General features: G+C 41.0%; 1 protein-coding gene and 1 pseudogene across 5 annotated transcripts; both read right to left on the bottom strand.

Moving 5' to 3' along the window:
• Positions 1-14615: 14615 nt before the first annotated feature.
• LOC116892899 (zinc finger protein 58-like) lies at positions 14616-66707 on the bottom strand. Of its 5 annotated transcripts, XM_032894813.1 has the most exons (6): positions 66610-66707; positions 64531-64657; positions 24199-24325; positions 23868-23930; positions 23648-23743; positions 14616-15870 (listed from the first exon to the last, which is right to left on the bottom strand). In XM_032894813.1, exons 3-6 carry the CDS (start codon positions 24320-24322, stop codon positions 14678-14680), a joined length of 1476 nt encoding a protein of 491 aa, XP_032750704.1. In that variant the 5' UTR covers positions 24323-24325; positions 64531-64657; positions 66610-66707; the 3' UTR covers positions 14616-14677. The 5 variants fall into 5 exon arrangements, with proteins under 5 accessions (XP_032750704.1, XP_032750703.1, XP_032750706.1 ...); XM_032894812.1 differs by lacking the exons at positions 64531-64657; positions 66610-66707 and adding an exon at positions 31326-31465; XM_032894815.1 differs by lacking the exons at positions 64531-64657; positions 66610-66707 and adding an exon at positions 31404-31465.
• LOC116893531 lies at positions 40907-66481 on the bottom strand (annotated as a pseudogene).
• Positions 66708-72089: the final 5382 nt, after the last annotated feature.

Raw genomic sequence — 72089 nt, 5'->3', positions numbered from 1 at the left:
TGAGACATACGTGGATCAGTTTCCACCTCTCAAAAACCAGTTTTTGTGTGAATATTGAGATCCATATACTGTGGTTAACTTGGTCAGGGACAGAGTGTATAGATCATTTAACAAAATTAAATCTTTCAATAGTTAGTATATTAAGAAATTCAGTTTTAGTGGGAGCTCTACTACAATTTTAACAGTCTCCAACTGGTTGCTTGCAAACACAGGTAGAGTATACCACTAGGAATGTTTTGTTGTTGTTGTTGTTGTTGTTGTTGTTGTTGTTGTTGTTACTTCCCTTGCTCTCATTACACATGGAGGGACACAGCTCCTGAGATCACACTGATATGTGTACTGGCCACTGGCCCCTTATCCATTGTTAGAATTCTCTCTGCAGAGGTCTGATCTGTCTTACTCAATTTCCTTTCCCGTCTCTGATCTGCAAGTGTTCCTATGTGACAGTATTTTGAAAGTCAAACCATCTATCTGCCTAGAACTTACCCCAGTTCTTCAAAATCAGGACAGAGAGATGACAATTTCTTTAAAAAAAAGTATCAAATAAGTATCCTGGAATTTTACAATCAAATGCCTTAAAATACACATCATAGTCTCTGAATCATCATGGAAGCTTCTGAGAGTTTCACTTTCATCTGTTTCTAAACAAGACAATTCATTTCTCAACATGCCCATAGGCTTTAATAGTCCCAAGACAGTCAAAGCAAAAAGTCTCTTGATGTTGTTTGTAACTCATCAATTGCTTATCTTAAGGTGTTCACATGTTCACTACCTCAACATGTCATGGACCAGTGGAAACCAACCTATTCCAAAAGAGAGGAATAGTAACCTGACAAGGAAGAATAAGAACAAGTTAGGTAGAAATTTGCTGTGAAAACCCAACTCCTAAAACATCACTTGTATTGTGTCTGTGGTTACTAAAAGCATCATTTGGATGGCAAAGAACAGTGTTCTAAACTTGATCTATGTGGTCTGAAGAACAAATAGCCCAAGTCTAGATTTTCCTATGGTTCTAATATGAGCTTATGGTAGAATTACAAGTCCACTTAGCTGTCACTTGTGTGTTTCATGAAGTGTGATCCCACAAGATTTTAGAAGGGACAATATGCACCCTGCCAATCGCATGGTGAAGCATTTCTCTTAACACTGCTGCAAAGCTCCATGTTGACCTACATGTTGCACCTCAGAGCCTCCACAACTAGTACAATGTGAACAGTGCTGTTTAGTTCTGCTTCTATCTTGAGAAAGTGTCAGGACCCAAAACAGTTTTCTTTGTCTCTGTGTGCTGATACTGGAGAACTTTTCTAGAAGTGGGATTCAGACCATGAAGCCCCCACAATGGGCTTCCAAATGAAATCAAAATTTCAAATGAAACTGCACTTCCACAAGAGAGGGAATTCCATGGATGTGCTCTTGGCCCAGAACACATTTAATGTTGGCTCAGGACAAAGTACCAGGATTGCCTATAGTGGAGTTAATCTCTATAACATGTATAGCAGATTTCACAATGTCTATAACTTTAATGCCACTGAGATGTCTTAGAATGAGAATGGCACCCTACAGTCTCATATAACTGATGCTTGGGCCCCAATTGGTGAGAAATATTTGGGAAGAATTTGGAGGCGTGACCTTGCCACAAGACAAATGTCACTGGGAGTAGGGTTTGAGGTTACACAATAGCATGTGATTCCCATTATCTGTATGTGCCTCAAATGTGGATCAAGGTGTAAGCTGTCTACTCCTGCTCAGGACCATGCCTGACTGCCTGCTGCCATGCTTCCTGCAGAGGAATGACTCTTCAGCTCTTCAACCACAAGCAAGAAATCAAACTGCTTTATTGTTGCCTCACCACAACTAATAATAAGACACCCCGTTCTGTGACTTTCCAATGCAGAGAACTGTACACTCACCTCAGATCTGTCTCAGATAACAGACATAGCAAAGTCTCTATCTTCATGAATCACTGAGTTTACTGGGGTTGCTGACAGGCATTTTGGTTGAGGGATTATAACAGGAGCATAGATGACTCAAGGCAGCAATTTCTGACTGGACTCTGGGTAAGAGCTCAGGAAAATTGCATGCTTACAGACCACTCTAAATCTTGTAGGATATTGCAGCGATGACAGGGGTCTTGCCCCCTGTAGTGCTTACTGTGTATATCAGCTTCATCAGTGAAGCTCCTGTGAGTTTTGTAAAGAACGTTGAATTCCCTATCCCTATCCACTAGCTTACTTTCTTAAGGTTGATGAGGCCCACCTCCAAAATGGGATGTAATGGAGATTGCTGTTGGACAAGTCACAAACACATTCATGAGTGACAGAGCACTGAATGTTTCTACTCAACACTGCTTTACTGTTGAAGGCCTACTCCTAAAGTGTGGAGACACACATGTTTAGAGAGGGTTTTCTTTCATTGATGATCTACCACAAAATTCTCCTAGGGGAAATTAACAGAAGTTTCTCTCCTGGGTGATTCATGAACTCATCTTGTGAACAATCAATACTTCTGCATAACTCAGTTTGAAAATCATCTACCCCACAGCAGCCTGTACCCAAATCCCATGGGGAGAAAGCTGAACTCCCAGAAGTGTGGACAATACTGAGACCTCAGGACAGACCGCCACTTCTGCCCACTTCTGCCCACATTCCTGGCCCAAGAGTGCTGGGGACAACATACGACGACAGGGACCGCCAACAGTCAGTCGAGATGGAGACATCTCAGAAGCCCGTGGCAGCTCCTTGTAAAGTAGGTTGGCATCTGGGACCCTGAGAAGCAGGAGACACATCCCTCCAGGACACCCGCCACCTGAAATAAGAGGCTGCCTGCAGTAGGCCGGGATGGAGACATCTCAGTAACCCACAGCAGCTCTTTGTAAAAACTGGTTGTTCCCATTTCTCCTAACCTTAGCTCTGGACAACAGCTGCATAGATTTCATTTGTGCATGACTGCCTTTCAGTTGGCCTTGGTGTACATAATTATTCTATTATTTCAGACTTTCCTACTTCTTTTTCCTTCTGCTCTGGTGAATTCTGTGAAACTAGATGTTCCTTGATGTTGTGATTCTTAAACAATTGGAAAGTGTAGCATAGGAGCACAGCACAGGACAGCCCTAATGGCCCAGGTGTATGCTGCGTGTTCTCATCTTAGAAACAATGTAATTGTTTGGAACAGTAATAATTGCACAATAGTAGTTCCAGATTAATGCTTGACTTGAAAGAAACTTTAAAGAAATTACTAGAAAATGTATTAGAGCCAACATGGGGACCCTAAAAAAGGAAAAAGTTATTGAAGTTAGGAATGAAGTTTTATATAACATTTGAGAAGTTGTTCCTAGATAAGGAGGTATAGAATATATAAAATTATATACTCGTAAACTAGGTCAAAATACTGGGACTCTTACAAGAGTCATTGTGTGCAAGGAACAGAAAGCTAGCGGAACCACTGAGTTAAGGGTTAACTTGATTCTTTCTGGCCACTGCCTGGCAGCTTTGCCTATGTCATTTATCATTAGAGCTTCCCAGGAAAATGCAAGGAGCTGACCTCGGAGCTTTGAGCTCTGAAGTATAATAAGTTAAAAGTTAAAGTTTAAATAATGATAAGTTTACATTTTGACCACCGGCCTGGGGATGGGAGAAGCTTGAAACTTTAGGGAACATTTGTAATTCTTGGTTCTTTGTGAGACGTGGTTATTCTTTTGAATTTGATTTGGCAATGATAATCATTGTATAATACAATGTATTTTTTCTACCTACTTTTGAATTATTAATAGACTGGGGCAAGAGAAAGGCTGGAGAGCATGAGAAGAGCATGTGAAAAGTGAGTGAAGAAAGAATGTGAAGAGTGAATGAGAGAGTAAATGAGGGAGTGAATGAGAGAGTGAGCCTGAGAACAAATGTGAGAGCGAGTGAGAGAGCATTAGAAGACAATGTAAAGAGTGAGTGAAGAGAGAATGTGAGGTGTGTATGAAGATTGTGTGTGTGAGTGAAAGGAGAGTGCATGTGGTGTGTGTGAGATATATGTGTGAGGTGTGTATGAAGAGTGTGTGTGAGAATGAAAGCATAATGAACAGAGGTGTGCATGAGTATGGGAGTTCGAGAAAAGAAAACCACAATAAAAAAAGCAGAGTGTGCAAGAGAATGCAGAGTGTGTCCAGCCTCAAGCTGGACGATAGATAGATAGATAGATAGATAGATAGATAGATAGATAGATAGATAGATAGATAGACAGACAGAGACTGTAAGCCTTGAAATTGCCTGTCAGTTTGTACCCAAAGAGAAGTCTGTGTATATTTATTATGCGCCTTCCAGATATCCCTGCTTCCAGTTGAGAACGCTGATCCTGTGTCAAGGCTGGACCCCAGCACAAGAGGAAACTACATAGTACTTCTGGATACAGGAATATAGGAGCAGATAACAGCAGGAACCTGCTGGTTTCTGCCTACACCCGGAACTGAGCTGAACCAGTGCTACAGCTCCATGCTGAGGGGGAGAGATTTGGAACCTCAGAAGTGTGGACACTCCAAAGAACTCAGAGGAGACCACTACTTTCTGCCCACATTCCTGACCCAAGAGAAAATTGCTTAGTGCCATCTGTGCCTGCTAGGCACAGGGACCTAGGAGCAGTCAGGGGCAGGACCCTTCAGGTTTCTGCCTGCACCGAGAGTTGAAAGACATTCACCAGGAGCACCTACACACCTCAGAGCAGAGCTCTCTGTTCCCAGATCTGGCTCAAAGAAAATAGGTCTACAGGAGTGCTGACATAAGGCCTATAGGAGGACCAAGCCACTTTCAGAGACAACGAGACAAGCTAACACCAGAGACAACCTGATGGTGAGAGGCAAGTGCAGGAACCTAAGCAACAGAAACCAAGACTACTTGGCATCATCAGAGCCCAGTTCTCCCACCAAAGCAAATATTAGATATCCAAACACAATGGAAGAGCGAGATTTTGATTTAAAATCGCATTTTATGATGATGATAGATGACTTTAAGAAGGGAATAAATAACTCCCTTAAAGAAATACAGGACAGCACAAATAAACAAATAGAAGCCCTTAAAGAGGAAACACAAAATTCCCTTTAAGAATCCCTAAAACAATTAAAGGAAACAAAAATGCCAGCCCAAAGAGGTGAAGGAAATGGACAAAATGATCCAGGATTTAAAAATGGAAATAGAAACAATAAAGAAAGCACAAAGGGAAACAACCCTGGAGATAAAAAACCTAGGGAAGAGATAAGGAGTCATAGATGCAAGCATCACTAACAGAATACAAGAGATAGAAGAGAGAATCAGGGGCAGAAGATCCCATAGAAAACATAGACACAGGGGTTGGGGATTTAGCTCAGTGGTAGAGCGCTTGCCTAGCAAGCAAAAGGCCCTGGGTTCAGTCCCCAGCTCCGAAAAAAAAAGAAAAGAAAAAAAAAAAAAGAAAGAAAGAAAACATAGACACAACCATCAAAGATATTGTAAAATGCAAAAAGCTCCTATTACAAAACATCCAGGAGTTCCAGGACACAATGAGAAGATCAAACCTAAGAATAATAGGTATAGAAGAGAGTGAAGACTCCCAACTTAAAGGGCCAGTAAATATCTTCAACAAAATTATAGAAGAAAATTTCCCTAACCTAAAGAAAGAGATGCCCATAAACATACAAGAAACCTACAGAACGCCAAATAGATTGGACCAGAAGAGAAATTCCTCCTGTCTCATAATAGTCAGAACACCAAATGCACAAAACAAAGAAAGAATTTTAAAAGCAGTGAGGGAAAGGAGTCAAATAACATATGAAGGCAGACCTATCAGAATTACACCAGACTTCTCAATACAGACTATGAAAGCCAGAAGATCCTGGGCAAATGTCAGATAGACCCTGAGAGAACAAAAATGCCAGCCCAGGCTACTATATCCAGCAAAACTCTCAATTAACATAGATGGAGAGCCCAAGATATTCTATGACAAAACCAAATTTACACAATATCTTTGTACAAGTCCAGTCCTATAAAGGATAATAGATGGGAAACTCCAACACAAACTAGGGAAACTACACCCTAAAAAAGCAAGAAAGTAATCTCCTTGCAAAGAAGTCAAAAGAAGAGGGACACACAAACAGAATTCCACCCCTAACAACAAAAATAACAGGAAACAACAGTCACTAGTCCTTAATATCTCTTAACGTCAATGGACTCAATTTCCCAATAAAAAGAAATACACTAACAGACTGAATAGGTAAAGAGGACCCAGCATTTTCCTGCAAACAAAAACCACACCTCAGTGTCAAAAACAGACACCACCTAACAGTAAAAGGGAGGGAAATGTTTTTCAAGCAAATGGTCCCAAGAAACAAGCTGGAGTAGCCATTCTAATATCGAATAAAATCAACTTTCAACCATAAGTCATCAAAAAAGATAAGGAAGGACACTTCATATTCATGAAAAGAAAAATCCACCAACATGAGCTTTCCAGCCTATATTTATGCTCCAAGTACAAGGGCAATTACATTCATAAAAGGAACCTCACTAAAGCTCAAAGCACACACTGCACCTCACACAATAATAGTAGGACATTTCAACACCCCACTCTCATCAATGGACATAACATGGAAAAAATTAAACAGAGACATACAAATCAAATGGACTTAACAGATATTTATAGAACATTTCATTCTAAAACAAAAGAATATGCCTTCTTCTCAGCACCTCATTGTACTTTCTCCAAAACTGACCATATAATCGGTCACAAAACAAGCTTCAACAGATACAAGAAGACTGAAATAATCAAATGCATTCTATCAGATCACCACGAACTAAGGCTGGTCTTCAATAACAACAAAAATGACAGAAAGCCCACATATTCATGGAAGTTGAACAATGCTCTACTCAATGATAACTTGGTCAAGAAAGAAGTAAAGAAAGAAATTAAAGATTTCTTCGAATTTAATGAAAATGAAAGCACAACATAGCCAAACTTATGGGACACGATGAAAGAAGTGTTAAGAGGAAAAATCATAGCTGAGTGCCTCCAAAATGAAACAGGAGAGAGAACACATTAGCAGCTTGACAGCACACCTAAAAACCAAAAAGAAGGAAACACACTCAAGAGGAGTAGAAGGCAGGAAATAATCAAACTCAGGGCTGAGATCAACCAAGTAGAAACAAAAAGGACTATACAGAGAATCAACAAGACCAGGAGCTGGTTCTTTGAGAAAACCAACAAGATAGATAAACCCTTAGCAGACTAACCAGAGGTCACAGAGAGTGTATCCAAATTAACAAAATCAGAAATGAAAAAGGAGACATAACTACAGAATCTGAAGAAATTTTAAAAAATCATCAGATCCTACAACAAAAGCCTATATTCAACAAAACTGGAAAATCTGGAGGAAATGAACAATTTCCTAGACAAATACCAGGTATCAAAGTTAAATCAGGATCCGATAAACCATCTAAACAACCCAATGACTACTAAAGAAATAGAAGCAGTTATTAGAACTCTCCCAACAAAAAAGAGCCCAGGACCAGATGAGTTTAATGCAGAATTCTATTAGACCCTCATAGAAGACCTCATATCAATACTGTCCAAACTGTTCCACAAAATAGAAACAGACGGAGCACTACCCAGTTCCTTCTATGAAGCCACAATTATGCTTATATCTAAATCACACAAAGACCCAACAAAAAGAGAGAACTTCAGACCAATTTCCCTATGAATATCTACGCAAAAATACTCAATAAAATTCTTGCAAACTGAATCCAAGAACACATCAAAATGATCATTCATCATGATCAAGTAGGCTTCATCCCAGGGATGCAGAGATGCTTCAATATGCAAAAAATCCATCACGTAATCCACTATATAAACAAACTCAAAGAATAAAACCACATGATCATTTCACTAGATGCTGAGAATGCATTTGACAAAATTCAACACCCTTTCATGATAAAAGCCCTGGAAAAATCAGGAATTCAAGGCCCATGCCTAAACATAGTAAAAGCTACAGCAAAACAGTAGCTAACATTAAACTAAATGGAGAGAAACATGAAGAAATCCCACTAAAATCAGGGACTAGGCTAGGCTGCTCACTCTCTCCCTGCTTATTCAATATAGTACTCAAAGTCCTATCGAGAGCAATCAGACAACAAAAGAAGGTCAAAGGGGTACAAATTGGAAAGGAAGAAGTCAAAATATCACTATTTGCAGATGATAGGATAATATACTTAAGTGACCCCAAAATTCCACCAGAGAACTACTAAATCTGATAAACAACTTGGGCAAACTGGCTAGGTATAAAATTAACTCAAACAAATCAGTAGTCTTCCTCTATGCAAAGGATGAAAGGCTGAGAAAGAAATTTAGGGAAATGACAACCTTCACAATAGTCCCAAATAATATAAAATGCCTCAGTGTAACTTGATTCAAGCAAGTTAAATATCTGTATGACAAGAACTTCAAGTCTCTGAAGAAAGAAATTGAAGAAGATCTCAGCTCATCGATTGGCAGGATTAATATAGCAAAAACGGTCATTTTGCCAAAAGCCATCTGCAGATTCAATGCAATCCTCATCAAAATTCCAACTCAACTCTTCATAGAGTTAGAAAGAGCAATTTGAAAATTCATTTGGAATAACAAAAAACCCAAAATAACAAAAACTATACTCTTGGGGAATAAAAGAACTTCTTGGCGAATCACCATCCCTGATCTCAGACAGTATTACAGAGCGATAGTGATAAAAACTACATGCAGGTAGATCAGTTAAACAGAATTGAAGACCCAGAAATGAACCCACACACCTATGGTCACTTGATCTTTGACAATGGAGCTAAAATCATCCAATGGAAGAAAGATAGCATTTTCAACAAATGGTGCCTGTTCAACTGGAGGTCAGCATGTAGAAGAATGCAAATCGACCCACTTTTACAGACCTGTACAAAGCTTAACATCAAGTGGATCAAGGACCTTCACATCAAACCAGATACACAAAAAACAAATAGAAAAAAAAAAGTGGGGAAGTCCCAATCACATGAACACTGGGGAAATTTTCCTGAACAAAACACCAATGGCTTATGCGCTAAGATCAAGAATCGACAAATGCAACCTCATGAAGCTGCAAAGCTTCTGTAAGGCAAAGGACACTGTCATTAGGAGAAAATGGCCACCAACAGATTGGGGAAAGATCCTTATTAATCCTACATCCCTAGAGGGATAATATCCAAAATATACAAGGAACACAAGAAGTTAGACTCCAGAGAGCCAAATAACCCTATTAAAAAATGGGTACACAGGGTTGGGGATTTAGCTCAGCGGTAGAGCACTTGCCTAGCAAGCGCAAGACCCTGGGTTCGGTCCTCAGCTCTGAAAAAAAGAAAAAAGAAAAAAAATGGGGTACAGAGCTAAACAAAGAATTCTCAGCTGAGGAATACTGAATGGCTGAGAAGCACCTAAAGAAATGCTCAACATCCTTAATCATCAGGGAAATGCAAATCAAAACATCGCTGAGATTCTACCTCAAACCAGTCAGAATGGCTAAGATAAAAACTCAGGTGACAACAGATGCTGGCGTCGATGTGGAGAAAGAGGAACACTCCTCCATTGTTGGTGGGACTCCAAACTGGTACAACCATTCTGGAAATCAGTCTGGAGGTTCCTCAGAAAATTGGACATTCCACTACCTGAGAACCCAGCTATGGACAAGAAACCGGGAAAGTATATCCTGGGCATATACTGAAAGGATGCTCCAACAAACAACAAAGACACATGCTCCACTATGTTCATAGCAGCCTTATTTATAGCAGCCAGAAGCTGGAAAGAACCCAGATGCCCTTCAACAGAGGAATGGATACAGAAAATGTGGTACATCTACACAATGGAGTACTACTCAGCTATCAAAAACAATAACTTCATGAAATTCATAGGCAAATGGATTGTACTAGAAAGTGTCATCCTGAGTAAGGTAACCCAATCACAGAAAAACACACATGGTATGTACTCAGTGATAAGTGGATATTAGCCCAAAAGCTCAAATGATCCAAGATTCAATCCACAGACCACATGAAGCTCAAGAAGAAGGATGACCAAAGTGTGGATGCTTCACTCCTTCTTAAAAAGGGGAACAAAAATATTCATAGGAGGGGATATGGAGGCAAAGTTTGGAGTGGAGACTGAGGGAACAGCCATTCAGTGCCTGCCCCATATGTGACGCATGTATATACAGCCACCAAAACTAGATAAGATGGATGAAGCTAAGAAGTGCATGATGACAGGAACCGGATATAGATTTCTCCTGAGAGATATGGTCAAAGCATGTCAAATACAAGGGCAAATGCTTGCAGCAAACCACTGAACTGAGAATGGGACCCCCGTTGGAGGAATTAGGAAAAGGATTGAAAGAGCTGAAGGGACTTGCGACCCCGTAAGAACAACAATGCCAACCAACCAGGGCTTCCAGGGAATAAACCACTACTTAAAGACTATACATGGACGGTCCCGTGTCTCCACCTGTATATTTAGCAGAGGATGGCCTTATTGGGCAACACGGGAAGGAGAAGCCCTTGGTCCTAACAAGGTTGGACCCCCAGTGTAAGGGAATGTAGGGGAGTAGGTGGGGGTAGATGGGGAGAGGAACACCCTTATAGAAGTGGAGTGGGAGGGGATAGGGGGCTTATGGACAAGAAACCAGGAAAGGGAATAACACTTGAAATGTAAATAAAAATATATCCAATAAAAATAAATTAAATAAATAAAAGAAAGAAAATCATCTACATTGAGGTGACCTCATCAGATATTGGTGCCTAGAAGTGAGTTTCAGATATAATTACCTTCCTTACCATACCTTGCTTTGGGACATGGTCTTTACATGATCCAGGTGAATGGTAGATGCCGGAGTCCAGCCTTGACACAGGTTCAGGGTTCTCAACTGGAAGCAGGGATATCTGGAAGGTGCATAATAAATATGCACAGACTACTCTTTGGGTACAAACTGACAAGCACTTTCAAGATTTAAAGTTTCTCTCTCTCTATTTGAGGATGCACACACTGCATTCTCTTGGGCATTCTGCTTTTTTTTATTGCGGCTTTCTTTTCTCAAACTCCCACACTCATGCACACCTCTGTTCATTACCCTTTCATTCTCACACACACTCTTCATACATACCTCACACATATATATCACACACACCACATGCACTCTCCTTTCACTCACACACACAATCTTCAAACACACTTCACACTACCCCCTTCACTCACTCTTTACATTCTTTTCATGCTCTCTCACTCCCTCTCACATTTTCTCCCTCATGTGCTCTCTCATTTACTCTCATTCACTTTTCACATTCTTTCTCATTCACTCTTCACATGCTCTTCTCATGCTCTCCAGCCTTTCTCTTGCCCCAGTCTTTTATTGATAATTCAAAAGTAGGTAGAAAAAATACATTGTATAATCATTCCCAAATCAAAGTCAAAAGAATAACCACATCCCACAAAAACTAAGAATTACAATTGTTCCCCAAAGTTTCAAGCTTCCCCTATTCTCAGGCCTGTGGCCAAAATAATAATAAGTGTAAACTTATCATTATTTAAACTTTAACTTTTAACTTATTATACTTCAGAGCTCAAAGCTCCGAGGTCAGGTCCTTCCAATTTCCTGTGAAGCTCTAATGATAAATGACATAGGCAAAGCTGCCAGTCAGTGGCCAGAAAGAATCAACTCAGTGGTTCCGCTAGCTTTCTGTTCCTTGCACACAATGACTCTTGTAAGAGACCCAGTATTTTGACCTAGTTTACGAGTATATAATTTTATATATTCTATACCTCCTTATCTAGTTTACTGGTATATAATTTTATATATTCTATACCTCCTTATCTAGGAACAACTTCTCAAATGTTATATAAAACTTATTTCCTAACGTCAATAACTTTTTCCTTTCTTACGGTCCCAATGTTGGCTCTAGTTCATTTCTAATAATTTCTTTAAAGTTTCTTTGTAAGTCAAGCATTAAACTGGAACTACTATTGTGCAGTTATTACATTGTTTCCAAGATGAGAACACACAGCATGCACCTGGGCCATTAGGGCTGTGCTGTGCTGTGCTCCTATGCCTCAATTTCCAATTGTTTAAGAATCATAACATCAAGGAACATCTAGTTTCACAGAATTCACCAGAGCAGGAGAGAGAAGTAGGAAAGTCCAATATAATAGAATAATTATACCAAGGCCAACTGAAAGGCAGTCATGCACAAATGAAATCTATGCAGCTGTTGTCCAGAGCTAAGGTTAGGAGAAATGGGAACAACCAGTTTTTACAAAGAGCTGCTGTGGGTTACTGAGATGTCTCCATCCCGGCCTACTGCAGGCAGCCTCTTATTTCAGGTGGCGGGTGTCCTGGAGGGATGTGTCTCCTGCTTCTCAGGGTCCCAGATGCCACCTTACTTTACAAGGAGCTGCTGCGGGCTTCTGAGATGTCTCCATCCCGGCCTACTGCTGGCAGTCCCTGTCATCATCTGTCGTCCCCAGCAGGTAGTCTATATATTCCCCTCAGATCAATGTGAAGAGGAAGTAGTACTTAAATGGCTAAGGTCCATCTTGTCCTGAATCCATTCATGTTCACTTGAACACTTCCCAGCACTCTATTCTCCTTCCATAGTTACATGGATTCTACTGTTCAGAAACCATGTTTTGAGGCTTGTAGGACAATTTTCAATATCAGCCTCTGCTTCCTATCCCTAGACACCTTTTTTCCAGTTATAATTTCTCTATAAACTTTATACATTACATGTTCTGTTACATCCAAATACATTGTGTAATAGCCTCGCTGAAGTTTCCCCATTTCCCCACTAACAGTCTTTTGTTGTGGAAATCCTCAGTTTGGGTATATGTGTGTCTATCACTGTTATACATGAGACTGTATCTTCACCTGTAGACCTATAACATCATGTCAGTGTCTCCTTTGTTTAAAGACAGAAACAATCATTTCCTTAGCCATAATATAAACAAGAGACCACTCTATCAAAAATGAAATGTAGGGACACAAATGGTCACTGACAATTATCCTTCTTCAATTTGTATCTTAGTAAGTGTATCAGAGTTCCATGTGTTCATTAAGGTGTTCTAACTCCCAATGCAGTCACAGTGGGACTGCATACCTTTTTCAGGTTCCATGCTCACTCAGAATGCACTGCCTACTTTCTTATAATACTTTCTCAGGTGCAGATGGAACCAGAACCTCTTTCAAATCTACAAAGACCTAGTGGCCTTTCAGTTTTAGCATATTTGACACTCTAGAAACTAATATCCATTGTGCTACTATTGTAACAGCTCCGATTGTTGAAAAAGCGAGACTATGTACTTAGCTATCTTGGATGCCTCTACTCATGAGGTCACAGGTATTTGTTGGTTGTTTTCTAAGTGTCCAGTTACCTGAAAGGACCCTGTGCTGGTGAACAGACTGTAAACTGGGCTGCTTTCTTTTGGTCACATCTCGAGGTAAGGAAAGGAGGATAAGACCCCGGCTCGGGCAAACATATGGGTGTTCCTCCCCACCCCTCCCCCATTTGTAGATGGCTACACAAGGCTCCTCCACTGGAGCAGAAGATGCTATGATAGTAAAGGGAGTAGAACACACTTAGTCCCTACTTTTTACCCTGAGACCCCAGACATTCAGAATCCTAACTAGCCAAGGAGATGAGGCCCCAACTCAGTGGCTATGTGGTATGTGAGACCATTTGTGTGGTGTGTGTGTGTGTGTGTGTGTGTGTGTGTGTGTGTGTGTGTGTGTGTATGCATGCTAGAGAGCCCCATAGATGTGTGGTTCTGGAATAAAACTGGACAGAGAAGCTATAATACCCATTATAGGGTGCTAATGCCTGCTCTTTCTGATATGTTTCCAAGCCTGCTTCCCTTAAGTGAGGTAAGATTTTCCATCTGTTCTTGAGAGTACTTAGCCTTATGTCTGTGGTCTGCCTTGATTTCTGCTCCAAAAAGCCCGGACACACTGCCTCTTTTTACTTTTCCATTGTATAAAACACTTGTCTTTTGGATATGGATAATATTACAAATCAGTCAGCACATGCTGTTCTAGGAAACCAAGAAAGATGGCTATGAAACTAGGATTTAGCATCTCTACATCAGACTCAAACATATGCATCTCTAATATCTAAATCCCCTGTCCTGGAACAGGAGAGAAAAACTAATGTCCATTCAGCCTAGGTTAGAACCAAAGCAGACCATTTTACAAAAGGGGAGAAATATGACTTTATAGAGCTTTCTACATGCTCGGGAGAAACATCATTAGAGGAGCTTGGGTGACCCTATTGGGAAAAACAACAGTAACTATACTAGGGCCCAGATCTTAGACCCACATTATAAAAAAGTAAGTTTCGTTTTATATCTATAGGTACAAAAGAAACTCATAAACCCATGCAATATTCAAGCACACTATTGAATCCCCTGGTTGGAAGGTTACAGCAATGTCTCTATTGTTCTCTGGTAACCTTCTTAGCATTTGTGCTGGTGAAAGTAAGACGTTTGTGTTGACATTCCAAACTAATTCACTTAATAGTTTACCCTATGGATTGATTTGAGCTGGATAAGGTCTGAGGATCAGAAAAGATATTTACCACACTCTATACAGTCACAGAGATTTATTCAGTATGAATTATTTGGAATAAGGATACACTTTTTTAAGACCTTAGTAGGATTTCTCTCTAGTATGAACTTTTATGTGTCGAGTAAGGCGATAAACATTAAGAAAGGTTTTGCCACATTCCACACACGTCTGTGGATTGCCTTCAGAGTGGATTTCTTGATGTCTTCTAAGGTAGGAATATCTGGAAAAGCATTTGCCACACTCTTCACACTTGTAAGGTTTCTCTCCAGTATGGACTATCTTATGTTTCCTAAGGGATGAGTGATGACGAAAGGCTTTGTGACAATTGTCACACTTGTATGGTTTCTCTCCAGTATGGATTGTTTGATGTTCCTGAAGACTTGCAGAATAAGTAAACCGTTTGTCACATTCTTCACATTTATAGGGATTATCTTCAGAATGGATTACTTGATGTCGTCTAAGGGAAAAAGATGAGGAATAATATCTGCCACACTCATCACACTTATAGGTCTTGTCTTCAGAATGAATTGTTTGATGTCTTCTAAGGCAAGAAGATGAGGAAAAACATCTGCCACATTCTTCACACTTGTTGGAGTTGTTTTCAGAGTGAATTATTTGATGTCGTCTAAGGGATAAAGATGAGAAATAGCATCTGCCACACTCTTCGCACTTGTAAGGTTTCTCTCCAGTATGGACTGTCATATGTATCCTGAGGGCTGAAGGATGACGAAAGGCTTTGTGACATTTTCCACACTGGAAGGGTTTCTCTCTAGTATAGATTTCTTTATGTTGGTTAAGGGTTAAAGCAGAAGAAAATGCTTTGCCACATTCTTCATATTTAGAGTGTTTCTCTACACAGAAAATTCTTTGATGCTGCTTCAGGAAGGAAGGATCATAAAATGCTTTTCCACATTCTCCACACTTGTAGAGTTTCTCTCCAGAATGAATTCTTTGATGTTGCTTCAGCATTGAAGGATAGTAAAAGGATCTGCCACATTCTTCACACTTGAAGTTTTTTTCATCAGTATGGTTTTTCTGGTGTATAAACAGTGATGAGCGACTACTAAAGGACTTGTGACACTCTTTACACTTGTAGGGTTTGTCTCCAGTATGAAGTCTCTGGTGTATAGACAGTGTTTTATGAGAACTAAGGGCCTTACCACATTCTTCACACTTGTAGGGTTTCCCCCCTATATAAATTCTTTGTTTTTTAACAAAAAGTGATTTACACTGAGTTGCATTGCTGTAATAGTCAGGATCACTGAGTGCTCTTCCTGTTGAGCCAAAGTTGAGATATGAGCAAAAGTTAAGTAATGTTCTTTATACTTATATGGCTTAAATTTTTAAAATGAAGACAGTAACTCATATGTATTTAACCATAAATAAAAGTCTGCAGTATAGTTCAATACCTATAGGAACTGAGCAAAATTCACATACACAGTGGGTGATAACTATATATTTTTATTGGAGTAAGAGCACAATCAAACAGAACATAGAAATAATGTTATATTATTCAAAGTTAAATAACTAAGTAAGTTCTAAGTGCATTTGCCTACCAGAAATAAGCCTTTAAAGCAATATGGATATTATAAGGCTAAACATCCATAAAGTTACAAAGTAGCCAAGCATGAAAAAATAAAGTTAACTGTGAGTATGTGAGATTGGATGAACATCAAATTTTTATCCTAAGTATAAAGTTTTATTTTGGAAGGTACAAAAGGTATGTTGCATAAGAAGTAGACTTTCCCCATCAAGACTAAATCATATAGCGTAAGGATTTTTGCAGTATTTTATGTTTTATAGTTATGGCTGAAAAATATATACTTGGGAGATATCAAGACATAATAATAAACTTCAGGTTCACCCAATAATAACAAAAATTTTGCTGGGGCAACATAAGTGTTAATGAATAGATATCTCAATTACCTATAAGTTTCTTTTGGTTGGTTGGTTGTGGGTTTTGTGTTTTGTTTTTGTTTTTGTTTGTTTGTTTGTTTGTTTGTTTGTTTTTTTAAGACAGGGTTTCTTTGTAACCCTGGATGTCCTAGAAATTGCTACGTATATGAGGCTGGCCTTGAACTCAGAGATCCACCTGCTATCGACTCTCAAGGGCTGGGATTAATGCAATAGGGCACCAGGCTTAGCAATAAACTTACCTATTTCTAAGACTAATCAATTTACAAGATTAAATAGTCATTGAGCACTGAGTGGAGAGAGGCAATGAACAGGGCATGAAAATGGAAGAGAAACACAGATTGCTGCAGTAGCCACCAGACCAAGGGCAAAAGAAGGGACCCGCGAATCCCAGGGGACTAGCCAGTCTGTAGGATCAGTACTCAAGGTAACAGTGGATAAGGAATTGAATCTAGTGTTTCTGTGGGGAGAACCCTTTGGCTACACGGCTTGTGTGTGAAAGTAGAGATGAAAGGCAGGTTGGGTCCTTCATATTGGGTTCACAAACTTCCGAGATAGGACATTTTGTTGTGTTCTGGGGATTCCTTATGACTAAAGTCAGCCTTTGTTTCTGCTCCACCAAGTCCAGACGATGCTTTCCTCTCTAGAACTTTGAGTTACTCAAATGTCTAGTTTTCATGGGTTTCTCTCTTTAAATGTATCTTTTCAAGGCTACAGGTACTTCTGTATATAAAGCGTAGACAATGATCAACAACAGCCAACATAGCCCTGCTCATAGAATCAGTATATTATCCTTAACACTAGGGTCTGTATGAGAGGAAAATACATATTGAGCTTCTGAGGTGCTCTGCCCACATCTGAAGACAAAGAACATGTTATGCTTAGGTGCATGATTGGGTTCAGTCATACAGAGAAACAATGCCTTTTGAATACAGAGAATGATTTTATAAACTGTCATATGCTGATTTAGCTCACTGAACACCTGGTTCCAGAGATAGGCTATGCCCCATAACTGACTCAGTGATAGGTAGGACAACAGCAGGACAGCCCGGAGAAAGACACCATGCACTCAGGAACAGGGGAATCACTATCCCTGAACTCAAGCAGTATTACAGAGCAATAGTGATAAAAACTGCATGGTATTGGTACAGAGACAGACAGATAGACCAATGGAATAGAATTGAAGACCCAGAAATGAACCCACACACCTATGGGCACTTGATTTTTGACAAAGGAGCCAAAACCATTCAATGGAAAAAAGATAGTATTTTCAGCAAATGGTGCTGGTTCAACTGGAGGTCAGCATGTAGAAGAATGCAGATCAATCCATGCTTATCACCCTGTACAAAGCTTAAGTCCAAGTGGATCAAGGACCTCCACATCAAACCAGATACACTCAAACTAATAGAAGAAAAAGTGGGGAAGCATCTCGAACACATGGGCACTGGAGAAAATTTCCTGAACAAAACACCAATGGCTTATGGTCTAAGATCAAGAATCGACAAATGGGATCTCATAAAACTGCAAAGCTTCTTTAAGGCAAAGGACACTGTGGTTAGGACAAAATGGCAACCAACAGATTGGGAAAAGATCTTTACCAATCCTACAACTGACAGAGGGCTTATGTCTGAAATACACAAAGAACTCAAGAAGTTAGACCGCAGGGAGACAAATAACCCTATAAAAAAATGGAGTTCAGGGTCCTCCCAGCCCCGAAAAAAAAAAAAAAAGGGATTTAGCTCAGTGGTAGAAATGTTCAACATCTTTAGTCATAAGGAAATGCAAATCAAAACAACCTGAGATTTCACCTCAACCAGTGAGAATGGCCCTCAGGTGACGGGTTGGGGTTCGGTCCCCAGCTCTGAAAAAGAAAAAAAAAAAATTCAGGTGACAGCAAATGCTGGCGAGGATGTGGAGAAAGAGGAACACTCCTCCATTGTTGGTGGGATTGCAGACTGGTACAACCATTCTGGAAATCAATCTGGAGGTTCCTCAGAAAACTGGACATTGAACTACCTGAGGACCCAGCTATACCTCTCTTGGGCATATACCCAAAAGATGCCCCAACATATAAAAAAGACACATGCTCCACTATGTTCATAGCAGCCTTATTTATAGCAGCCAGAAGCTGGAAAGAACCCAGATGCCCTTCAACTGAGGAATGGATACAGAAAATGTGGTACATCTACACAATGGAATATTACTCAGCTTTCGAAAACAATGACTTTATGAAATTCATAGGCAAATGGATAGAACTGGAAAATATCATCCTGAGTGAGGTAACCCAATCACAGAAAAACACACATGGTATGCACTCATTGATAAGTGGCTATTAGTACAAATGCTTGAATTGCCCTAGATGCACAGAACACATGAAACTCAAGATGGATGATCAAAATGCGAATGCTTCACTCCTTCTTTAAAAGGGGAACAAGAATACTCTTGGCAGGGAATAGGGAGGCAAAGTTTAAAACAGAGGCTGAAGGAACGCCCATTCAGAGTCTGCCCCACATGTGGCCCATACATATACAGCCACCCAATTAGACAAGATGGATGAAGCAAAGAAGTGCAGGCTGACAGGAACCGGATGTAGATCTCTCCTGAGAGACACAGGCAGAATACAGCAAATACATAGGCGAATGCCAGCAGCAAACCACTGAACTGAGAACGGGACCCCCGTTGAAGGAATCAGAGAAAGGACTGGAAGAGCTTGAAGGGGCTCGAGACCCCATATGAACAACAATGCCAACCAACCAGAGCTTCCATGGACTAAGCCACTACCCAAAGACTATACATGGACTGACCCTGGGCTCCTACCTCATAGGTGGCAATGAATAGCCTAGTAAGAGCCCCAGTGGAAGGGGAAGCCCTTGGTCCTGCTAAGACTGAACCCCCAGTGAACGTGATTGTTGGGGGGAGGGTGGTAATGGGGAGGATGGGGAGGGGAACACCCATATAGGGGAGGGTGAGGGACTAGGGGGATGTTGGCCCGGAAACTGGGAAAGGGAATAACAATCGAAATGTAAATAAGAAATACTCAAGTTAATAAAGAAAAAAAAAAATCAAAAGAAGTGAACTGTTTCCTGTAGAGGCTGCTATGATTTACCTCAGGGTAGAAAGCCGTGTAGAATAAGAAAAGCTAATGGAATGCTTATCCTTAAAATGGCTAGAAGAGACACAATGCTAAAGTCTCTCAATCATAACTCCAAGATCAGAGCTAAATTCTGATAGATACTATAACCATCAACTTAGTGACTATGCTAAGTCTACGGGCTATCTAAATCATAAATCTTCGGTTTTTCTATACAGTTTCCCTGGAAACGGTCAAAGCATGATGACTTACCAGTATGTGCACAGGTCATATTAATTCATCAGATTATCCTTAATGTGTAGCTTTCTTGCAACCTTCTTTTATTTAGCTGATGTTACAAAAATATCTACTAAGCTAAACAACTACCACCTTCATAACTATAGCTGTGCCTGCTAAAAATCACCACAGCTGGGCTGGTTAAATGTTAGCATGTCTTCAAAAAAGGAGGCTATGGGAAAGGTCACTGAACCCTCACCTGGGTACGCAGTCCTTCCTTTCAGCTAGTTGTGTGTAATGAGGCATTAATTGCATGGGCTCTCAAGCTTTTCTAGAGCTAGCACAGTATACAGACCACAGAAACTAAAACTGGGTTGCAGGGTTGATGGCAGCAACCTGGAGAAACTGTTATATATACTAATGGTCCACATCAAAATAAATACTGCCTAAAACACATAACCCATGGGAAATTTTTTTACATCAAATGCTAAGTTTACTTGTTAAACTTTTTAAGTCTCATTTAGAATTGCTTAATCCAACAGCATATATATAAAGGATCAGAAGCATGGGCCTAAGGGAGTGAGGCGTCTCATTGATTCTTCAGTCAGTTACAAAGTAAACTGCTGTACTCTCCTTTCCATCTTTGTTGTTGGTGACCTCTCTTCCAAGTCTATTGACATCTCTAAACCTCTTGCTGACATAGAACTTTTCCCTGTGTAGGTCAGTGTAATCATTTTAAGAAGATGTAAAGTATACATATTTGAAGGTATAGCTCTAATAAAAGGACTAACTTACTTAAGATAATACAAACTACATAAATAAAAAAGAGGACAAAAGCACAAAATCATAAGGCTAAGTCACATTTAGGTCTGACTATGTAACACAGGCATTATGGGAAATGAGATTTAATCTCAAAATTTATTGAAGTTCCTAAGCTATAAAATTCTATTCATGCTAGCAAACACTTCTGGCTTAAAGATGTCTGTCTAGTCACTATGTGTTTGCTAACTTTCTTAAGCTTTAGGCATGTGGAAAATGGTGTCATATCAAAAAATCATAACTACTTGTATACCTACCTTTTCATTCTTACATACGTCTCTTGAAAAGGCCAGCGACACTATTATCTTTTCTATACTACTCTCTGATTAAATAAAACAAGGAACGTAGACAATCTGGAGGACTGATCTAGATTGTGGAGAGGTGCACCATAAAGGGATCAGGAAAGTGATAACCCTAGTTCCTCCCGGGTGTATTTGTTACAGTTTATTTAGGGATAAAAGACTTTCAGTTCAGAAACTGTAATTTTTTTATTAATTTATTTTTGCCTGCATGCATGTCTACAGATATATCTGTGTGATGGTGTCAGTTCCCCTGACCTAGAGTTATAAACAGTTGTGAGATGCCATGTGGGTTCTGGGAACTGAACTCTTCCTCTGGAAGAGAAGCCAGTGATCTTAACTGCTGAGCCATCTCTCCAGTCCCAGCAATTGTAATTTGGGGGACTGAAATTTTTTTTTTCTTTTTTCTTTTTTTTTCGGAGCTGGGGACCGAACCCAGGGCCTTGGGCTTGCTAGGCAAGTGCCCTACCACTGAGCTAAACCCCCAACCCCTCGGGACTGAAATTTTTAATAGAGATAATGACATTTGTTTATTATAATCCTAATCTGATGAGAGCCAATAATTCACTGTAAAATGTTACAACAAATATAATTATGTCACAGTTGGTAATAATCAGTCAACTAATGAGTGATTAAATATAATCAATGTGCCCAAATTGTGTTTGTATTCATGCTAAATACAGATGTAATTCATTTATAGAGACAATATTGGACTGACTGATTGACTAATACCTACGGTCCATTATCCAGTCCTCGCTACATGACAAAGTTTAGCCTGAAACAGGGAACTCAAACAAATTTAAAGTCATCTTACAGTTTGCTCAATATGGAATAATATTCGAAATCAGGTGTAGTTTACAAATACCTGGTTATTGAAATTAAATTAAATGAGTGAAGACAGTTATGATTACACGGAACTTGCATGGTAGGACATATCCAGGATAGATGATAACATTTATTATTAGCACACTGTCCACTGGGACACAGACTTACAGAGTGGACAGCATGCTAGCCTCATCAAAGGATAAGGCTGCATGGGGAATAGGACTTGCCAGCATCTGCTGCTCCTGACTCCCTCTGGCCTGTAAGCCACTGTAAGGAACTCCTACTCCTTAGGTCCTATTTCACAAGACAGAGGGATGGATCCTCTCAGGCTGAGGAGGTACACAAACTCAGCACCAACTGTCTAAAAGTCTTACATGGAGACACTCCTTGCAATTACTCTGCACTCAATGTCTCTTGATCTGATAATTGAGGATACAGTGTATAGGGGAACCCTATCCTAACACCTGTCACCCAAATGGTTTGGGAACTACGTGGAAGCTCAAATGGCCATGCCCTGTCCCTGATTTCAATTTTCCTTCATCCTCCTAACAAAGCTAATCCCTGAGCTGAGAAGTCAATGCCTGATTTTGTAAGCAGTCCTCAGAAGAGTGTGAGACAATATATGACAGAGGCTCTTCCACAGGGCCAGTTAGCACAGCAGGGTGAACTGTGGGCACTCCCTTCAACTAAGGTGCATGTGCCATATGTGGACCCACCACAGCCAGGTAAAGAAAGCAATGGCCTGAGGAGGAGGAGATGTGGACTGTGAACATTCACTCAGAGCAGTCATTGAGTCACCTTCCAGAGACAACTGTACCAGCTCCTCAGCCCTGCTTCCATTACAAACTGGGAAGCTAGTGGATATACAAACACAGGAGATCTAGAGAAAGGACCAAGATATCTCCTCCCAGTGGACTCATAGTAATATTAACCATAATAGTTCCTATAGGGATAACCACAATGGCTGCCCATGAATGGACTCTAAACAAAACACTTCACCACCTCAGATGTATATGGGACCATTGGGTTTAGAAATAAAGTTTTCTGGTTTTTTGTTAATGATTTATGACTGTGCATATATCCAAATAAAATTTTTATACAATATAAATATTTTCCTTAAAAAAAAATGTAGCCATGAAAGAGGCACACAATCACTGGTTACTTGACTGGTTTGATGGGGGTTCAAGAATGAACACCTTAGAGATTTAAAGTGCTTTCATCCTTCTTTTCCTAGATCTAATGGTCTGGCCCTGGTAATAAACTGGTAGTAAAATTTTGTTGAATAAACAAAATAGCCTCTGACAAACAACCATACCTATTGGCCCAACACCTTATACAATAGATCAATGTTTTGATTCTTCCTTAAAATCAGTGAGAAACGAAGATCCAAAGTGACTCCTGTTAGTCTCACTTTTATCCACTGCTCCCCACCCTAATTCGTCATATTCAACAGAACTGAAGTCAACAGAACTGCTGAGCCCTCTGCTTCTGCCTGCCCCTTGCCTGGGAATGTGGTGTTGATTTTATTAACCAAGTCACTCACTTTGGCACAGGCTCTTTCTGGCATGAGTTTGCTCTTAACCCTAGCAAATGAATGACTCGCAGTCTGACCGGCACTGTGTTGCATTTCCCTGAGTCTTACACTACAATAGAGACTCAACAGAAAGAAAAACCTTGGAAGGCTTTTCTGTAAATACGTGCACAGGCCACTCTTTTTGAAATAAAAAGCCTGAGAGACTTAAGCCGCCATAAACATCTGAGAGATATGAAGGAGAGACCTAAAGAATGGTTTTCATAATACGTATGTCAAGGCATATGGGAAAACCTAGCTTTTTGTTGGATCTTTAGATTTGAACTCTGTCCCCTGATCCCCTTGTTCCTACACACCTGGGTGCACAGGGGCTGCTGCTTGTCTCTTCTCATCCCAAGGCCCTTGTCTCTGCTCCAGGAATGTCACCAAGAACGGCTTAGAGAAAGTTAGACCTGTTTGTAGGAAAAGAGAATAAGATTGTTTAAATGTTCTTCTACTGGGAATTGACGTGTCCCTTCTAGTACAGTATTTATAAGGAAGGAGATGATAAATAATTGCAGACAATTAGTTCCTTACATGGTTTCTGACACATCCAGTACAATACATGAAGCAATGTACAATATCCTGATTCTGAGTTTCCTTAAAAAGAAAACATTAAAACTGAATTGAGAAGCAATTTCATTGACAAGTGTGGTCCATGGCATATGCTGGTGCATTTCTAACAGTCCCACAAGAACAAAGGAGACATTTCAAACACAGGGAGGAAAAACAACGAAATGTTTCTTAGCTACATAGCAACCTCCCTAATTTTCCTCAAAATGTCGACATGGTCCCATGAGATATTGTACTAAGTGAGGAAGTTACATGTTGATGTTGAGATACAAATTAGCTTTAGATCAATGCTCACCCAGGAACACAAGGTTGCTGTAATTCTCCAACATCACGTCCCTGTACAGATTCCACTGAGCAGGCCCCAGGCATTCCCACTCTTCTGGAGAGAAATCAATGGCCACATCCCAGAAGGACAGCATTTCCTGAAATAAAGACCAATGAATAATATCATACCTTTAAGTAATTAAAACCATTAACAATATAAATACTAAGGTCCATTGGGTGTGCTATAGATGAAAAATATAAAATATAATTATTGATGCTTATTTCAAAAGTATCTAATGGCAGAATTGAGGGTCTTTTGGTTTGTTTGTTTGTTTGTTTGTTTTTCGGAGCTGGGGACCGATCCCAGGGCCTTGTGCTTCCTAGGCAAGCGCTCTACCACTGAGCTAAATCCCCAACCCCTTGTTTGGTTTTTTTGTTTGTTTGTTTTTTTGTTTTTTTAGTTTTATTCAATACAGTCCTAGAATGTCACATAAAAAAAAGTCATCGTTTTTCCTTTTCATTAATGTAAAAATATCAGAAATTTATGTATTCTTGGGGAATTTTGTAGTAATTGCATGAGTAAGCTTTGGATTGTTTTTCTCAGTTTTGATTAAGTTCACCTCCTCAATCACTACCTTTCACATAAGAAGTAACTTTGATTTGTGTGATATAATAGTTGTCTCTGGGATTGGGGATTTAGCTCAGTGGTAGAGCATTTGCCTAGCAAGCGCAAGGCCCTGGGTTCGGTCCTCAGCCCCGAAAAAAATATAATTAAAAAAATAATAATAGTTGTCTCTGAGACTTACTGCTAATCGAGGCCTAGTCCTGGAAGCTTCTAGCCTTCCTAGAATCTTATCTAAGCTTAGAACATTTTCAGCCTCTGAGACTTGATACTGAATAATCTCACCCTTTCTAGATCTTTCTGAACTCTTGCTGGCTGGTTCAACTCAGCTGTTGTGGATCAAAATCCTCTCTAGGCCGACTGATACAGTCTGGCTTCTTTCAGTTTCTCCTGCATTACGAAGCTTGGCTTCACACTAACTCTGTCGATCTATTCTAATCTCCTGGCGGCTTCTCATTCCATGGCTTGTTCTGTCCTCATCTGTGTCTCGTTTGTTTTCCCTCTGCAACCTGTCTCTGTACAATTACCCCAATAAAAGACCTCTTTTTTTTCTTCTCCCTGTCTCGCTCTCTGAAGTAGCTTCCCTATCTTCTCTCTTCTTGTCAGAGTTGGGCATAGCTTATTCTGTAAAATCTTTCTGATTCATCACTGCTACGTAATTAGACATCAGTTTCAAAAATGGATGCTTCTTTCTACAAATGAACATTACCTTCATTAAAGTTTGCGATTAAAGTTACTAAGGGCATGTACTAAGGGCATGTCTATATTCCCACCAGAGGGATTAAAAGTGTATGTTGAGATAAGTCACACTCCAACCAGACACAGGGTTTTTCAGTAAACAACACACTCTTGGGGTGCAAAATGTAACCAAATATTCTGCAATATTCCAGGTTTCTGATATATACCCAACATAATCCTTACACACCTCCAGCATTTGGGGCAACAGGACTGGGAGCTTCTCCCTATTACACTGTTCCAGAGCATCCACTGCTCAGGAAGTCCCCAAGCCTTGGCTTCCACGTGATCATGGCTTTCCATTGATCAATGGGAAAACACATTAGACCTACTTCTGGGAGTTATAATTCTTTACATTTAACATACTGATAAGATCATGTGTTATCTAGCTTCATCTCTCTGAACATAAATCCAGTTTCACCCACATTGATTCAAATGACAAGGCTATTTTTCTTCTCTGGCACATTATTAATTAAAAATAAATACATCATTATCCCATCCATCTCCTCATTGCAATATTTCTCCTGTCCAACACTCTATCACAAATACAGAGTATTCTTCTTTACTATTATTTCACACACACACACACACACACACACACACACACACACACACACATTGCTATGTAAATATGAATCACTGATTCACTTCACTGTCTTCTGTATGTATGTTTTCAGGACTGATCCTTGTTACTGGATAAACAGGAGTGGGCTTATCCCTGGGAAACATCAATTCTCCCTCTCTCAGCAGGTCTTAGATGCCCATACTTCTTCACCTAGCCAGGAGATTACCCTGCAGGGCATCACATGCTGATGTCATTGCTCAGGTAGTCACAATGGTGGGTTATCAAGCTTCCCTTCTCTAGGAGGCAAAGACTCATAGCAAACCTCTGATTTTGACATGGACCTCTGGTCCTCATACCCAAACTGCTCCTGCTCCAAAAATATTCCCTGGTAATTATGTGTAGAAAATGCAGTGTAGACATACCTATTCAGTCAGATCACAAGATCATGCATAGTTCTCTGCATTTTTGGTAAGTTTCAGCTTTCTGTAATGCTCTTGTGCTGCAGCTAGAAGTGCTTTGATCAGTAAGAGCTACATACTTATGTGTAGGTCTAAGGAAAAGTATTCACAATGCAATTTGCACTTCCGATGCTTGAGTAAAATGTCATCAGTATGTTCTCCTCTAAGATTTAAACCTAACAAGTCACCTGTAATAGCTTCCAAGAATGATGTAACTTCTACTGGTGAGGCTTTAAGTCCCATTGGATAGCTTCTACTAATGTCAAGATATTGAGCGGCACTGTGGCATCTTTAGGGATATAATCCCATAAAGGACATTGCTGTGGCCCACTGCCATGAGAGACTATTTATTTGCTTCTCTCCCTTTGGAACCTGGCAAGGCACCTCCAACCACTATGGACAACCCGTCCTTCTGCAGATCTTCATGTCAGATCCAGCTGCAATCCCGAGTCTTGTGTCTGAAATGCAAGGTGCTTTCACCATTGGGAGGAGGGAATAGCTATTGTCACAAGACTTTATAGGACAACTGATATATATCTTCTTTAAAGAAACAACTGCAGAGAAAATAGTCTTTTGTCTCATGAGCAGAGTTCAGCAGTGAGGAAGAGGCCAAAGCACCAGCAGAATGAAGCACTTTGGTGAATAGAAGTTTCTCAAGGGAAAAGAAGTCGAAATGTCTTGAAAGCTTCTTTACAGCCAGTAGAGAAAGATCCTCCTGTCTTTACAAGTAAGTGAGAAAAAAATGATTGCACTCTTTTAACCATAGGGTCACCAAGTACGTGGGAGAACCAGCAATGTAGAGAATGATGAGAGCCCAGAGCAGAGAAAAGACAAAAACAATTTTCTGTGAGAGAAATCTATGCTTGCAATAGAGAATTAACTGCAAGGATCACTACATGCTGCCCAGCATTGGCTTTCTCCATTCTGCATGGGCAAGTATCTGCTGTCTTGAGTACAATCTCCTGTGAGACGCTGTGGGTGGAGGTCAGTGGACCTGACAGGATACGATCTAGTAGGAATTTTAGCCAATACAATTAACATCAAATATTTCAGGGGAATTAGAGAGTTGCAAAATTCACTTTCTATGGGGAAGAAATGCAAATAATGTCTGACCTGAGGCAGAAACACTGTCACTCGTTAATAGTTGCACATATTCTTACAGTAATTGGGAGATAAATGTTTATATTCCACTTAGATGGAAGCCAGTCCTAGAGGAAGGCTAGAGCAACAGACAGAGCAGATATATTAAAAACTCTTGCATTTCCCATCAATGTGCCTCAGAGATATATTTTTCAAAGAGTCAGGCAAAACTAAAGATTAGCAGGACATTGGTGGGAAGTCAACATGAGATGTAAAGAGAGGGCTGTATTCCTGATCAGGTTCCAAACATTACAGAGTCTCCATTCACAACCAGCCTGTCTGTCTGTCTGTCTGCATAGGGCTTAACATACATACAACACAGATCAAGCAGCAGCAACTCCTAGGTGGTGCTGAGAGTCAAACAGTCTCTGAGAGCGGGGAGAGAGGATTAAAGATGGAAAAGGCAGAAAAAAGATGCAGAGCCAAGAAACAGACTTGGGAGGACTGCAGGTCAATACCACAGCAGGCAACAGGCAGCAGGCAGCAGGCAGCAGGCAGCAGGCAGCAGGCAGCAGGCAGCAGGCAGGCAGCAGGGCAGGCAGCAGGCAGCAGGCAGCAGGCAGCAGGCAGCAGGCAGCAGGCAGCAGGCAGCAGGCAGCAGGCAGCAGCATTGAGTTTATTTCTCACCACCTTTTTATACTTCATAGTACCATGGGAAGCAAAGTTACAAGGAAACAGAAACAAATGCAGAAATACACACCAGATATCTGTTCTTAAACAAAGGCCTCTCTGTTCCTTCCACCATGTTCAATCCAATGTTCAGCCTCTCACCTTGACCATCAGATGCAGCTCCTCCTATCCTTCCATGCCTCAGAAGGCCAGGAAATCTGCACACAGGCCCTGACCTGCTGTGATCCTGCCTGGCAGATCTTTCTCTCTCTCTTTCTACATCAGAAGAGCAGGCAAATGGCCCCCCACACTAGTCTCTATCCCTGGGCTTTACTAGCATAAAAGTGGCATAATACAATGATAAAATTTTGCTTCAAGCTACCATATCTTGCAATTATAGGATGAGAGAATGAAATAAAACGTGAAAAACATGAAAGACCAAATGTAAAGGTCTTTTTCTCCCTTAGAAAATGTGGATTACGGGGGCTGGAGAGATGGCTCAGCGGTTAAGAGCACTGACTGCTCTTCCTGAGGTCCTGAGTTCAAATCCCAGCAAGCACATGGTGGCTCACAACCATCTGTAATGAGATCTGATGCCCTCTTCTGGTGTGTCTGGAGACAGCTACAATGTACTTACATATAATAAATAAATCTTTAAAAAAAATGTGGATTACATAATGAGAATTTTACTTTTAAAATAAATACCACATTTGATCCATACATTAGGGCTCTAGATGTATTTTTGGATTTTAACAGTCTGTGTATAGTTTGAGTCTTATTAAGGCACCAGTAAGCAGAGTTTATTCAGCAAAGAGTATGGACTTGCACTCCAACGACTTAACTTTACATAGATCCCGGAAAGAAGAGGACGATGGAATATAGAATATGAAAGAGTTGGCCAGGCAAGCAGACATATAGCTTTTAACTCTAATATGTCACCTTAGTTTTAAATGACTATGGAGGATCCTATGAAGGCAGACTCTTTTGTAACAGAAAATGACAATGCAATAAGGATCTGCAGTGCTCAGGTTTATTACTTGCACATGTGTTTGGCAACTGTTCAAACCATTTGTAATTTCTCTTCATATATATCAGCAAGATCTGAATCACACCTCCTTTCCAGTTTCCCAGATATGCTTTGTCTAACACAGCAAGCTTCATGCATGAGCTGTAAAGACAAGTAACTCCTTCCCTCATACTAACATACAATGAAGGAAGCCTGGGAGGGCAGAGAACAACCCACCAAGGGGAACAGGGCTTCAACCTGTACAAGAGGAAGGCGTCCCACACTAGCAGTTTGCTTTACTGGCTGGAGATGGCAGTATGCATGAGGGACAGTGGAGGAAGTGGTTTTGTTCCTGGTAACTGGAAGCAGCATCTGCACACAGCTGAAGCTCTGGGACAGGGACACGGGAAGGCATGTGCGATGCAGCTTTAGAAAAAGACACAGGGACGTAAAACACAGCAGCCTGCATCAGTCAAGAACTGCACATAGGAAATGAAGAAATGATGGACTCTCAGCTTAGATATGAGAGGAGGAAACTGGAAGAATTCAGGGAAGACCAGAAGAAAGCATCATCAGGTCATGGCAGAATCTAACACAAACTACTATCCAAAAAGAGTGGAAATTTGCTGCAAATAGGCAGAATATTCAAGCAAGGGAAAGAGGACAATTCTTCCTCACATAGTAAATGCAAACAATTAATCACCAAATTGTAACGTCTTTAACAAGAGTATGCTATGGAAAGAAGTTTAAATTAGACATAGAATGGGTCAGCAGAAGGGAAGCACATGTAGTTTGTAAGTCAGCAAATTGCTGATTGCAGGGGTTTGCCATGGCTCTTACTGGAAGACATGAAATGAACCACAGAAAGTATTTTCTCATGTGCACCAAGTATGTTTAAATATTTTCTGACACAGACTGAAGTAGCCTACATTGACCTTGAACTTGCTGTGAAGCAGGGGATGTCACCCTTCCCCCTCACAAATGCAGAGATGACAGGGATGTGCCTCAGAATAGGCTCAAGTTTCTTTTCTATCACAGCTCTGTTTACTTAATCACATGAATACACACAGGTCTGTGATTTCTCCCTCAGCCTGCTGACCTGACACAGAAGAGTTCATGTGAGTTTTTCACTGGCTTCTAGTACCCTGCTCATACACTTTTTCAACAAGCTCAAGTCCTGATAATGTCATGTTGACCAGAAGCGTCGTGGGCTAAGCAGACATTCTCTCTGTTCTTAAAATTACTCAACTCTAATTTTACACAGTTAAGGAGTGGAGGTCCTGTCAAAAGTTTTAGAAAACACAGCCCTCAGGTGAAACATGTTGTGAGTTCCTCCAGTTCCCACCCTGCCTTGTAGAGGTTCCTGTCAGTGTGTCCACTGCATGTCTTTCTTCACCCCTAGTCAAAGATTTTCAATATTCTATTCGTGGGTTCAGGCAGATCTGTCGGGTGTGTTCCAGAATTTCCCAACATGCCACCTGTTGTGGCTAAAGATTCTTCCTCTTAATTCTTTAACTGGCAGAGAAAATGAACACAATCAGACCTCAAGGCCTTTACTAAAAGCTGGCTACAGAGTACACGGGGACCAGAAACACCATTTACTCTAAGAACACTGAGGAATCTGACAGCATCCGGGTGAGAATGGGGCAGCCAGGGAAGTGTGCTTCCAGCAATGCAGGTCTGTGAGCTCCTGCACTATCTCAGGAGCAGGTAGTCAACTGACCATTAGTTTGCAATCCTGCCTCTTGCACTTTTATCCATTCTCCCACTACCAAGCTGCTCCAGTGTACCAGAGCCACAAGGCAGGCGCGGGCTGCACGTGGTGTCCTAAGAAACCTTTAGGGCACAAGCCCGAACTCTCGTCCCCTCAAGTTTCCCAGCCAGTTCAGCACAGCTAGTCCAGGCAGCTTCTTCCGCCCTCCTACCCAGCCTTTATCCGCTCCCTCAGAGACCAATCCCTACGCCCCGCACAGAGCCCCGGGTTACGCTGCTCCCCGGACGAACCTCCAAGTCCCAGACCAACCTCCAAGTACCGGACAACAGGAATGTACAGCCGCACACGCTTTCTGCCCAACTTTGAGAAAGACTCACAAGTAGACACCTGAAGTCAGAATAGGATTTCCCGGAAGACTCCCTGTGGTCACAGTGGTGCAGACTACATCTCCCAGAAGTCTGTGCGAAGGAAATCCTGGAGCCTAACTCAAGTTTCCTCTACTGTTCCTGGTATTTGAGGATTTTTTTATGTTACTCTGCCCTGGAGTGTGGGAGGACAAATCCTTATCTGCAGAAGAGCTATGGGTAATGAGATTGGTTTCCGATCCCAAAACCACACAACAGGAGATGGATATGAGTCGAACGTTTGACAGAAACATTTAGCTTATAAGTAATTTCTGGTGGTAATTTTAATATTACTACTTCCTGAAAAAGTGCTGACTCAGCTTTACGTTAAAATAACAAAGCAATACACTAACGAATATGGGAAGGAAAAGTAACTTTTAACATACTGTTTGGAATCAGTCGTGGTGTGCCTGACTATGCTCCTAGATCCCCATTGGCTTTTGACAAATGGATGGGCAATACAAAGCTGGCTTGATTTCTGCCCCAACAAGCTCGTATACTCTTGTGTTTCTACTTTTCAAATATATAGAGATGATTCCCCCGGGGCATTGCTAATATTACACACACATGACTGAAAGAATGAAAAATGCAACCAAGAAGTCAGAAGTTTAGAAATGCTAAAATTCTATCTCGCCCCTAAGAAGCCCTAAATACCTCAAATTCCAGACCCTGCTCAATACCAGTAAGTAGGTAAAAGGTCACATTTCTTGAGCCTGCTCTCTGTATGAAACTAGGTGAAAGGGTGTAAGATAGGCCCTTAAGTACATGATCCAGGCCTAGTAAGATAACAGGAAATGAGCTGAGTAACTGCTTATCTAGCTTCTGTAAACTGCTTAGCCATAGAAGGAAAGCCCTTGTGACCTGTCTTAACTGCAATCTGTCACCCCACGACCCTACCACCCACCACCCAACCCCCGCACTGGGAGCCCACACAAATGCGGACCTCCGAGACTGTAGGAAACTAATTGGTCCACAGAGCTCAGATAATTTAAATTGATTGGCCTAGAAACTATGGAGTGGTACAAATTGATTGGCTCGCACCGCACCAGCTCTTGATGCTATAAAATGATTGGTTTGTGATGCGTGGGCTTTGTTGTAAAGCCTATAAAAGCTGTCCGGATTCTGCACTTGGGGTCCGCAGTCCTCTACCCCAACATGGCGTACGACTGTGGACCCCAGTGCGCTTGGAATAAAAACCCTCTTGCTGACTGCATCAAATCTGGTTTCGGTGGTCTTTGGGGACGAACGGATCTTTGGTGGTGGTCCTTCAGGTCCAACAATGAACACATGCCCCCACAGATTATAGCTCGGAAAACCATTCTCTTTCAGAACAAATGTATACACATAGAGGTCATTCCCACTTGTGGTGACCTCTGCCTCTGTGTTGCTGAGGAAATTGATAGCTTCATCTACAGAGACTCCAAGCAGAAAGAATACATTCAGTCACATACATAGCAATCCTGGTCTTTGTTCAAAGTGCTGTAAGGTTCGAGGTGAGTCTTAATTACCCAGAGATACCCCCAAGTGAGACATGAGAGCGGAGTTCGATGCAAACACAAGAGGTTTATTTTCTGGCGTGTCAGTGTCGACCATCAATCAGCCCCTGTGGCGAGTGACTAGAAGGCAACCCCAAATGGTTTAACAAGCAGTTTTTATACTTTTTAGGGGTACAGATTACATCAGCTAGGTTACAGTTTAAACTCATTGGTTAAGCATGTTGACCTTTGAATCTATTGGCTAGCAAGCATACGAAATGCATTCCAACTCTATCTGGGACCAGAGGGTCATGTGACTATCAGTACATTCTGTGGTTTTTCAAGAATGTCCCTGCTCCACCAGAGGACTGTGGGTAGAGAATGGAACTTGGCCTAGACTTGATCCAAGGCGGGAAGCTGGTGTAATTTGGCCTGAAGAAATCAAGTTTTTTTTTTTTTTTTTTTTTTCTTTTTCTTTTTAAGAAGTGAATTTTCAGATGAGAGCTGGGGACCGAATCCTAAATTCATTTGCAATGGCCTTGGGTCCAAGGCACTAAGGGCAATGGTAAATAAATTCCCTTCTACCCTGATAAACCCCAACCCCAGCTTGGCTAAGGTATTTTAAATTTGATCTGAGGCAGTGGGTGTAAAGGCTGGAAAAGGACAGAAAGCCCCTAGGGTCTTCACAGTGGAACCCCTAACCTACCCTTCTACCAGGCCAAGCTTCTTAATAGCTCTTACACTTCAGTAAGAACTAGGGTCCTACAGTGCCTTACTGGCCACTTCTCAGCCATTTTTTCTTTTAAAAGTAGAATGTTTCCACACAGAAGCCTTTCATTGTTACTGAATAGGATGCAAGTTAAAGTTTATGGTTGAGACCCTTTCTTTTCAATGTGTTATTCATTTCTCTGTGTGTATTCAGTGTATCCAATCCTCTGTGTTCTGACTAATGTTTACATTACATTTCTATGTAAATAAATTCCCCTTTTCTAACAAAATCAATTACTGAAAATGTGTAATGTGCTGTCTTTTAAAGTCGGTCCACCAGTTCACTTGGCTGGTTTTCTCCTTTCCTAACTTTAATAATGATGGATAATAAGGACCCAAAGCAGCTGTGATAACCAGGTATGTAGCAGAGAGGAAAAGGACAGATCACTGTTAGCTTTCCTCTGTTGTACTCATGGCAAAGCCAAGTGGTAGATTCAAGGCGAGTCTGACTGCATCTCATCTCTTGGCATCTTGCCTGACTGCAGGCATAATGTTATTGTGCCCTATTTAAAGATTATCCTTGTATCATTCAAACGCTGGTTTCTGCGACCTCATATCTGGTTGCATCATCATTCTAAGAATCCCCTGTCTCAATGTTCTGTAAACACTGCTCTCCAATTATTCCATGGTCAGTCAATAAAGCTAGCTGATGAGCCAATGAGTGAGTAAGCAAGGAAGAGAACAGGTATGGTCTTGCTCCGGGCCATGGAGGTCGGCTGCGGTGGGAGAGGGATTGGCCACCAGGAGAAGATCCAGGAGAGACCATGGAAAAACACCTGGAGCAGAGAAAGCCAGAAGAATAATGAAATGCAAGTATCTCAGGAATTTTGGTGCAGAGGCAGCCAAATTGATTTAGAGAATTAGAATAGATTAACTGCTCAGCTATTGTGCCTCAAAAGCTTGATTAAATAAATCTTAAAGTCTCTGTCTCATTCATTTGGGAGCTAGCCAGGATTTTAAAAAAACTATCATTTATAACAATGATTTAAGAACCCTCTCTTCCCTGATGTTACACTGATGCAGAGTTCTGGGAGACTTCTCACTTGTTCACTCATGATAGCTTCCCAGGAAGATGTTGTCATTTTGTGATTTTTATGACAGCCTGAATCATGTTCTATAATTTATGGCTAAAACAGGACAATTTGAGTATTTCCAAATTGAAGTTTTTTAAACGGTATTAATTTGGGCAGAATAATGAAGAATGTGCTTTATTCAAGTTTCCTCCACATTCATTTACCTCAAATTAAGTCCTGCCAGATTCCTGAGTTCGAGGTCACCCTGGACCAGGGCCAGTTTAGGGCCAGGCCCAGACACGGTGTGAATGGTAATCTCAGGATGAGATCTCACCCATCTGTATTTACAAAAGCAGGCAGATCTCTAAATTCATTTGCAATGCTAAAAAATAAAAATAAAAAAAGAATGTGCTTGCTGTCCTTTTCTAAACATCAGGGGGAGCTGTTTCAGGGATGCTGATTCATGGTATAATCAAAAGGAACCTAAGGTGAATAGTGGAATTGATATGTAAATAGAAGACTGGGCTTTTGACCTGCAAGGGATTTGCTATCCAAAGAGGTTTAGAATTATTTCTTTCTTTCCTTTTTATTAGGTATTTTTAAAATTACATTTCGAATGTTATCCCCTTTCCTGGTTTCCCTTCCATAAGCACCCTATTCCATCCTCCCTCCCCCTTCTTCTACCAGGGTGTTCACCTTCCCCAAACACCCCCTTCCTAGCACAGCTTTCATTGTGTCCTGTATGTTGTATTTTTTAAATTAAAAAGTCCCTTTTATTTACACTGGCAGGGGGAGGGGGAGCAGGGGACCACGAGCATTCTTCCCTTATTGTTATTGAAGACCAGTGGTGTCTGAACAAGGCCCCTCTGTTGAGCCCATTTTTTGGACCAATTATATGGTCAATTTTGGAGAAAGTATGAGGAGCTGAGGAGGCCTTGGATAGAATCTCTCCATCTGTTAAGTGGTAGCTCTTTTGCCTCTGATGGTGATTTAGTGTCCTGAGAGCTCCTGACTTGTGTGATGGTAATGTTGTTCTTGATGGGGTTTGCAAACCCCTTGTATTTCAGCTTTTTAAGTTCATCTCTGAACTCCTTATCTTTTTTTGATGACCAAGAAAATTGATTTTTCTAGATAAATGGAGAGCTGCTTCCGACCAGTTTTTGAAACACAGATCTTTTGAGGAAGTTTTTTTCTAGCAGGTGTTTTGACTTTGATCCAGTTTGAAAACCCTTTTATTGGGAGTTGAGGTTAGAGAGCTTTGAGTGAATTTGTCTGTATCAAGAAAGCTTTTTCTTCTCTTTGTTTTGTTGTAGAAGAGAGCCCTCTATGGGGCAGCCATTTATTAAGAGAGCTGATTTGTAGAAAGATATTAAAATTGGAGAACTTGTCTCCTATGTTGGATTGAGAGGAGAGCTGTTCTCCAGGGGAGCTGTCTCCAGGGGGATTCTGTAGGTGCCTTTAAGAGAGCTTTTTTTAATATCTCCACGGAGGAGCTGGTCTCTATTTGGAGGGGAGCTGTCTCTTTTTAAATGATTTTGTTGAAGACTGGTCTTTTGAGGGAGCTGTCTATAATAGGGAGCTTCTCATTGAGCACTGTATGTTTTGTCCTGTCCAGCTTTTACATTATCTGTCTCAAGTCAAACTATGGAAAGCTCCAAAGAGCTATCTCCACATAGCTATCTGGATTCACAGAACAGTTTTCATCCAGGGTTGTTGTGTTCTTTCTTGATTGCCTATTTCCATTTTTAATTCCTTCAACTGTTTAATTGTGTTTTCCCTCAAAAGGTTTTTACTTGTTTGTCATGTTTTTGTTTTGCTAAGGGCTGAAGAACATGATCAAATATGATTTCAAAACCCTTTTCTGGTGTGTTTGGATGTGTTTGCAATGAACTAATTACTTACAGCCTTTGGAATGAGCATTAAATTCAAGCAGAAAATAATTAATTGGTCACTCCCATAACTCTGCTGCCACTATTCTCCACGGGCACACCTTGCCATGACATTTATTTTACTCCCTGGGTTCAAGGCTGGGTAAGACAACTGTTACTCCTGTCGTAGCATACCTTGATTGTCCACTATGAACACTAGCTGATAGAGAGGAATCTTCTACCTTTCTACCACCTAATTTTAACAGCTACCATTCTTAAAATTAGAATTCCACTTTTACTTTAGAATTGGTAAATTAAACAAGTTATGTGAGAAATCATAGTGTTATTAAAGCCAACCAAGTGTACAGATGACCATGTACAGTGTCACACCTCAGAAAAAACTCAGTAAGACAGCAAGGGAACCTAGGATTTTACAAGTAAAAATATCTATACTCATATCAGAGATGTACACAGAGGTATTACATTATCTTTTTTTTTCTTTTTTTTTTACTGTGGTCTTCCAAGCAGAGAGTGCAGGACCCTTCAATCTGAGAAACACTCTGTAAGACTTTCTCAGAAAAGACCATTTGTATACTTCTTGATCCTCTCCCAGTAAGGAAGACCTGCTCCCACCTTTGTCAGAAGATGGAAGACACAAATTACTTGCCTGAAGAGACTCCAAGTGGGATGAGGCATAATGTTAGGAAAACCTGACCAAGCCTGAGTCACTTCATTCCCCACTTCTTTTAGTTATTCAAATCTGAATTTTATGAAAGGCCAGGGACTAAGCCTGTGGTTTCATTTTTCCCCGAGGCTATCAATTGACAAGAGTCTAATAACCAGTTAATTAAGCAGGACCTGGTCATTAGAAGTAGCACTTAGTTAGTAAACCTTCAAGTAAGAGACAAGTCCTAATGTACTGCTGTGGCCTGCTGTATGGAAAATGATGGTGGCTAGTTTTATGTCAGCATCATGCAGGTTACTCATTTGGGATGGGAACCCCAATTGAGAAAATGCTCCAATAAGATCCAGCTATAGGCAAACCTGTAAGGCAATGTTACCAACTTTCCTAATATTATGAACTTTTAATATAATTCTTCATGTTGTGGTGACCCAACAACCACAAAAATATTTTTGTGGCTCCTTTATAATTGTACTTTTGCTGTTATAAATCACAATGGCAATATCTGATATGCCTGATGGTCTTAGGGAACTCCTGTATAAAGAGCTATTCAACCCGGAAATAGTTGCCACAGGTCTAAAACCACTGCTACAGGACATTTTCTAAACTAGTAATCGGTATGGGAGGAACCAGTTTATTCAAGTGGGCTCACCCATGACCTGCTACTCCTTGTTGCTCTAAACCTGGGCAGCCCTAAAGAGCAAACAAGTAAACTGCACCTCTCTATGGCGTCTGGACCATCAGCTCCTGCCATCAGGTTGGTCTGTTTAGATCCCTGTCATGACTCCCTTCCCAAATTGCTTTGGCCATGGTGGCTTATCAAAACAATGACAACCCTAAGTAAAACAGAAGCATGATGGCCAATATTGCTGAGTCCACAGGGAAGAAGAAGAGTCATAGTGACCTCTATCACCAAGCACCATGCTGAATACCTCAAGCTTCTGGCCTCCAGAGTTGCAAAGGAAATGGACAAAAGAACAGGTTCCATCTTCTCTGAAAGGTGATTCCAAGAGGTTGGTCATGCTGGACTTTCACAGCCCAGGGTTCTTTCTCCCCTGGCAGTGCTCTGCTCTTAGCTGTGCATGGTAGATTCACTGGAGGAAAACTGCTGCTTGATGGTTAAATGAGTGTCCAGAGTTTAGCCTTCTGTGCTGACTGGTCTCTTGGCTGGTTCTGTCTTATGTTACTTAAAACTTTTCTTGGGACTCCTAACAAATTTTAATGTCAGGGAAATGTCATAGCCAATTGAACTATGATATAAATCCAATAGCACTAGGCTGGCGGGTTAGTTAGATATGGGGTTCCCCTCGTTACAGCATCCTAATATGTTACAAATAGAGATATTGAAGGCAGAATAATTAGTATTTGCTTCTCTGAGGCTTGAGAAATTTAGAATATGGGTAGACTTCTCCATTGGAGAAGGGAATCCATCTCATGGTTATGGGGGACATGCGGAATTATTCATCTTACACACACAAACACACACACAGAGTTACATGCATACATATGTATATATACATATACACAAACTTACAGGGGAGGTTTTCGTGATATGGCCTAGAAGCTAAGAGAGACAGGAGCAGCAGATGTCCTATGCTTACCCTAGAATGTGGCCAGCCCACAATTTACTCTGATAAGGGAAATGGTGTTTCTTGAGCTTGGGGATGTCCCGCCATGCAAAGGTACTATAAATATATTACTTTCACCTCTACTTCACAAACCTGCTTTTGAAAAATAAATTTTTCAAAATATTTAATCATTTATAAATTAATAACTGCTAACTTTTAGGTTTTAATTGCCCGGATATAACCGTATATACAAATTAATAAACTCAAGTGTGGCATCACTTTTTAGCATCTATATCAAAGTAAAGTAAGAACTGCATCTACAGTGTTTCATTATTAACATCACAAACACACTAATCAAATACATCCTTTCTTCTGTGTGAGTGCATAGGGCTTGGTTATTGTCAATATGCTGCCAAGTTCTATGACATGGCAGTTGGAGTCATATGAAGAACACTTTAGAATTTAAAGGAAATGAGAGATTCTTCATTCTGAAACCAAATATGACTGCCAATGTTCTTTTCCTGGGGAGGCAAACACCAATGCCCATCCAGCTTAGATTAGATACAATGTAGATCTCACTAAGTCCAACTTGTGAGGAATGTAAGTTTATGGAGTTTTTCACAAACCCAGAGAATAAGTGATTTCAAGAGCATGGGTGACCCCCTTGAGGAAAACAACGGAAACTTTACCACAGCCCACAGATCAGATTCCAGGCACCCAAAGGTCCAAGTTACTGCATGGCAACAGTTTCAAGAAATATATATAGTTACAGAGGAAAGAAACTCAGCAACCCCTGCAATATTCAAGCACATTGTTGAACACACTGGTGGGGAGGTTACAGCAAAGTCTCTACTGCTCTCTGATGATGTTCTTAGCCTTTGTGCTAGTGGAAGTAAGATGTTTGTATTGACATTCTAAAATAATTCACTTGATAGTCTTCACTGTGGATTCTTTTGAATTGGATAAAATCTGAATTGTTAGCAAACGTTTTACTATATTCCACACACTCATGGAGTTTGTAGTCATTAGAATGATTGTTGCCTTAGTCAGTCAATTAGGGTTCCTATTGCTTCTAAGAAACACTACTACCAAAGGAAGTTGGGTAGGAAAGGGTTTGGATTTCACCACCACTCTGTAGTCCATTATTTAAGGAATTCAAGACAGGAACTCACATAGGGCTGGAAACTTAAAGAGGATGCAGAGGCCATGGAGGGATGCTTGTTCCCTATGGATTGTTCAGCTTGCTTTCTTATACAATACAGGGCTACCAGCACAGAAATGGCCCCACCAAAAATGGGCTGGATCCTTGAATCAGTCACTAATTAAGAAAACAATTAAAGGGTTGGGGATTTAGCTCAGTGGTAGAGCGCTTGCCTAGGAAGTGCAAGGCCCTGGGTTCGGCCCTCAGCTCCGGGGGGGGGTGGGGGGGGAGAAAACAATTAAAGCTGGATTTTATGGAGGCATTTACTCAGTTGAAGTTCTGTCCTTAGAAACAGCTCTAGTTTGTGTGTCAAGCTGACTGGACAGCACAGATATTTTAAGAACTTAAGAAGTATAAACATTTTAAAAATTCATAGGACTTCACTGCAGTATCTACAACTATCATGTGTTGAGTAAGGCTATGGAGATTAACTAGGCTTTATCACACTTCCCACATGTCTAAGTTAGGGTTTTACTCCTGTGAACAGACACCATGACTAAAGGAACTCTTTTAAAAATAACATCTATGGGCTGGAGAGAAGGCTCAGTGGTTAAGAGCACTGACTGCTCTTACAGAGGTCCTGAGTTCAAATCCCAGCAACCACATGGTGGCTCACGACCATCTTTAATGAGATCTGATGCCCTCTTCTGGTGTGTCTGAAGACAGCTACAGTGTACTAAAAGTATAATAAATAAATAAATAAGTACATCTTAAAAATTAATTTAAAAAAAAATAACATTTATTTGGGGTTTGCTTACAAATTAAGTGATTTAGTCCACTATTGTTAAGGCAGGAGCATGGCATCATCCAAGCTGTCATGGTGCAGGAAGAGCTGAGAGTTCTACATCTTCATCTGAAGGCTGCTAGAAGATTCGCTTCCAGACAGCTAGGACACGGGTATTAAAGCCCACACCCAACAAGGCCACACCTTCTAACAGTGCCACCCCCTGGGCCAAGCACATACAAACCACCGTGCCACATCTACCATTCTTCACACTGGTAGAATTTCTCTCTTGTATGAATGTCCTTGTGTCTCAAAAGGGATGAGTTAAATTTAAAGGCTTGGGGGACATTCTTCACACTTGTATGGTCTCTCTCCAGTATGAACTTTTTCATGATTCCTCAGATTTGCAGAACAGGCAAACTTTTTGTCACATTTTTCACACTTGTAGGGATTATATCCTGAATGGATCACTTGATGTCCTCTAAAGTCTCAAGGAATTGGAAAACGATCTGCCACATTTTTCACATTTACAGGGATTATTATTGGAATGGATGTTTTGATGTTTCCTAAGGGATGAAGATGAGCTACGAAATCTGCTACTTGCTTCACACATATAGGAATTGTCTTTAGGATGGTTATTTTTATGTTGATTAAGGGACGTATATACAGAAAAACATTTGCCACAATCTTTACATTTGTAAGGTTTCTCTCCAGTATGAACTCTCTTGTGTGTTCTAAGGGCTGAGTGATAATGAAAGGCTTTGTGATATTCTCCACACTTGAAGGGTTTCTTCCCACAATGAATTCTTTGATGGTGCTTAAGGAATGAAGGATCAATAAAAGCTTTTCCACAGTCTTCACATTTGTCAGGTTTCTCTCTCGAATGAATTCTCTGATGTTCCTTTAACATTGAAGGATAGTAAAATGATCTGTCACATTCTTCACACAAGTTTTTTTCATCAGTATGGTTTTTCTGGTGTATAAACAGTGATGAGAGACTACTAAAGGCTTTGTGACACTCGATACACTTGTAAGGTTTGTCTCAAGTATGAAGTCTCTGGTTTATCGAAAGTGTTGAGCAAGAACTAAAGGGTTCTTCACACTTACAGGTTTTCTCTCCTGTATCAATTCTTGGGCATTGACCAAGGAGTGATTTACACTGAGTTGTATTGCTATAATCGTCAGGATCACTGAGTGCTCTTCCTGTTGAGCCAAAGTTGAGATATGAGCAAAAGTTAAGTAATGTTCTTTATACTTATATGGCTTAAGTTTTTAAAATGAAGACAGTAACTCATATGTATTTATCCATAAATAAAAGTCTGCAGTATAGTTCAATACCTATAGGAACTGAGCATAATTCACAAATACAGTAGGTGGAAGTAATCTATTTAAACCACAACTAAATAGAACATAGAAATAATGTCATATAATTTAAAGTTAAAGACTTAAGTTTTAAGGGCAGTATACTAATAGGAATAAGCCCATTTAACAATTATATGACCAGTGATCCATGAAATCTTAAAACAGAGAAGCCAGGAAAAATAAAAAGTTTATTGTGATTGTGAGGTTGAACAAACAGAATTTTTATAGTAGGCATGGGGTTTTTATTTGATAAAGAAAAATATATTGTATAACAAGTAGACTGTCCATACCAAGACTGAATAGTATAGCCTAAAGATTTGGGACAATATTTTATGTTTTATATGGTGACTAGAAAGTACATACCTGAGAGATATCAAGGCATAATAATGAAAGGTACGTCACCCATGAGTACCAGAAACTTGCGGAGGTAACATATGTGTCAAATACCAAAAGCACATATTTTTTGTTTGGTTGCTTGGTTTGTGTTATTTGAAACTCAGTTTCTCTGTGTACCCCTGGCTGTCCTGAAGATTGCTATGTATATGAGGCTGGCCTTGACTTCAGTTGCTTCTGCCTCTCAAATTCTGGGGTTAATACAGTGGGCCACCAGGCTTGGCAATGAAATGAATTTTTTTAAACACTTACTCATTTATTATATGTGAATATAATGTTGCTTTCTTCAGACACACTAAACGATGGCATGGCACCCCATTACAGATGGCTGTGAGCCAACATGTGGTTGCTGGGAATTGAACTCAGTACCTCTGGAAGAGCAGCTAGTGAGCCTAAACACTGAGCTATCTCTCCAGTCCTGAGAAAGGATGCATTCCTAAGATTAATTTACAAGATTAAATAATCACTGAGCACTGAGTGAAGAGAGGCAATGAACAAGGCATGAAAATGGAAGACCTCTATTTACCCATGCAGGGAAAATTCACAGAAGCAAAGTTTACAGATATGTTTATCTTACACTCTCCTTAAATGTTCTATCAATGTATTTTACCCATCCACCAAAATATATAAGGTGAGCATACTAAGTGCTGATAGGCAGTACACACTTAGAAACAATAATACAGAAGATCAAATGACAAAGTAAAAAAATCTTGAATCCACAAAATTCTGAAAGCTATTAAACACACATTCCTAGTGGCATAGTTTAATCTTTGAATTATATATCCACAAAAGGCATTCATTTTATTTTATTTTATTTTTTTTAAAGACTTATTTATTTTATGTATGAATACACTGTCGCTGTCTTCAGACACATCAGAAGAGGGCACCGGATTCCACTACAGATGGTTGTGAGCCACCATGTGGTTGCTGGGATTTGAACTCAGGACCTCGGGAAGAGCAGTCCATGCTCTTAACCACTGAGCCATCTCTCTAGCCCGGGCATTCATTTTAAATCCTCATTATTGAGTATGTGATAGGAAAACATTTTAAAAAAAATTTCCTACTTCACAAAGAAGTCTTGGGATGAGTTCCATTAGCACACATGTAAGTGATTTGAGACACGTAAGTATGATATTAGTCCCTTACAATGACATCATACCCAGGTCTGCAGAAAGGCATGCAAACTTTCAGTTGTGTGCAAAGAGTGCAAAGACTGTTACTACTCACTGTGACTCCATGTGTCCTGAGTTTTATCCAACAGTTCACCCAAGCTAAGCAATACTGCTGAGAAAATGTCAGGCAGCCTCCAAACCTGGACCTTTAGAAGATTCACTATTTAAATTGTTTGAATAGACAGAATGAAAACTTTTGAAATTTTAGGTCACTAGCCTGCCTCTGGTATGACACAATTGTGGGTTCGGATTTTAAAGTCAATTAAATCAGGGACAGTGGGTACTGGAGTGATCAATCTGCTAACACCAAAACGCAACATAGTACTTCTGGTCCTCCAAGGAGTTATTTTTTGTCTGGTCAAGATTCTAGTAAGTGGAAAGATTCCTGACACAAAACCCTTACTTGAGTCTCTTTCTAATTTTTTTAAAAGGTTATTTATTTTAAGTATATGAGTACACTGTTGCTGTCTTCAGACACACCAGAAGAGGGCATCAGATCCCATTACAGATGGTTGTGAGCCACCATGTGGTTGCTGGGAACTGAACTCAGGACCTCTGGAAGAGCAGTCAGTGCTCTTAACCACTAAGCCATTTCTCCAGGCTACCTGAGTCTCTTTCTAACATGTTGAGTAAAGAAGTCACTGATAACAATTTTCGGTTAAATCGTCGTGGTAAATCATGTCTGTGGATGCTAAATGAATGAATAATCAATGTAATGGAGGCTGTCTCAGTTATTAACCTGTGCCTTAGTGTTTGTTTCTCAGGGCCACTGTCTGAGCACACTTTGGAATTAAGGCAACTGGAACCTGTAGAGTTCCTCTGTCCTCCTGTCTGTGCTCCAGGAGAGATGCCATCTTCTTGCCGAAGTTGCATTAGTGGTTCTCAGACACTTCATGTCTACTCCACTCCTGCCCAGCACTAAGCTCCTCTTTATGGTCTTGACAAAGGTCTACTATATTTATCTAGTAACTCCCAGCCACACTTGCCCACAGGGCTCCTTCTGGCTGATGGGATTGAGCTAACAAACTTACTAATCCATCCATACATAATAAGGGCAAAGTAGTGCCAAGATCACCTCCACTGCAAAACATAGGTTGCTCCAGGAGCCACCAGACAAGGGACTAATGAGGTGGGAAGAAGCAGGGACCCACTCATTTCAGGGGACTAGCCAACCAATAGGTCCAGGACTCAAGCTTACTGTGGACTAGGGTTGAAGTCAGTTTTTCTGTGGTGAGAGTCCTGTAGCTGCACTGCTCGTGGGAGACTGGAGATGAAAGTGAGGTTGGTGTGGAGGCATAGAGATGCAGCTCCCAGGCAGAGTCAAGTAAGGGCTGGTGACAGGTGCAAGTAGGGGCTGGAATGCTGACCTTGAGAGGAAAATGTTTTTCTCACTTGGCCTTAAACTATGTTCTGCTGTGTCCTGTTTCTGTGGAAGCAGTTCTCATGCTCTCTTGGTAATGACGAGTATATTTTGATAAGAGGGGTGATTTGTTATGTGAATATTATGAGAAGCCTTTGTTTAGTCTTATTTCTTTGTTTACTCTTGCCTTAGTTGTTCCTGGTATCATAGGAATAATGATCTTATGGTATCTTGCCAAAATGGAAATTGAGGTAATGCATATCCATATCTATATAAGGATTAATAAAGCTTGCCACTGCGTGCAGTTGCTTCTGCCTTCGCTCTGCATCCCCTGTGTCCTGGTGGTGTGGGTCCCTACCCAGGGCCCCCAATGCACTAGACGTTGACAGGTTGGGGCCTTTATATTGGGTTAGCAAAACTCATTCCTTTGAGAGATGCGTGTGAGTGAGTGTGAGTGAGTGTGTGTGTGTGTGTGTGTGTGTGTGTGTGTGTGTGTGTTTGGGACTCCATTACCTTATGGCTGAAGCCAGCTTTTGTTTCTGTTCCAGCAAACCCAGATTCCCTTCCTTTCATCTACAGAACTTTCTGAGTTCCTCAGGTTTCTTGTTTTTATGTTTTCTTTTCTCTTTAAATGTGTCTTTTCAAGGAGACAGGGACTTTGTATGTAAAGCATAGACACTGATCCACTTATATTCCTGTCACATAGAATGAGTATCTTATCCTGGAGTCTTTATAACAGGAAAACATATATGAGCTTCTGAGGTGCTCTGCCGACATCTGAAGACACAGAACACGTTATGCTTTCAGTCTTACAGAGAAACAATGCCTTTTGAATATAGAGAATGATTTTATAAACCGTCATATGCTGATTTAGCTCACTGAACACCTGGTTCCAGAGATAGGCTACGCCCCACCCACTTCAAGCTCAAGCATAACAGGCTGGCTCCCTGACCCTGTGACAGGTAGGACAACAACAGGACAGCCCGGAGAAAGACACCATGCACTCAGGAACAGCTAAGAAGTGAACTGTTTCCTGTAGAGGCTGCTATGATTTACCTCATGGTAGAAAGCTGTGTAGTAGAATAAGAACAGCTAATGGAAAGCTTATCCTTAAAATGGATAGAAGAGACACAATGCTAAAGTCTCTTAATCATAACTCCAAGATCAGAGCTAAATTGATAGATGCTATAACTGTCAACTTAGTGACTATGCTAAGTCTATGTGCTATCTAAATCATAAAGACTATCTTGTGTTTTCTATAAACTTTTCCTGGAACCTGTCAAGGTCCTTTGTTTACAGGTCTTATTAATTCATCACATTACTCTTGCCTTATAGTTTGATGCGGATCCATGGATGAAAAGACCTCTCATCTTTCTCTTCCTCGGTCTACTGGTCTGGCCTGGTAAATAGCTGGTAAATCTTTGTGGGGAAAAAAAAGCCTCTGTTAAATTACAGTCCCAATAGAACACTTTATATAATAAGTCAATGCTTTCACTCCTCCCTAAGATCAGTGGGGAATGAACTGTCCAACTTGACTCCAGTTTGTCTGGTTTTTATCCAACTGCTCTCTACCCCAAACTGTTTTATTCAACAGACTGAAACTGTTGTACTGCACGGAGCCATATTGGATTTGGGCCTAGCCGCTTTTTGACTGCATGGTTCAAAGTGACTCTGGGCTGTTTGGCCACAGAGACTCACCCCTAAGATGACTGCCATAAGTCTTAAGATTGTTGGATAAAGCCTCTCCCATGAATTTATAGCACAGGAGTATAACATTCAAGGGATGCCTCAGCTCGAGCAGATACCAGTTATCTCCTCAGTCTACACCCAGTGTCTCCACCACCTGACCTCATCGCCTGACCTCTTTGCCTCCAGCTATCACTGCCTATACCCTCATCTCCCCGCTCCTTCATATTTCACAAAGGTCACTCCCCCTACCTGAAAGCCTTAAAAGCTGTAACGTTCATCCCAATAAAGGAGACCTTGACAACAGAACTTTTGCTTGGTCTCCTTCTTCTCTTCACCCCCATTTTGGCCCACAGGTAGAAAGCCTCTTCGGGACCCTGAATAACTGGGTCCCCGCTGGCGGGGACATTGTACCATCTGTCCCTGCCTGTCTCTTTCTGATGGAATTGTAGGTTTGACCAAATCATGCCTCACTTTGGTGTAGAGATCTTTCTGTCATTAGCCTACTCCCAATCCCAGCAGATAAATGACTCTTAGTCTGACCTCCATTAAGTGGCATTTTCCTGAGTCCCCCTTTATAATGGGGACACAACAAAATGAAGAGCCCTGGAAGTCACTCTCACAAGCACAGCTTGCTGCTGGGGAAACGCAAAGCAGAAGACACTTGAACCACCATAAACATCTGAGAGATGTCCTTCTCTGAAACCAAAGACAAGATGGAGAGACCTAAGATTTTCCTGACAACAACATCATGTTTCAAGGTATACGGAAAAGCCGTGCTATCTGTTGGAGCACTGCACCTCAACTTTGTGTCAACCTCCTCTTTCCTACCAACCTGGAAATACTGTTTTTACTGTTTGTCTCTTCATATGGGTGGACCCTTGTCTTTGCTCCAAAAATGTCACCAGCTGTGACTTAGAGACAGCAAGACCTGTTTGTAGGAAAGAAAATGAGATTGTTTAAGAGTTCATCTACTGGGAATTGATATGTCCCTTTAAGTACAATTTCCAAAGAAAGAGAATTATTTCCTTAGAATGGTTTCTGACAGGATTACCAGAAAACATATAGGAATGTACAATGCCCAGATTCTGAGTTTCATTTAAAGGGGAAAAAAAACATTAAAACTGAATTGTTAAACGCTTTAATTAATAAGTGTGCTGCAATAATTTCTAGTAGTGAAAGATATATACTTCTAACACAGAAAAGTTAAACACACAAAGAGAAAACAATGTTCTTTGTTGGCACCTGCACCGACACAGTACCGAGAATCGGGCGAAAGCCTGCGGGATTAAAGAAACACACACACAGGTTATTCGTGTCAAGCCAGAAGGGGAAGAGAGAGAGAGCGACTCCTGTAGCTTTATTCACCACTTATATACCCAAGTTCCCCAGGTAAAAAATATCTGGGAAGCACAGTGGGAAACCCTGGCTCGTGACTACCTGGCTCATGACTTTGGTAACAAAAGATGGACTACGAGACCTGAATTAATTAGGGAGAAATCCGAGAAGACCAGCCTAAATCTCAAGGACAAAGGCTGAGAAAGCAAAAGGCAGGAGCGAATTGACCACCGCCCAGGTGTGGCCCAGGTGTGGCCCAGGTGTGGCCCAGGTGTGCCGGGGTCAAAGCATTCCGTGATTATTTTCTTCCTGTGCCGTAAGTTCATGGGAGAGGCTTTTGTCCAACAATCTCAAGCCTTTATGGCAGTCATCTTAACTGTGGCCATACAGTCACAAAGCGGCCAGGCCCAAATCCAATACAGCTCCCTACAGTTCTTAGCTCTAACAACCTGACTAATTTTTTTTAAAGATTATGAAACTCACGGTTGAAAAACAAATACTCCCATGAGTCCCATACTGTACAAAGTGAGGAAGTTACATGTTGATGGTGAGGTACTTATTCTCTATAGATTCAATGCTCATCCAGGAACAGAAAGTGACTGTAATTCTCCAAACATCAAGTCCCTATACAAATTCCACTGAGCAGGCTTCAGGCATTCTCAAGAGAAATGAATGGCCACATCCCTGAATGACATCATTTCCTGAAATGAAGACAAATGAATAATATTACAATTTAAATTAATTAAAATCACTAAAATTATTTAAATACTAAAACCAACTCTGCTCTCCAATCACCTTGATAGTAGCTAGCATCATTTGAAGAGAGAGAGGAATTATTTGGGAAAAAAAGGTCTCCATGAAATTGTCCTATAGCCAAGCCTATGGCATTTTCCTAATTAGTGTTGATAATGAGATACCCACAGTACATTGTGTGTGGGACCCTACTGAGGAAGTATAGAAAAGCAAGCTGAGCAAGCCATGGAAAACAAGCCAATTAAGCAGTGTTCCTCTGTGGCCTCTGCTCCAGTTCCTGTCTTGAATTCTCTCAGTGATAAACTGTTACTGAAGTTGTAAGCTGAAAGGAATCCTTTCTTCTCCAAGCTGTCTTTCCTTATGGTCTTTATTACAGTGATGCAAACCTTAACACAGGCATCATGTGCTGTGGACACAAACCTAGATTCTGTGTAAGGATGAAAGAGAGCTAGAAGTGCTTCTTACATCACTGAGTAACATTCCTCAGACACGTCAAAGGTGCTCATGTGACCTCACAATGGACCCATCTTCAAGGTAAAACAAGGCAAAAGATGCTATGAGACCATGTGGATTCTATACATTGAAGACAGGTGAAATGTAAAATAAGTGCATCCACAGAACATGCATTTACTGCCATATGCTTGGATTGAACACCGCACATGTAAACATTTCTCAGAGGAGGAAGTCCTGGTGAGGGAGAAGGTACTGTCACCCCTGAACATGCAGAGTCATGAATGTGAAATGAAATAAAAATGCATCAGACTCTGATGAGGTGGCTCTGGCTGTCGTCTGGGTTTCTGAATTTGTCCAGAGTTCAGCAGTGACACAAAGCATGGTGACGAGGGACAAGAGATGGAGGAATCAAGGGGTAGAACTGTAAAGGAAGAACTCAGAGACTAATATCATTTAAGTATCTGTGTAGGGAGCCGTATTGGATTTGGCTTTGTGACTGTATGGTCACAGTTAAGATGACTGCCATAAAGGCTTGAGATTGTTGGACAAAAGCCTCTCCCATGAATTTACGGCACAAGAAGATAACAATCACAGAATGCTTTCAGCCTGAACAAGACCCTTCTGGGTCTCTTGCAAGGTTTGACCCCTGTTGAGCCCGGCTGATGCATGTGGAACCGACACACCTGGGCCACACCTGGGCAGTGGTCAATTCGCTCCTGCCTTTTGCTTTCTCAGCCTTTGTCCTTGAGATTTAGGCTGGTCTTCTCGGATTTCTCCCTAATTAATTCAGGTCTCGTAGTCCATCTTTTGTTACCAAAGTCATGAGCCAGGTAGTCACGAGCCAGGGTTTCCCATTGTGCTTCCCAGATATTTTCTACCTGGGGAACTTGAGTATATAAGTGGTGAATAAAGCTACAGGAGTCTCTCTTCCTCTCCTGGCTTGACATGAATAACCTGTGTGTGTGTGTTTCTTTAATCCCGCAAGCTTTCGCCCAATTCTCGGTACCGTGTCGGTGCAGGCGCCGACATATCTGAACATATGGGAAAATCAGCATGCTTAGGACTAACCACACAGAGAATTTAAAATAGAACAGAAGCCTCTGTGCTCTTTAGTTAGGTTCCCTCTCTATCTGTTACATCTCTAACATCACCCATATTGCCACAATTGATAAGACTCTATTTTCACCTCTGAAAAATTGCTGAACTAAAAAATAATTTTAATTTTCCCCTCCATCTACTTATCGCAACTTCTCTCCTGTCCCTCAAATCTATACACACACACACACACACACACACACACACACACACAAAACACACACATATGTCCACCTGTTACTGGATGAATAGTTGGTGGGTTTAGCCCTGGGAAAGGCTAATTCTCCTTTTCTCAACAGTTCTTAGGTGTTCACATGTCTCTGTCTACTCAGGAGAGTACCCCAGCAGAGCATCACATACCACTGTCATTGCTCAGGTAGGACTGCTGTTGGGTTGTCAAGGGTGCAGCTTCCCTTCACTTTCTATGCTGCACAACCTCACAGAAGACCTCCTGGGCCTTCAGCTCTCATAATCAATCTGCCCCTATCCAGAAATATTCCCTGATTGTTATGTGCAGAAATATTCCCTGATTAGTGTGTGCAGAAATTGTGGTATGGATGCATCTAGTTCATAGTTGGACACAAGATCATAGTTCTCTGCATTTTGGTAAGTTTCAGTTTTCTGTAATGTTCTCTGTGTGGCAGCAAGAAGTACTCTGAGAAACACTAACAGCTACACATATGTGTAGACCTAAGAAAAAGTCTTTGGAATGCAGTTAGACTTATGATGGTTTAGTAAAGTGACATTAGATTGTCTTCCAGCATTCAAGAATTAACCATCATGGGTGGTTGCCTATGCTTCTACCCATGATGTATGTCTGCTTGATCAACCTTTAAGTTCAATTAGACTGCTGCTAATGTCAAGATGTGAGTAGTACTGTGACACCTTTAGGGATACCATGCCATATGAGATGTTTCTGTGGTCTACTGTCTTTACAGCTAGCCAGGACCATTTATTGCTTCTCTCATTTGGAAGCTTGCAAAGTAACTTCTATCACTATGATAACTGGTCCTTAGGTAGGAGACCTTCGTGCCTGGTCCAGCTACAATCCTCTGAGTCTTATGTCTGAAGTGAGAGGTGATTTCAGCACAGGAAGGTCAGAGTAACTATCATCGTAAGACTTTAGGACAACTGAAATACATGCTCCTTAAAAAGTGACTGCACAGAAAACAGTCTTCTTTACAGTGCAAAGTTAAGTGGCAATAAGGAGGTCAGCAGGTCTCCAAGACACAGGCAGAATGAAGCAATCTAGTGAACAGAGACCCAGTAATTTATCAAGGGAAAACAAATTCAACTGTCTTGAAAGCTTCTTTGTAGCTAGTCGAACAGAGCAGCTTGTGACCTTATAAGAAGGATAGATGGGTGGGTGGGGGACAGATCCCACAGTGTTTCATCTAGGTCTGTGGTTCCCAACTCGTCACAAACCCTTTGGCAAACCTATCTCCAAAAATATTTACATCATGATTACAGTAGCAAAATTACAATTATGAAGTAAAAACGAGAGAAATTTTGATGGGGCTTGCTACGAGAGATTGGGAACTGTGTTAAAGGGTCACAGTATTAAGAGAGGAGTCTGCAGAACTAGGGGACTACCAAGGAGATGGAAAAATTATCAGCATGGAGAAGGGCAAGAGCCCAGGAAGAAGTGAAACAGTATTGAGAATTAACTGCAAGTACCCCTCCCTATGTCACCTAGCACAAGCCACCACGTTCTGCATGGGGAAGTGTCTATTGTAAGGCCATGCTGTGGGTGATGGGTGGTAAGCCTGTGAACTTAGTCAGGATTTTAGCCAGTACAATGAATGAGAATCATTAGAGGGAAATTTTTGACTTGCAAAATTTATTTTCGATAGGGAGGAAATGCAAATAATGTCTGACCCAGGGGAGGCAAATTGTTATTCATTAATTCTTACTAAAATTGGGAGGCACTGTGCTGCATTTGCAATGGAGGCCAGTCCTGGAAGCAAACTGTCATTCATTAAAACTATTACTCATTTTTATAATAATTGGGATGTAGATATCGAATGGAGACTGCTCCTAGACACAAGCCTAGAAGCAACAGGATGAACAGAATAGATGTATTATGAACTCTTGCATCTCCTGTCAGTGCCTCTCAAAGATATCTTTTTAGAGAAAACAGACAAAAGCCAGACTAGCAGGACACTGGTGGGAAGTCTAAGTGACATGCCAAGAGAAGACTGGACTCCTGATGAGGTTCCAAATAATACCGAACCGCTATTCAAAACCAGCCCATCTACATTACAGACCATAATACTTAAAATACGCAACACACACAAAGAAACACCTTCTCTATCTTTGCTCCAAGACTTTCTTCACATGAGAATGGGGTGAAACAATCATTAATTGTTGCTTCAAGTAAATGCATTTTTCAAATTTAAGACTGAGAAATGAATAAACCATGAAAAAATGTAGGAGACCAAGTATAGAATCTGCTTTAAAAACCTGAATTATGTAGTATTAATTTAAAAATAAATATCTCATGCTTCACTCTATAAATCAGATATCTAGAGGAATCTGTGGATTTTAAAGAGCCCATATATTGTTCTGAGTCTTAAAGCACCTGGACATGGAGTGTATTCAGTGAAGAGTGGGGACTTGCACCCTGATCCATCTGACTTATGTTTACATGGATTCTGAAAAGAAGAGAACAATGGAATGCAGATGTAAAGAGAATTAGCAGGGCCAACAGACACCTTTCACATCAAACTATGTCACTGATACGTTACAGCATTTGATAACAACTATGGAAGTCACTATGATAGACACCTGTATACCAGAAAATGACAATGTCCTGACAATTTGGGTTCCTCGGCTTTATTCCTTCCTAATGTGTTTGACTCCTGTTGCATCCCTTTGTAATTTCTCTTCAGTGCCTCTGATATAATCATATACATCAGCAGGGTCTGAATGTCATCACCCAGCACAGCTCCCCTCATTGTTTCCCAGGTATCACATGTCCAACAGGGCAAGCTTCATGCATGAGCTGTAAAGACAAGTAACTCCTTCCCTCATACTAACATACAATGAAGGAAGCCTGGGAGGGCAGAGAACAACCCACCAAGGGGAACAGGGCTTCAACCTGTGCAAGAGGAAGGCGTCCCACACTAGCAGTTTGCTTTACTGGCTGGAGATGGCAGTATGCATGAGGGACAGTGGAGGAAGTGGTTTTGTTCCTGGTAACTGGAAGCAGCATCTGCACACAGCTGAAGCTCTGGGACAGGGACACGGGAAGGTATGTGCGATGCAGCTTTAGAAAAAGACACAGGGACATAAAACACAGCAGCCTGCATCAGTCACGAACTGTACAAAGGAAATGAAGAAATGATGGACTCTCAGCTTAGATATGAGAGGAGGAAACTGGAAGAATTCAGGGAAGACCAGAAGAAAGCATCATCAGGTCATGGCAGAATCTAACACAAACTACTATCCAAAAAGAGTGGAAATTTGCTGCAAATAGGCAGAATATTCAAGCAAGGGAAAGAGGACAATTCTTCCTCACATAGTAAATGCAAACAATTAATCACCAAATTGTAACGTCTTTAACAAGAGTATGCTATGGAAAGAAGTTTAAATTAGACATAGAATGGGTCAGCAGAAGGGAAGCACATGTAGTTTGTAAGTCAGCAAATTGCTGATTGCAGGGATTTGCCATGGCTCTTACTGGAAGACATGAAATGAACCACAGAAAGTATTTCTCATGTGCACCAAGTATGTTTAAATGTTTTCTGACACAGACGGAAGTAGCCTACATTGACCTTGAACTTGCTGTGAAGCAGGGGATGTCACCCTTCCCCCTCACAAATGCAGAGATGACAGGGATGTGCCTCAGAATAGGCTCAAGTTTCTTTTCTATCACAGCTCTGTTTACTTAATCACATGAATACACACAGGTCTGTGATTTCTCCCTCAGCCTGCTGACCTGACACAGAAGCCTGACCCTCTAAAACAAGGCTGTGTAAGCTTTTCACCCTGGTCATGAACTAGCTCAACAATTTCAAACCCAGATGAAGACATGTTGACCCAAGCATTGTGGGCTAACCAGACATCTGGTCTTCCCACACACACCCCTCCCCCCAGATTACTCAACAGTAACTTAAGGAGGTAGGACTTTTCAAAGGTTTGAGAAAAGCAGCCTTCAAGGTTGAACAGGATTCAGCTTCCCTGGTTGGCACTCTGCTTTTTAGTCTTTCCCTCCATGTGTTGGCTATGTGTTCTCTCACCTAGTCAAAGATTTTCTATAGCAGTTCCTTCTGGCAGATCTCCTGTTGTGTTCCAAAATTTCCCAACATGCCTCTTGTTTCGCGTCAGATTCTTTTCACTAAATTCTTTACGTGAAATTAATTCTTAATTACAATAGTCTGGCTACAGAGTACAGGAGAGACCAGAGACCCCATTTACTCTCAAGACACTGAAGAATCCGACAGTATCCAGGTGAGAATGTGGCAGTCAGGGAAGTATGCATCCCAGCAAAGCAGGTCTCTCAGGAGCAGGTAGTGAGCTGACCACCAGTAGCTTGTAATCCTGGCCCTTGCACTGTTATCTATCCCCACTACTACCAAGCTGCTTGGGTGTAGACTCAGGCTGCACCTAGTGTCCTAGGAAAACCTTCGCAACATATCAAACACCCTGTCCCCTGCCCTGCCTAGCAACTTCACATGCCCCAGCCAGGTCAGCACAGCAAGTCCAAGCACCTTCTTCAGCCCTCCCACCCAGCCCAGGTCAGCTCTCTCTGTGATGGAACCCAGCTCCCTGCAGAGCCCCAGACTACCCTGCTCCCTGGACCAACCTCTAAGTCAGAGACGCTACAGAAATGTAAAGAAACACAGGCCTCTAGTCCAACTTTGGGGAAGATTCATGCGCGTTGACCAAAAGCCTGATGGGATTTCCTTGTGACGTCAGAGTCATGTGGGCAAAAGACTGTGAGAAGGAATTCCTGGAATCCAGGTAAGGCAATGTCTGCTGTTCCTGGATTTCTCCTTGGAAACCTGCAGCAGAGTGTGGAAGGGAAATGAAAAGTTCATATGACAACCTTGGGGAGTCAGAATGGTTTTCAACTCCAGAGCCACAACAAGAGGTGTATGGATGTGAGTAGAGCCTTTCACGGAAATATTAGGCTTACAAGTCCTTTCTGGTACATGTGTTCTAATTTTAATCTTACTACCATCTGAAAAACAAAGCTTGTTGACTCAGTTGTACTTTAATGAAGCACTATGCTGATGTAGAAATGAAAATTATCTTTTAAAGAGGGATTTTCAACTTTGCCTTAGTGTGCTTGATTGCGCGCCTAGCTTCTCAGAGGTTACTGACAAATGGATCTAAGTCTGGACTGGACAATTTAAGTATACCTTCTTTCTAAATAAAAGGAAAAAGTAAAAACAAAACTTAGACTGATACCTGGTAGAACTGTTTGGTGTAGTCAACCCAAGACCACCAGTCAATGTCGGTACCTTGAATGGGAGTCTGGAAATTAAAGGACAGGGACAAGAGAAGAATGGAGCCAAGACAGTTCTGATCAAGGCTCAACAATATTACAAAGCAGCAGGGTTACAAATGCAAAAACCTCAAACCCAACCCCTAGACATGACTGATGATGTAAATCACCTCATGCCAGTAGCCAGCGGCATAGGTTTTGATTTCTCAGCATAGGTCTCTTAAAGGAGAGCAAAACTGAAATCAGGCCAAAAGTGGAAATCCCAACTTGGGGAGGGGGCGGGGAAATTCCTCCAAGTGCTGTGATAGCAAAAAGAGCTGATGCGGCAGCTCCTGCCATGCAGGTCAGGGCAGAACCTCCCTGATACAATTTGATACAGTTTGGTACAATTGAGACATCTCAATATGCACTCCTACAAATACATAATCCATGTTCGCCTACAATGACACAATCTGTGAGCTATATGTAGATCCCACGCACAGCCTGAAAAAGTTCTCATGTGAACATTGGAATCCTACAGCATGAAATGTTGGTCAGGGACATAGAGACAGTATAAGTACCAAACAAAGATTAAAAAGTCCAACTCTTTGACATTTACTTACAAAGAACACCTATAATCTGCATCTCAGGATTTTCCTACCTTTCCTCAACCCCCTTGAAAACATAAAAAAAAAAAAAAAGATTGTTTTGTAAAAGCTCTACTAGAATTTCATCAACATTTCCCTGTTCCCACACCAAATGGAGGGACACAGTGCATGTCCTACGATCACACTAGTAAGTGTAATGACCACTGCTGGCCCTTTATGTACTGTTACAATTCCCTACGCAATGGTCTGTCGTTTTCAACAGTCTTACTCTTTTCTAAGGCTAAATTGTTCCTATGTTGAAAGTCAGAGCAATTGCCTTGAACTTCACTCAGTTCCTCAAAATCAGGACACAGAAATGAAAAGGTAACAGAAATAACAAATAACTTACTATACACCATGACTTCTACTCTGGAAGCCTGAGTTTCACTTTCATCTCTTATGAGGAAAGGGAATCCATTCTCTATAGAATTTAGTAGTCCCAAGACAGCCAAAACCCAAAGTCTCCTAACTTTGTAATTCAATCAATTGCTTATCTCACAGTTCTTACAAGATTATTACTTCAACATGACCGGGAATAGTGGAAACCTGCCTCCTGTAGAAAGGAGACCTAGCAGTCTAGCAAGGAATGAAAAGAAAATAGTGAGAAAATCCAACTTTTAAAACATCACATGTATTGGGTCTGACCTTGCTGAATCATCTGGACACCAAAGAATTTCCATCTTTGCTCTGAAGCACAGATAACCTCATTCCAGAGTTTGCTATGGTGCTAACATGAGTATATAGTGGGATTCCAATGCAACTCGGCTGTGACCTAAATGTTTTATGCAATGTCCCTTGGGACTGTGAGAAAGGACACTGTCCATCCCATCAATTGCATGGTGAAGCACTTCTTTTTCATAGGGCTGCAAAGACCTACCTACATGGTGTGCATTAGAGTCTTTTTTACTTTCAACATTTTAAGCAAAAGCGTTTGGAATTTTAAAAGATAGAAATGAGCAATGCCACCCAAGAGTGAGTCTCTGCTACACTCTTCACCTTCTGCTGGTCCTTTCAGAAGCTCACCTCAGACTGTAGCTCTGAAAAAATCATTCTTTTAGAAAAGATCTATGTACATAAAGGCCTTTCATTGTTATGGAGGAATGGATTTAAGCATGAAGCTGAGACACTTTCTTAAGAGATCTACACTAGGGTTTATTCATTTCTCCGTGTTTTCTCTATTGTTCACATGACATTTACATGTTAATAAACTGTTTTCTAAAAAAACCCAACAACATGATATTTTGTCTAAATTTTCTATATACCAAATTGTTATAGGTTTTTCCTGTCATTAATAATGATAGACAACCAGTAACCAAAGCACCTGTGATCACTATGGATACAGAAGAAAAGAAAGAGAAGGGAGGCTACTGCTCAACTTTCCTGTTTGACTCTTGGCAAAGTCAAGTGGAAGATGCTAAGTGAGTCTGGCTGTATGTCATCTCTGCAAAGCCATCCCTGTCTTTTGCATGATGTTACACTGATGCAGGCCTCTTCAGTCCTCAGCAGACTCAGAAGACTTCTGGGAGTCTTCTCATTTGCTCCCTCATGACGCCTTCCCAGGAAGATGCTGTCCCTCTGTAACCTCTATGACAGCAAGAGTCTTGTGCTGCAATCACTGACAAAACAGATCAACCTTGGGTATGTCCAAAACCAATCATTTTGAAATTGATATCTGCTTTGGGGGAACACATGTAGAGCACATGTTTTCACCAAGTATCCTTGTTCCTTCATCTATTACTTCTTACCCTTAAAAGCATCTTATCCTCTCAACTTCGTGGGCTTTTCTTAATTTCATCCAGTACTTGCTCTATGTGTAGAGATTTAGGACAATGATCTGGAACCCAGACGGACACCTCTCAAACTGACTGCCTCCCACAGGAGCTATCAATGTCATAGCTGCTCCACTCAGGTATGGCATACAAAGGTTCTCACCCATTCATGCATGTTGTATGATTGGTTTTAGCTTCAGCAGATGTCCACATAGTTATCACCCACAGTATATTCTCATCAGCAATGGTTGTGACTGTTGGACCTGAAGGACTACCACCAAAGATCCACTCGTCCCAAAAGACCACTGGAACCGAGATTCGATGCAATCAGCAAGAGGTTTATTAATTCCAGCGCATCGGGGTTCCTCAGCCTTCAAGCGGGAGAAGAAGGCAACGAACCCCGTCCTACAGATACATGCTACTTTTAAGCACAAGAACCACAAAAGTCACAGGAATGGGGAGGGGTACATCGAGGCACACAAGGATTGGTTGGAACCATTTGCCCTTTAACTTCATTGGTCCACGTCATGGTCACATTGTCCTTGGTGCCTGGAGAAAGGCTGTGGTTTTGGGCAGTGGAAAGTCCCTGCCGGTCATGTGACTACCACGAAAACAGGGTGTAACTAGGTCATAAAACCATGAATGGGTGGGGTAGGTATAACTGGTGGAATTTCCCTTAGGGAAGGGGTGTAGCTTGTGGAATTTTCCTTTGGTTCCACAGTGACATTTCTAGCCAATGCTGTTTCACATAGACATCACTCTATCTGGCTCTGATCATCTCTCCACTACCTCTTCTCACTCATAGATCCCTGAGGTTTGGCATTAGGGGTGTGATGTAGGTGTCTTACTTAAGTCAGTGTATCCACAGGGTACTATTCTCTGCACTGTGACCAATTGTGTGTTTGTGTAGTACTGTCCTTCGACACAGTTCATATTTTCTGGCAAATTTTAAGAGGTGCCTGAATCTCTGGGTAGAAAAAAAAAAAAAAACTAAAAGAACTTGTGTCAGACCCTCCTGGACCCCGGCTGAGCCTTGCTGATGCATGTAGACGCCTTTTGTTCCTAACAAAGGATCATTCTGACCTTGCTGTTTGCCCTGGGTGGTACCACACCTGGGCAGTAACACTGTTAAATCAGTTCCTGTTTTTTTCCCTGTGTGTATGTGTTTTTTTTTTCTCCTCCTGAGGGCATAAGCCTGTTTTTCCACTGTGCTTCCTGGAATTCTTCACCCGGTAAACTTGGGGTATATATTCTGTGAACCTCAGTAAAAGTTTTGGCATTCACGAAACACAAATGACCCAACAAACTAGGTTTCATTTAGTTACCGTGCCCACTTACCAGAATAGCAGGCTCACCACCACATTAACACCACCTATTATTAGTTACAGCCTGTGGGATGAGCTTTAAATCCAATTAGAAGATGATTGGTTACTACCAATAACTATCAGGTCACCATCGCACTTCTTCCTTATTATACTTCCAGGGTTCATAGCTGGGTAAGAATGTTTATTACTTTACATCCATGATATCATACATAGAAAGTGTCATGGAGATGCCAATTGTCCTGAAGGAGCTGCTTGACAAAGTTTCAGTGCTTGGTCAACAACTGGAAGACACTTCACTGCCATTGGTGGAAATCTGCTTAATATCTTTTGTTATATTTCTCACTGTAGCCTCTCTCCGAAAGCTAGAGCTGGAACAATAAAAAGCTGATGTAAACAAGAAGAAAAGCAGTGGACACTTCCTGGGAAAGAACAGTTGTGCAGGAAATTGAGTCAAGAATGCATTATTTACACATATGTTTAGATCACTAATGAGATTGTTAGTATGAGCATGAGCCAAGGAATTTGAGAACAAATAGTAAAGAAGCTAAACTTGGGAAATCATATAAGCTGACAAACTAATTGAACTGCTAAATTTTTATGTTCTGTTTTAGAAACAAAGAACTTGTATAAATAGGAAGAGATTCCAATTATACCTTAATGGCAAGCCTTACTTCTAACCTTTAGGAAAAAGTAGGCAGTTTTAGAAATCCTGATGTTCTTTTATTCTTTACAGAATTGTAGTAAAGATATGAAGAAACAAGGGTCTGCAACAGAGACACAGAGAAAGGCATTTTAGCTCAGTGAATTGCCTGCCTTCCTGAACAGACTTGTCAGACCAGAACTCTTCTAATAGACTGCCTCTGCTTAAACAAGGGGCTGTACAATATTTTAATAATCAAAGAAAAAGGAAGGTAGTCTTATGCCAAATATGAAAGAAATACAGAGGAAGGAAATGGGGAATTAAATAAGGGTCAGAGAAATCAAACATTTGTAGAAAGCCAAGTTTGATATAACATACAGTAGGAAATAATTTTTCATCTATTAACCGTATGCCAAACTAGAGTCATCCTGTCTAGTAGTTCTTTAACTGCAAGACTTTACAACACGAATCTTGAGGAAGAAGATATTCAGGTTAAAGAAAATTGATTTTATCATAATGTTAATTTTTAGTTCTCAAAAATTGCTGTTTGCTTGCTTTTCTCTCAAAATTCTTATGTAATGAAGGAAAACTTTAGAAGTAAATGTGTTTTGAAAAGCTGTGTAATCATCTCTCTCTCTCTCTTTCTCTCTCTCTCTCTAAACATGCACTCCTTCTTTCTCTTCCCCCTCTTCTCTCTCCCTTCCCATGGCAACTTCCCTGGACTCTTTCCTTGGTTGGGGCCAGTGAACTCTCTCTCTCGAGCCACTTCCCAACATCCTGCACTACATTTAATAAAAAAAAAGAAAGAAAGAAAGAAAGAAAGAAAGAAAAAGAAAAGCTGGGTAATCAATGTATTAAATTTTTGAGGAAATCAATTGGTGTATGAATGAAGCATCTAAGAGACACAGGTTGTCAGAGTAGAAGAAGCCATACTGAGATGTGCTTCCTCTCTGTCCTGTCTCTCATGAAATGAATGACATCCTATGTGTGTTCCTTCAAGTCCCTGCTCTTCTATTCACCCTTCTTCAGGCCCAGCCATCAGCCAAGGCTGGTCCTCAGCTCACTATCACTATGAAAGTCAGTCATCACAGAGGAATCCATGAGAATTCTGTCTTTACTTCATTACTGGCAAATGAAAGAACCCATGTGAGAAATTTGAGTGCTCTTGGAGATACCTATCAAGAGTAAAGGAAGAATTTCATATGTGATGCTTCAAACATGTCATTCAGGCATCTGATAAGCAAATCTGTCCTCTATGCACAGGGAGTGCATTTGGTTTTGGCCCTTATTACAATACGTAAGTTTGTTGCTGTGACAACACACACACACACACACACACACACACACACACACACACACACACACACACACTTAAAGATTACTTAATATCGAATAATATTCAAAATCAGGTGTACATAAAAGAAACTGAGTATCAAAACTGAATTCTTGAGTTAAAGGGGTTAAATCTAGACACTATACTTACATGAAAAACACTGCTAGGTTCCAATAGCACATTACACTCAGATGGGACACAGAACTACAGAGTAAATGGCTTCTAGCCTCATCACAGGATAAGGACGCATGGGGAATAGGATTTGACAGCATCTGCTGCTCCTGACTCCCTCTGGCATGTAAGCCAAACCAGGAACTCCCACGCCTTATCTGTGGGAAAGATGAATTATCCCTCATGCTTCTCAATATAGTAGGATGGATTCTCTCATGCTGTGAAGGATTTTAGATTCTGGACTCACCCTAAATCTCTCAAGCAGTGGAGACGCCCACTGTAATTACTTTGTACTCAGTGTCTACTGAACAAATCTGGAAGTCAATGCCCTAAACATCAACAGGAGACCTTTAGAGGGGAACACATGTTCCCTTCTTCCTTTTGGACGTATGTTAAATATAGACATAATGCTTCCTAGTGACTAGACTCTACAACAAAGCATTTTGCTAGCTCTAACATAACTGGAAATAATTCATAATATTACAAAATTTTACAAATAAAAGTTTTTTACTTCTTAAATTAAAATTGTAGGGCTTATATCTATAGCAGAAGCCCCCTGCTTTGGCAGAGGCCATGCTGGTATCCATAACCCAAGATAAGACCATGCCTACAAGACTACCAACACTCCTTAGAATCCAGAGGACACAACTGTACCTCAGAACCAAGGTAAAACCCAGATGCCCAGAAACAATGGGAACACCCTGAGCCCTGAGGCCATGCCAGCACACAAAAGGGCAGAGGTCACCCAGGCCTTCAAAACTACATTGGAGGCACCATAGTAACCAGTAGACTCACCTATCACCATAAACACAGGCCATCCAGGCCAATTAAGTAAGACAAATGCAGAAATCAGCACCTTAACTTATAATTACCACAAACCCAGATGGCTAGAGAGGCCAGTTTGAGGACAAAACAACACCCTAGGCAATTTGTGACCTCCAGAGTTTAGCTATCTTACTAGAGCAAGCCCTGAGTCTTCCAACACAGCTGAAGCACAAGCCAAAGACTTTGGAACCAACTATATGAAGGTGATAGAGGTCCTTAAACAGGAAATGAATAAATCCCTAATGACATTCATGAAAACACAAATAATTGGAGGAAATTAATACATCTCTTAAAGAAAGCCAATATAATAATTAAATAAACAATCAGAAAAGAAATGAATGAAACTGTTTCAAGACCTGAAAACAAAAATAGAATAAAGAAAATACAAACTGAGGGAATCCTGGAGATAGGAAATCTAGGCATGTTAACAGGAACTACAGATGCAAGCATCGCCGAAAAAGTACAAGAGAGAATCTCAGATGTAGAAGGTATGGTAGGAGAAAGTCATACAGAAGTCAAAGAAAATGTTCATTCTAAAGAATTCCTGGCATAAAGCGTGGAGAAAATCTGGGACACCATGAAAAGACCAAGCTTAAGAAAGACAGGATTAGAAGAAAGAGAAGAATCCCATCTCAAAGGCCTAGAAAATATTTCTAATAACATTATAGAAGAAAATGTGCCTAACTTAAAGAAGAAGATGCCTTTAAAGGTACAAGAAGCTTACAGAACAAAAAGCAGATTGGCCCAGAGAAGAAAGTCCCTGTGCCAGATAATAATCAAAACACTAAACATACAAAACAAGGAAAGAATGTTAAAAGCTGCAAGGGAAAAAAGCCACATAATATATACTGGGAGACCTATTAAAATTACACCTCACTTCTGAACAGAAGCTCTAAATCCAGAGGGACATTGACAGACAGATGTCTTGAAGACTCTAAGAGACCATGGATGCCATCCAAGCCTACCATATACAGAGGTAGAAAACAAGATATTCCATTACAAGGTCAAATTTAAACAATATCTATCCACAGATAGAGAGCCCTGAAGGAGGCACTAGAAGGTAAACTCGAATCCAAGGAGGATAAATACATGCATAAAAAGTCTCCCAAGTCAAAACAGACTAGGGTCAATGCCTCCCTTCAGGGTGGAGAGTACTTTCTAGGTCAGCCTGCTCTTTACACACAGCAAGTAAATAACAGTCTGACCAGCATTGAGTGGCATGTCCCTGTGTCTTCCATTATAATGTATATTCAACAAAATTAGGACTTTTGCAAGCAACTTAAATATAAGGAAAGCATACCAGAGAGGACATACAAGCTTAGACACTTAAACGTCAATTATAAATGTTCGAGATGGCTTTTCATAATAGCAGAAGAAATTAAAGGCAATACTTAAAAATACTTTCTACCACAACATAATCTCAATGTTCCGAGTAGATCCTGGCTTTCTGTTATATTTTTGGATGTCTCATCTCTCTTCTGACCCCCCACCAACACCTTCATTTCTACACACCTGGATGGATGGTGGCTGCTTCTTGTCTTTTCACACCCAAAGACTCCTAGGTTTGTTCCAGAAATGGTACCAAGTATGGCTCAGCGACAGCAAGAACTATTTGTAAAATAGAAGAACAACACTGAGTGTTCTTCTCCTGGGACTTGGCTTGTGTCATCCAGTACAACGCTGATAAGAAAAGAGATGTTAGAATAAAGGAAATCATAAAAACATTAATTCTTTAAATGTTTTGATTGGTATATTGGAATACTATGAAGGCACTTACACTTTGCAGATTCTGATTTTCACTTGAAGGGAAAACATGAATAATTGAATTGTGAAATATATAAATAAACTTTCTAAGATTCCCACTAGAGTGGAGGAAACATACTTCCAACACAGACAAGCTACAAACACAGAAAGAACAGTAACATGTTTCTAAGGATACCACTCTCCTCAATGTTTCCTTAAAAGGAAGGATATAACAGAAACCTCAGTGAGATATTGTACCAAAGGAGGAAGCTACATTGATGGTGAAAAAGAATTCTCTATAGATGTGATACTCACCCAGGAACACAAGGTTGCTGTAATTCTCCAGCATCAATTCCCTGTACAGATTCCACTGAGCAGGCTCCAGGCATTCCCACTGCTCTATAGAGAAATCAATGGCCACTTCCCTGAATGACAGCATTTCCTGAAATAAAAACCAGTGAATGATTCCACACTGTTAATTAAAACCATTAACAATAAAATAAATACCAATAGACTTCAATGTCAGGCGCCAGTCTCAAGCTCACAAACACTGGTCTGACTAAAAAGTAGCAATATGAAACCACAAATAAGATAGGATTGGAAGCCTACAACGTGGCAATCAGAGGACCTTGAGTGACCCAAAGCTCCTCAATTCCATCTTTTAGTGTTTATGACATAGTGTAAGTGTTGAAGAAACACTTCCATAAGACTGTACAGGGACATCACAGACCCTGCCTGCCATACTTAGCAGCTGAATTGGTTGAACAGAAATACCAGACTATACAGAGGCCTGGAAGACAAGGCTGTGAATGGAGAGCGATGCACACAGCCTATAAGGTCAGCAGAACTGTGTTCCCTCCACAGAACTTCAAGACCCCTCAAGTCACTAAAATCTCTAAACCCACATCTGTCCTCACACCAACTCGTGTCTCCATCCCGACAGGGATTCACACTCTCAACATCATGTTCTCTGATGGAACACGGAGAGTTGGTAGTTTGGTACTTTCCACCCCTCCTTATAGGATTGACATTTCTAGGACAATCAATACAAAGCTTAGGGATCCCCCAGTCCCTTTGGTAAGAGACTGAAAAAAGCCATGATATCCAGAAGCACAGAAAATTTATTGGGAATATAGATGTTGGGTTCAACCATAGGTTTGTAAATCAGGACAGACAGTTATGTACACAAAATTCATAAATCAGAACTGTACATTTACAGAAGAATATGACCAAAGGTTAGCCAACTGAAACAGGCAGAATGTGTGCAATCTTACACTGAGGGCACCTCTGGTGTCCTTTGTTAACACCTTTTGACAAGTTTTACAATCCCATGCTTGACAACCTCTAAGCTTACAACCCAGAAGGCAAATTTTCTTTTATCTAATCCTCTCATTGAGAAATAGCTCAATATCCTTTTAGCAAACATGGGTATTTTCACATGAGGAATTAAAGTTTCCTGGGTGAATCCTAATCCAAGGGAACCATCTTTAAGTCCACAATTTATTCCATAGTAAGTGAGAGAAACATCACACACCCCAATCTCCCCTTCAGGACTCTGCCTCTAAACCTAGCAGAAAATAGGAATTCCTAACAAGATAGGAATGATAGTACTCAGTGGTTAAAACTAGCTCCATTTCCAACTAAGTTGTTATACAACATAGCAACAAAAACAAACAGTAAACAATATTAACCAGACATGCATTCTGCTTCTGTAATCTCTACTATCTGTTCCTTGCTTAGAAAACAAACAAAAAGTATGATGCCTCATGTAACAGAAAATCCCCAAAATTTAGACATTTGTGGTCTGTGCCTTTAAAAGTTCAACCATCTACCCTTTTGCAGCAGTTTTCAAACTGGCAAAGAAGAGTGTGGCTCTACATAAAGCAGTTTTGTTTGTTGATTGGGTTGGTTTTCACTTTTTTTTTTTTTTTTTTTTGGTTCTTTTTTTTCCGGAGCTGGGGACCGAACCCAGGGCCTTGTGCTTCCTAGGCAAGCGCTCTACCACTGAGCTAAATCCCCAGCCCCTGGTTTTCACCTTTTAATTCCTAGTTTTGTTTTGTGGTCTTTCTCAGTGGTCTTTAGGTTCCTAACAGACACCCACACAGCACAGAAAGGACCAGATTTCCATTTGCCAAAACATACTGAGAAATCCAGTAACAGCCACATGAGAGTGGCCTATTTAATGTGCAAATGTTTTCACCAGGAAGCTGGAAAGTGAAAGCCCAGAATCACCATGTCCAGGCAAAGACCTTCACCCAACCCGCATTGCCGGGGAATCCTGGTCCTTACAAGCTTCTCCACTCCTCAAGTACCAAACTAGCTCTTCTGACCCAGAAGCACACCTTGAATTCAGGCAGCTAAATACAGTCTAACACAGAGGCCACTCCCACCTACCCGCAGCGTGTTCTCCGCCCCCCATCCGGACCAGCGATCCCCACCCTTGATCAGAAAGCTTCTCCAAATCAGCTCCTCCTCGCCACCATTCTACCCAGTGCGTGTTCCCTCAAGGCCTATGCCCATCTCAGAGCCCCTGGGGTGACTGAACCCTGGACCAACCTTCATGTCAGAGAGTCCACTGGAGAGACATGACCAGAATCTGGCCCAGGTTTAGGTAAGAGCCGCACGTGCTTACGGAAAGACGAACTCTGTTTACCAAAAAGTACCGACCTGTGGCGTCACCATGTTATAGACTACATTTCCCACAAGTCTGTGCGATGGTGTTGCAGGAATCCTGGGAGAGTGCGTTGTACAAGATTTTTGCCTTGATGTCTGTCTGCAATGTAGTGTCATCTAATTAAGAAACATGGAAACCACGAAGTGTATCCAGTTCTAACAAGCCAAATGCTTTCCTCAGTTCCTGGGGCCCAGCTTAAAGGGGAAGAGGATTTTAATGGCAAAGCTCATAATTACTTCATTTCCGTGGAATTTACGGCTATTTGAGTTATTTACTGCCTAACTGTCAGCTGAGTGGCAATAAGCTAGTTTGCAGAAACCAGAGCAAGCATTAATCATTTCAGAAGAGTTTTACAATGTTCGGGAAGAGGAAATTACCAGGAACTTGTTTTATTTAAGGATTTATTTACTTTATGTATGTGAGTACACTGTAACTGTCTTCAAACACACCAGAAGAGGGCATCAGATCCCATTACAGATGGTTGGGAGCCACCATGTGGCTGCTGGGAATTGAACTCAGGATCTCTGGAAGTGCAGTCAGTGCTCTTAAATGCTGAGCCAACTCTCCAGCCCCAGAAGCTTATCTTTTAGTAATTTAGAGTGGATGCCTAGCACAAAATAAAGTTTTCCTCATGGAGGATGGAGAGCAAAAGCTTTTAACATTCAAGATTCACGGCCTGAGGTAGTGATACTCACCTTTAATCCCAGCACTCGGGAAGCAAATGCAGGTTCCAGGCTGCCTTGTTTACACAGTGAGTCCCAGGATAGCCAGGGCTACACTGTGAAACCCTGTCTCAAAACAAAACAAAACAACAACAACAACAAAACCAGAAATAGCCAGATTCATCACAGAAGATGTTAGTGAGTCAAGCCTTTCCACATTATGTTTGTTAAGTTTGCACGTTGTTTCTCATCTAAATGTTATTTATCTCCAATCTACTTATTATAAAATGCTACTAAAGCTTGAAAAAAATGACCTTGCTAGGTGTTGTACCATATGCTTGTAGTCACTTGGGAGGCAGAGACAGGAGAAACTCCAGATCTAGGAGAACAAGAGGTATATAGCAAGATTTTCTCAGAAAAGAGGAAATATCCACAGTTTTACTTATAATGCCAGAAGCAGTAACCTAATGTGGGGATGAGCTTTATCTGTTTCAGATTAGTTTTGAAACCCTATGGGTGCCAATGCTTATGCTTCCAACTGCTCTTCATAGCAGAAGATTCCTGAATCCAGAGCAGGTAGGGGAAACTATGGAGACTGTTTTTAAATCAAAAGTGGAAAAACAGACAGGGAGATTCCTTAGGGGCAAAGTACTAGCCTGGAATGAAGGAGGCTTTGGCTTCATACTCAGTGCTGCACATACACAATGCCTTGTTCTCCTGTACTGACACCCTGTGAATTGTCAATGTACTGAGTTACCAGGATGGTAAGAGGAAGAGATACTGCAAGCCGTGATAAGCTTTAGCACAAGCAGCAGGGAAATCGACTGAGCTTCTGAGGGACTGATTGCTAGGAGTTTTGCAGAAGAATTCTATTGAGTGTTACATAAAAGGCCTTTTAGCAAGTCTATTCCTGCATACTAAAACCAAAGCAAACAGTCACGATAAGAATGCCAGGTTTAGGGGCTGGGGACTTAGCTCAGTGGTAGAGCGCTTACCTAGGAAGCGCAAGGCCCTGGGTTCGGTCCCCAGCTCCGAAAAAAAAGAACCAAAAAAAAAAAGAATGCCAGGTTTGTGCTTCCTTTGGCAGCACATATACTAAAAGTAGAATGTTACAAAGAGTAGCACTGCGCAAAAATGACACACAAATTTGTAACATGTTCCGTAATTGTAAACCCATGCACCAATGGGCAAAGAAGGCAAACCCATACAGTGGAAAAAAAGAAAGCACCGTCAACAAATGAGTGTTGGTCTAACTGGATGTCTACATGTAGAAGAATGAAAATACATCCATATCTATTACCCTGATACAAAGCTCAAGTGGATCAAGGACCTCCACATAAAACCAGGTATACTTCATCTATTAGAAGAGAAATTGGGAAATATCCTTGAGCACATTGGCACAGGGAGGAATTCCCTGAACAAAAAACTAATGGTTCAGGCTCTAAGATCAATAATAGACAAATGGGAACTGAAAAGATTCTGTAAGTCAAAGGACACTGTCAATAGGACAAAATGGCAACCTATAGATTGGGAAAACTCTTTATCAACCTTACATCCAATACAGTGCTAATAGCCAAAATATATAAAGAACTCAACACATTAACCAAAAAACCAAATAACACAATTTTAAAATGGGGTACAGAGCTAAACATAGAATTCTTAACCAAGGGATATCAAATAGCCAAGAAGTACTTAAAGAAATATTAAACATCCTAAAGTCAACAGGGAAACGCAAATCAAAATGAACCTGAGATTTCACCCTAAACCAATCAGAATCACTAAGATCAAAACTTCAAGAGACAGCCCATGCTGGCAAGGATATGGAGAAAAAGGAACACTCCTCATTGCTGGTAGAATTGCAAACTGGTACGACCACTCTGGAAATCACTCTGGCAGTTCCTCAGGAAATTGGAAATAGTTCTACCTGAAGACCCAGCTCTACTGCTCCTGGGCATATTCCCAAAAGATGTTCCAGTATAGCACAAGAGAACACATGTTCAAACTATGTTTATAGCAGTCTTTTTTGTAATAATCAGAAACTGGAAGCAACCCAGATATTCCTCAACCAATGAATGGATACAGAAAATGTGGTTCATTCACACAATGGGATACTATTCAGCTATTAAAAATGGGGGCATCATGAATTTTGCAGGCAAATGGCAGGAACTAGAAAACTCATTCTGAGTAAGATAATCCATACCCCAAAGAACAGGCATGGTATGTACTTACTCATACATGGACGTTAGACAAAAAGTACAGAGTTACATGATATAGCCCACAGACAATAAGTTTAACAAGAAGGAAGGCCCAAGTTAGGATGCTTCATGTATGATGATGTCGTTATGTAGGTGGAAGCAGGTACAAGATAGAATGAGGCCTATCATTGGACAAGAAGGAAGGATGGGTGGGAGGAAAGTTTTAGAGAAGAGGAAGAAACTGAAGCAAGGAGAGAGGAGAGCAGCTGAGAGAACACGGAGGCAGATGTTGAGATTCCTCCCTGCACATTTCCAGGTTGTTATGAATATTCTTAAGGGATGGATGTGTACAGGGCTTTGTATGTATAGGTGGGCAATTATATATTATCAATTGGATCAGAGGTTATTGTGTTGTGTGTTCTTTCATGTGGCGATTTAATTGAGTTCAAGAGAGTATGTGGTGGCTGGAGACACTGGGCCACCACAGAATTGGGATGTGTATGTCAGGCATGGTGGCAACTTGTCTTGGGAATTAGATGGGTAGAGAGATTGTTGCCAGGCTCAGAGAGTAGCCATTGGCAGTGTGATTATGAGATAGAGCAAAGTGGGTGAGATACTTTGATGACTGAGATGAAGACATCTAACAGATGTCTTGGGACACTACAGTGCCAGACTAAGTGCAGGATAAAAGAAACATTTATTTAAATTTTACCACAACAGCTTCAATCCTACTTAGAAGGGGGAATAAAATAATCATGGGAGGCAGAGTGAGGGGGTGCTCTGGGTGGGAAAGGGGAAAGGAAATGGGGGGCAAGATCAGGTATGGAAGGAGACAGAAGAATGAATTGAAATATTCTACTTGGAGGGGTGGGGATGGAGGTAGGGAGGACATCTAGACAGTCCCAGAGACATGGGATTTGTGGAGCTCCCCAGACTCAATGGGGGTGAGCTTAGCCGAAATGACCAACAATGGGCAGATGGAACCTGAAGAGACAGTAGATAGATAGGGCCCTCAGAGAGGCATGGGCTAACCAATTCATCTTCAAAAATTTTGACCCAGAAATGCAGGCAGAAAAATGGAGCAAGCACTGAAGGAAAGGTTGACCAGTGACTGGTCCAACTTGGAATCCATCCCATGGATGGGCACCAAACCTTGGCACTATTACTCACAGTATGATATGCTTGCAGACAGTAGACTAGCATGGCTGTTCTCTGAGAGGCTTTACCAGCAGCTGACTGAGACAGATGCAGATACTTACAGCTAACCACTGGACCGAGATTGGGAACCTCTATAACAGAGTTAGAGGAAGGAGCAGAAAGGGATTTCAACACCATAGGAAGACTAACCATTCTAACTAACCTGGTCCACTAGGGTCTCCTAGAGACTAAGCCACAAACCAAAGAGCATACACAGGCTGATCTGAGGCTACTGGCATATATGTAGCAGATGACTTGCTTCTGTGGCTTCAGTGGGAGAAGATTCGTCCAATGCTGTAGAGACTCAAAGCCTCCCGGAAGGGAGATGCAGAGAGTGGGGAGCACCATCTCAAAGGAGAAGGGGAAAAGGGATGAGGATGTACCCTAGGACAGGGTACAGGGAATGGGGGAAATATTTAGGATGTAAATGAAGGAAACATTTAATTAAAAAAATGCCAGAATTGGAAGGACTGTTTAATGACTGAGGTCATGTTAAACTTCTGAAATTCCCAAGGAAGAATGTTGATGGTTGGGCACCCACATTTAGCACTATAGTGCACAGCAGAAGAAAAAAAAAACCAAACCTCAATAGAAGAATAAATTTTAGATAACAACCACCAATTATTTACATGAGATCACCAAGGCCTAAGAGCTATCACTCTGGAGTAAATGTGATGTTCAATCGCTCTTCTAAAACTCAAACTCAAGCATACACAGATCAGAAGACACTGTAGGAAAAGCAGTTTTCATTTGAATGTTGGAATCCGTAGAGTGCAGGAAGTTGTTCAAGGGACACATGGATTATCTAAATCATTAAAAAAAGTTAAAGTCCTGCTCCCTGTTGTTTACTAGTAGAGGTCTCCCAGAACCCATCTCAGCATCTTTCCATTTGCACCTACTTTGTCCATATTTTCATCCATTAGCTTAAGTAAGAAAGTTTTTGTGAGAGTTCTACCAGAATTTCTGCAACATTTCCCTGGGTTTTTACAACCCAAGTGAGTATTAATCATCAGGTGTTCCCTGAGTTTGTGCTTACATCCCCTGTCCCTCTCCCAGGATGTGCAGTTCCTGCCATCACACTAATGTATATAATGGCCCATCGTCCACTATTGGAATTCCCTATGCAGAGGTTTGATTTATCTGGTG

This window comes from Rattus rattus, chromosome 2, assembly GCF_011064425.1.
Source record: "Rattus rattus isolate New Zealand chromosome 2, Rrattus_CSIRO_v1, whole genome shotgun sequence".
Taxonomy (NCBI): Eukaryota; Metazoa; Chordata; class Mammalia; order Rodentia; family Muridae; genus Rattus; species Rattus rattus.
The sequence above is the reverse complement of the archived record's forward strand: the minus strand, read 5'-3'. Positions and strand labels throughout refer to the sequence as shown.

Coding starts and splice junctions, on each gene's coding strand:
- LOC116892899 (XM_032894813.1), bottom strand. CDS start 24,322: ATGCTGTCCTTCTGGGATGTGGCCATTGATTTCTCTCCAGAAGAGTGG. Junction 23,931..24,198: donor CAGCAACCTTGTGTTCCTGG/GTGAGCATTGAT, acceptor TTTCTTTTTAAG/GAAACTCAGAATCAGGATAT. Junction 15,871..23,647: donor AGCAGCCCCTGTGCACCCAG/GTGTGTAGGAAC, acceptor TTGGCTCAACAG/GAAGAGCACTCAGTGATCCT.